Source organism: Photinus pyralis, unplaced genomic scaffold (genome assembly GCF_008802855.1).
Source record: "Photinus pyralis isolate 1611_PpyrPB1 unplaced genomic scaffold, Ppyr1.3 Ppyr1.4_LG1, whole genome shotgun sequence".
NCBI lineage: Eukaryota > Metazoa > Arthropoda > Insecta > Coleoptera > Lampyridae > Photinus > Photinus pyralis.
The window spans coordinates 69,448,567-69,520,655 of NW_022170249.1; the positions used below are offsets into that span (position 1 = coordinate 69,448,567).

The window sequence follows — 72,089 nt, forward strand, 5'->3', positions numbered from 1 at the left end:
AAAGTTCAGATGTACCATTCCGAAGCGATTTGTTTACATATTTCTAAGTAAAGCTGCCCTTTCTAAGAAAAAATAAGACCAATTGTAACCTGACGGGAATCTCATCCACATCAATACTTGGAAGTTGCTTTAAATTTGTGATTTGTATAAAGTAATAATCGACTGTTTATGAGAATAGCATAGTAATTTTGTTAAACGTAATTTTAGTATTCCTAAAGGAACCGACTTATGAGAATCATTTGCACGAAATAGATTTGTATTGTATTCATCAATAAGAATCCACATAAAGGACTTTGTTTATATTTTTTGTCATTATTTGGGAGTTTGCATTTAATTTCAGTAATATCATTTCTTTGGTTGGATTAAAATTCTGTTTAGCATTCAGATGTGTATGCATATATTTAGTACAAGAGAATGTTAATTATGTGACAAAGTAACAGTTTAGATAAAGAACAAATTTAGCATTGATACGCATAAAACAAAAAAATTCGAGGAAATCGATTTATGGAACGGATAACGGCAACCGTGGTCGGTTTTTTCGATGCGCGGTATGGACTATTAAAAACAGTCTACAAGACTCCATCTGAGGACACAACGTGGTAGTGCCGGGTTCGATCCTTGGACCCCTCTTTTTTCTTTGCCATTTTTCCTTCTTGGGGTCGACTCAGCATCGTTTACAGTGGGTACACGTGATTCACTCTGGAGTAGAGCGACTATGCCATCCACACTATCTCTCTGGACATATTACCAGTTATGGCCGGTCCTAAAGTAAGTGGTTCTTACACCTTTATCCTATATAACACGAGGTCATGGATATGTATTAACAAAAAATTATTAGACTATTTGAATCCACTCGGGATGAGATTCGTTCGGACGACAGGAGTGAATATAACCCCTATAATCTATGATTAACTATATGATGAAAAGTAGGGAAGGAAACATCAACAGAGAGATAATGGTACAGTCCACAAAAAAATGAACTACTATAAAACAATAAATTGGCACACTTTAGAAGTAGAGGTTAATTAACATTTAACAAAGATACTGCTTAATTCGTTCACGGTTACCTTCGATTTGCCAGTTTAGAATTATAATGCGCTGACTAATAAATCATTTTAACAGATACTGCTGATACAAGACTTCTCCTCATTTCATTCTCATTTTACCCAACTTGTCGCGTGTTGAACATCATCCCCCATCTTCTTAAATTTTTCCCTGATATTGCTTCTTATTTTTTTCTTTCACTCCAAATAATTTGCAGGAGAGTACCGTCCAACTTATTCGTCAATTGTGTTCCGCTGACGGTATATGGCATAACCTCTTCTTCATAAGTACCTACTTACTACGAAAAGATTTTCGGTATAACCTTGAACACGGTTCATCATTTCACAGTTGAAAATAGATGTGTGAATGTAGTGCGATTTTCTAATATCGCATCGTGTGTGAGATAATTTTTGTTGTAAGGTTTGAAAGAATGCCATGTAATATTTTCAACAAAAGAAAAGATACTAAATTAGTTGGCTTTCATTTGACTTTCAGCAAACTGGCTATGATCGTCATAGGTTTTTTTCACAGGAAGTTTCGGTGTGAAAGAACGACATTTCATTCATTTTAACTTGAACTTCCAATGTAGTAAGCAAACCAACCATTTCACTACATCTCTAATCTTTAATTTCAATTCAAAACTTATACTTATCAATTTTCACTAATCAACCTCTTTGTTTGCAACAATCGCACAAACGCATGCAATAGTATATCATCGCGCCTAACTTTCTGTAAATGAAACGATAATTGGTAGTTTCTTTATAATTTGTAAGCTATTCAATGCTCAATGAATGAAAGTGTTAACAGTCGAATATATTTAAAGGACGCATAATGGTTCTAATTTAGTTTATATATAGGTACATAACCCGGAAGATGCTACTTCCGCATAGATAGGTAGGTATATACTTTTAAATTTTCATTATCGAAAGTTGTTATCCAACAGATGTTCTAGTAAAACACACATACACATACCTATCATTTTTTGGCGAAGACCGCTTAAATCAATATTAAAGTCACTTTCGTTCTTATACTCCAATTTATGGCACACTTACCATCTTCTCTTGCAAGTTCTACACAATAAATTAGGATACGCATCGTCAATAAATAGAAACAACAATACAATAATTAATGAAGTGTATCTACTTTCTTCTTATGATTTACAAGGTAAAAACTGCCAAGATCAAAGGTTGTAATAGTTGACCCGTCCAAAATTTATTGTGCTAATTAATCACTAACTGCATTGTAAGTGTAACTCAAAATTGCATTAAGTGCTTATGTAAATAAGATTTACGATTAGTACGTCGCCTTAATGGAAGTAGAAGTTTTTTCATTATAATTATTTATGGCGAAGTTCATTCAAGCGAAATAATTTCTTCAAATGGCAGATTCTAGTGGATGGTGTACTAATTCTGTTTTTGTTTCAGAAGGATGGCTGCCTATACGAACACATCCGTTGGGGAGAAGCTTTCGTGATCGTCTATTCTGTGAACGACAGACACAGCTTTCGTGAAGCGCGAGAGCTTTTAGGTCAATTATCGAAGTTAAAATTACCGTCGTATTACACAAGCCTTCTGTTAGGAAATAAACGAGATTTAGACCATTGCAGGTATGTAGTCATATTAGGTAGGTATATTGTTATAATTTTGATGTAGTTTATTTTGTTTAACTTCTTCTTTTTTCTAATTTAACTAGTTATAATCGGATTAATTGTCAAGTTTGATTATGCGTTAACTCTTTCCATATCGTTGAAAATATTCTTTGGAATATCATGAATATTTCATATGTTAACAATCTTAAACGAATAAATTAAATTATATATGATATAATTCAGTAGGGGAAGAAAACCAAAAAAAGTTGTTTCCTTCCCTTCCCTCTAGAAAGATATTTTCGCTTAGGTGGCAAATGAACTGATTTAAATGAATTAGATCCCGTGAAGATCTTCTTTTTTTATATATTGAATTTATCTTACAACATTGTTTATAAATGAATAAACAAAGCTTACAAGATGTTTAACTTTTATGGTCTGTAACTTAACTTCATCTTCATAACCCAGATAATGCTGAAGTGGTTTTTCATTAACACAATTGAATAGAATGATAATAATTAAACAATATTCCACAAAGGCGTTAATTATGACCATATTGAACGATTGCGTCTAATTTTTTGCAAAAATAATGATGTCCTTTTAAAAGGACAGTAGCGTAATCGACTACTAAGAGGATGTTTTATTTTGTTTATTTTTATTATTCAATTACAAATGTTGCAACAAACTTTAAAAAATAGGAAACTTCTATTGATACATTCTACAACACAGTACATATAAAAAAGAAACAAAACACAAAAAAAACATAATAAAAATCATTGGCTGTGGTATAATTTAAAACAACCTTTCGGATGCAACGCAACTTGACATTTCTCGCATTGAAACTGCACTTTTTTATGACATTGCCCGCAACGACTTTGCTTTTCTTTGTATACAACCAAGTGGTCAAATCGGTCATATCTTGAAAATTCATTTGCCAATCTGGAAGGTTTGGCAACTCCTCTTCTTGTAGACTTTTTGTAAGTCTCCAGCAGGTTCATTGCGACCGCTCTTCGAAAACTTAGCTGATCCTTGGTTCCCCTGTTCAATCTATGTAGCTGCCAGGCATTTTGCATAGCCATGTCAATGCACTGGCAGATCAATGGGAAGTACCATTTTTTTCCTAGGATGGAGATCCGGTATAAACTTATGTTTTGGTCGCACCTGTCGACTCCCCCCATATTTACGTTATAGGTTTTGATTATGCCAGGTTGCTCAATATTGACTTTGCTTTTTTCTTTGTAAGAGTATCTCTTCACTTGATTGGTGGGGTGAACGTTGAGAGCATTGGATGCAACATTTACCACACTGTTATCATTCTACTTGCAAACGATGATTCCGTTATTAGATCTTGCAAAGTCAAATGTCCCTCTGGCCGTTTTCTTCATTTTCTTGCTCTCAGGGGACATTTTCCTGTTCTATTTTCTCGCACCGTACCAGTCGCTTTTATACCACGAGTTTCAAGTTCACTCAAGAGAGGAATAGACGTGAAGAAATTATCAAAGAAGAGATGAAATGTCATGTTTTGCCAGCGGCTCTGCAAAAATATCTGCATATTCGTGAATTACGCTGGATCCTAATCCCATAGCTTTATAATTTTCTGGCAGAGTTGTAGATGCACCTTGATAAGGATTGAACCAATTCACGTAGCCTAGACGCGTAGTTGCAGTCCAAAACTTATAGCCCCATCTGATTGGTTTGCCACGTATGAATTGCTTACAACTAGGTCGCCCGTAATAAGGAATCATTGATTCATCAATGCTGTGGTTTTCTTGCAAAGGTGCAAACTCCATAAACTTTTCATTCAGCAGGTTCAGTAGGGGTCGAACTTTCGCAAATTTGTCATCTTTTTGCAAATCGGTATTATCACAGCAATGTATGTTTTTCATGATATAGTTGAATCGATCCCGCGAAATTGCAGATGTAACGGCTGTATTGCGCGTGTCGTTCAAATTCTCCCAGAACATTTGTCGCCGTGATAAAACCACGTACCCACTGAGAATCAGCACTCCTATAAAGCATCTAAGCTCATCCTTGCTCATGTCACCAACCGCATTCTTTTGAGCCGCATACAAGTTTGAATAATTTAGAATCAGAGATAATGTTTCATCATCAAAGAAACATTCGAACAATTGCAATGGCGTCAAATGATTTGTTGGCCCACAATCACTTGCAAATTCTCTAAAAAATTTTTGGGCCCAGATCTTCCTTTGTCCAAGAAAGTTGTGTTTCTTGGGTTTTTTGGCCTTGCGTTTTTTTGCCGGCAACTGAGGCAAGTCATCGTCCGAGCTATCCTCCGATTCAATCTCTTTTCCACACGTATCTTGGTCGACAATTTTTGTGAACTTACGCTTTTTTTTCGACGGACGCGGCAAGTCATACTCTGAGCTATCCTGCGGTTCGGTGAGATTCCGTTTTATTGTCGAGAGGGGCAAGTCATCCTCGGAGCATCATTCTTCGATTCTGTATCTTCCCCGGATGGATCTTTGTCAATGATGACGTCTACGTTGGAGCGCAGCTGACCTCCAGGTAAGTTATTCATGGTGACGTTGTCTTCATCGCCAGAATCCTCATCGGTTACGATGGCGTTTGCATCCTCAGGTGGATAGAGGACAATTCCATCTGGGAGCCTCGGAATATCATTCAGATTCTCCAACTCCTCCAAAAGCTTGTGAAGCTTCAAAGGTCGAGTATAAGAAATCACAACCAATATATCGCAAATGCCACATTTCCCGGAGGGCACTGCATGTGATGTGAAATACAAATTTAAATGGTAGGTTGATTGAAAACTTTGGTAAAAAGCGAATTATACAAAAAAAAGACATACCTACAAAAAAATGGAAATTGTACTCGTATGTTCCTACCGTCCTTTTAAAAGGACGCCCATATTTGAGATCAATTTCCAAGAAATTTTTTGAGGTTATGGAACAGTACATACATCGAAGCTGATGGTGGGACATAGTTTTAGCCCTCAAATACTTGCATGCAGTACAATATAGAAACAACAATAGTGATAATATACTTACTTCCAGTAATCCATGTTGTGTCAAAAATAATGCACCTCAAACAGACACTAGTGAACACTCAACCTTGGGCAGTTGGCGCGAACAATATACGACATTAGCACTGGTGATTCTTTCCAATTGTAACACCGGTGGCGGCAGCTATGTAACTTTTCGCGAAACTTTTGAAAATAATTAAAATGTTAGTGTCCTTTTAAAAGGACAGTAGCACATTTGGAACCCATAAGCTTTCTTTCATATAGCGAAAACCCGAAGTCAATATAAGGTCTAGAGACTGATCTATAGCACGAACCACAGACAGACGGGCGGAAATGTGACGACATAAGCGCTCTACTTTTGTGGGTTGTGCTAAAAACCAATTTCTTCAGCGAGTAGTATCTGCGCGAGACTTAATTAGTAACTACATAATCTAGCTACGGTCCTGATTCTCCCAATTAAGGACGGCATACTATTCATGATAACCAATAGGAGGTCGCCACTGACAAATTGCAAATGCAAAGTAAAATTATATCTAACTTTGAGAATGACGTATGCAATCATTTTTTAGGGTGGTTCTTGAAAATATAATTTCTACATACATTACTCTAGAGCAGTGTTTTCAACTTTTTCGAACACGCGACCCCTTTGCACGTTGAAAAATTCTGGCGACCCCCTGGCGGCTTAAATAAATTATGTCAATTACGTCAATTAAACACTACGTATTTGATTTTCATTAGTTTGGGACCTACATCGATCGAAAATGAACTAGCCACCTATACTTAATAAAGGAAAATGATCGCAATTTTATCTTCTGATTTAAATGATGTGCTTAATTAAGTAATCAAATTTCGAGCTTTACATCGTACAGTAGTTTGTTTCTACTTCCATGGTTCAAATTCTAATAATCGTACGGGGCTGTTGCCACGTACACCAACACGATGCTGTTCTCTTTGCGTGCAAACCTTTTAAAAGCTAAGGATGAAACCACAGCAAACCTTGGGAAACTGAGTTTATGGTCACTTTGAAAAAAATATGTACGAATCTTTTCCTTGTGTTCAGAAGATTGTCGAACAAATTGCAATGGACCATTCGTTGGTAGGAAGCTCTCACATTTCTTGCATAATTCAGAACTCGCAAAATTTGCAAGATAGACTAACAAGTTATTTTCCAGAGCTGTTCAGATCTGAAGGAAACAAATTGCAGTCTTTCGAATGAAGAGAAATTATATATAATAGCGCTGTGTTTATTTCGTCTGGCAGGATGGAATTTTCAGAAATCTTAATTAAGGTAGACAAGGGCGGTCTTTTTTTTGTGTAATTAACATTTGTAGTTAATTTGTCGTTGGTCTATGTAACGTTATAGGGATTATTGTGTCATACGAGAAAGCGGTCAAGGTCGTTTTTGTTTACATTTTTATTTTATTTAATTGAAAACTAGCATCTTGTTGAGGGAAAAAAGTTGCCATAATAATGTGTCATTTATTTTGAATATCTTTTTAAATAAACTTCGGTCAAAAATAAAAACAATTGTGCAAAATTTCGTTTTTTTTTCAGGATATCTCTGAAAGTAGTCGGAATGATTTAAGTTTTAAAACAGCATTTTTTGAAGCATCAAAATGCGCAACTATGCCCAATTTAAAGTACCTATACCTATCTTTTAGTTTCCGAGATCCCTATGGTGACCCGTGAATTTAAATCAGCCTGTATAGGTGAAGTTCATTTTTTTTTCAATTATTTTTTACATTGAACTGTAATAGTTATTTCCATAAATGTTAGGAAAATTCACATTACTGGCGAGGAAATATTGAAGTATGAGGACCCTTTGGAGCCGAGTACTTTAATTTCCGAGTCAAGTATTGTTATTTTATTGACCAGCTTTGCATTAAATTTTACACGAAATCGTCTTTTTTAATATAAAATATCAATTTTCATATAGACCTTTTGATTTCTGGTAAAATGAAATACGGCTCTGCAACAAAAGTTCAACTACACCACTGAAAAGTTTGAGTTTTTTTTATTATGTTTTAAGGAAATCGTGTATTTAGAAAGGAGTGCATGTTTTAGTATAGGGGGAAACCTTAACCTTAATGCTAAAAACGAAGTTTTCCAATCGCTTTCAAAATTTGCATCTGAGTAACTTGTGCGCCACTCCCCACAGAATATTAACGGAGAAATTTTCTATCTACTTCAATTTTACATGGTGCAATGTGCTCGTTTTGTGAAAATTTGCACGCCAACTAAAAGAGTATTTCCTAGAATTGTTAAATGTATAGTTTACTTTGTTATCAATCTTGCTTTGTTAAATCATTTAAGTGACGGTTCTGTTTTAATTTATGGGCACTTCAATTACTTTTATTAAATGGTTGATGTAATTTGTTAGCGGTATGAATGCGTTTTAATGGGCAAAAACTGTGTTTTTCGTAGAAAAATGTTATTCGAGATAAGAGAATTCCGCGTAAAATGTTATACGTGATGTTAAGGAGGGATCGTAACCGGGATTGGCTGTTCTTGTTGCTACGCTTAGAAAAACCTCGTCCTGCGTTGTTTCGTATTTTTCGACAAGTAAAGTTCATAACGTTTTAGTCAAGAAGTCAGCAGAGTTCGAGTGAAATTTGGGTGAAAGAATTTTATCGAAGTTATTTGTTTGTTGTTTCGAACAGCATTCGTCTCATCGGTCGTGTATTTGGCCAGCCAGTCCAATTCAGTGCAGATAAATTTTCCTTGGTTCACGAAGAGGAAATAGGTTAAAAAAAAGTGTAGTACACTAAGAATGTGAGTGCGTTAGTTCTCTGTCTCAATTAGTGGTTTTTGGGATTTGTAACAGAAAACTGTGAATGGTTTTAGATAACATTGTTATCGAACCCTTATGCGGGGTGGGTAAAACGGACTTTGTTATAGTCCACTTTTTTTGCGAGAATCTTGTTATAAATTTTATTTGTGTTTTTTTAGAGTAAATTTAGTCTGTGGTCATTCCTGTAACTAATGTGTTTATTCGACCCCTTTAACGGATCCAGATAGATGTCTCATGTTTATTTCAGGTGTCTTCAAAATGTATCTAAGTATGTCTTTTGGAATTTAAGGAATTTCATCGTGGCCATTATTTGCCATAGGATTTGGAGATTGGTTTACTATAGTACCACACAAGCAATACTAGTGGAATTCCAACAAATTGTTATCCAATTTTACAAAAAAAATTATGCGATTGCATTTGCTCGGGAACCTGTAAAAATCCAATATCCGACCGGCCCTCGAGATCTTCAGGCAACTACGTAGCTGAAAATCGTAGCGACCTTTCTTTTATCCTTAAGAACATGTGTACCCATTTTCAAAGCGATCGGACGTTTCTAAACAAATTATTGTGCACACAGACCGACAGACAGCAATACAAAATTCTAAACGATTTCGAGGATCGTTAATAAATACGCACCTAACATATGTCATGCCAATAGTAAAAAGTAACTGTCACTTTAATAAGTCACAAAAACAGTTCAGTGCAAAAACGTCCAGGAGGTGGTTTGACATGGTTCTTTTGATTCATAGCTACATTATTTGCTTGTATAAATTTGACTTGGGGGGATACGTGTATTTTTTTCAGAATGACAAGTCATTCCAAATTGAGATAGATAGCCACTAATAAAAATAAAATGGGCAAATTTTGGTTTTTGCCGGTTATATGAAAGTATTCGGAATTCATTTTCCAATAGCGTTAGATTCGTCTCCAAAATGGGCATCCATTTCACCGACTGGGTTCCGATATCCTAACGACCACCCCCATCTTGTGCATACGTTGTGACTGTACTGAGTAAAGGTCACGTCGGCTTTCATATTTTCGCTGTTGATGAAAAACGGCAACTATTGCCGTATGTCTGATTCGGTTTAAACTCATCAGTTTGATTTACGCCGTGATGATTCGATTGTAAAGCAAACGAAATGGCATCTAAGAAAGAAAAATTAGGTCAGGGACAGTTTTTTAATTTATCTGCCTATAAAGATCAATGGTACACTGTTTATTACATTAGTTATAAAATTGTGCATTCTTCTGTTAAAATTGACACAACTTTCACATATTTAATACTACGACATGAAATATCCGTTCTTTGAAATATATCTAATGAACGTTCCACCAATAATAAAGTACATGGAGCAATATAATAAACATAACATGTACAATGCTATAACTAACAGATACAGTTAAGAGTCATGTTCTCATAAAAGAATCAGTTGTTGATGGCTTGTCAATGTTTGATTACCTAGATTAATAGGTAAAGCTTTTACTTAATGATGTTACCCTTTAACCTTGGTCAAAGAAAGTGGCGCCTTCATGGTAACTGAAAACCTTAAAGAATGCAAGTATAAATAGGTCTTTGATTGTTTCTTTTATATTAAAACTCCACGTGAAGAACTTTAAAAATATGATTAATGCTTATAGCTGCCTTACCGTTTTTCTATTTCGGCGAAATTAATAAAGAATACGTCCGACGTTTTACTCAATAATATTTTATCCATTTAATGATTGACATCCAAAATTGATGCCTACAATAAATTACATAATACAACGTACGTACTATGAAAGATTTTATTGTTTTTTTAGCTGTTCTAAAGCACTTTCCAATTTGGATCTTAGAATTTCGGTGACGTCTCGAAATGAAATGATTACATTTTTGTCCTGTCGGGGAGTGAGCCCAAATATCTCGGGCTTACGCAAATGATACCTTACAATGTGAAAGTTCTTGAAATTCGAGCGATGTTTTAAAATTTTTTAATGCAGTTGCAATGCCATTTTATATTATTTTCAACAAAGAAATCTTTACATAAATCGTACTTGTTGCTTTAAAAGAAAGTAATTCAATAATTTATAGTCTTTAACACCCACCTCTTCGAAAGTCTACAAGATTACGTTTGTATACGGTCAGAAACGGAATTTATATCAATTGTTTTAGGTAATATCATTAAAGTCCCATATTTTAAAATCGTAAAAGAGATTAATTACGAATTGGAGACACATTACATATGTTTAAACCAGTAATTAGTGTAGTGAAATTACTCTTCAAGTCAGGTTTGAGTAATAAAATGATGGAAAGTGACTTAGCTCGCACTTATCCTGTTTTTCTATAACACTAAATTATATTTATTATACACAACAGTAGGTTTTTTTCAAATCTTTGTAAGTGTTATAATTGCCCTCGGCTAAAGCTTAATGTAGGTATGCAATAAGTTAATAAACAAAATTTCCTTTTATTTTTATTAAGTAAAAGCGGTTAATTCTACGTCAGTGTGAAGTTTAAGTAATGCTACACAATCAGCAAATTAAGTCAATTTACCGTATTTGTCAAACCCAACCTGTGAATATTTACGATGTGAAAAGTGAAAACTGGTAGGGTAACTCCGCAATGGACACATCAATTCATCACTTTGCAATAATCATTTAACGACTTGCAGTATAAAATTTAATCACCAATTAGTCTGGAATGCCTGCTAAATTTGTTAATTTTTTGTTACGAGTTAGATTTGACAATGACAAATGTGCAACGCGTAGAATTTTCGCATCATTTACGATTGTCATCTCGGAGGGTGCGGATAACTGTTCATAACCGCTAATTAAGCGCTTCACCCATCGCTTACGGTCGTAATACCTACGCATACCAGGACTTTGTTTGACAAGAATTGATTTGGCACATATTTCCTGCAAATAAACTGTGTTAATTTAGATACCTAAGTTACAAGTTGTCCCACTTCCGTGTCGATATTCTTAAATATGTCTCTACCTTCGAGCTGTATATAAAATCTTTATATTCACGTCTTTCCGCTATTCCCTACTTCACGAATATTCGAATTTAATTCCTTTAATACAACCATAACGCTTCCCAAAAGACGTCTTAAAAATTATTTTCTTATATCTGATTTAGTGGACTGCTTATACGAATTTCCATGCTGCCATGGAAATGTCTTCTGATTTTTGTTCATAAAATCACAGCGACTTCAGAAATAAAATGAATTTGGTTGAAAAAGAATGTTGTTGCCAATTCAGTAGTTTGTGACAGAAACAGACGAAAAGTCGCTACTTACAAGGGCTATTGCAAAGAATATGAAAAGTTATTGACCATAGATGAATAAGAAGAATACAAAATCTTAAATGTATCGATAATGCTAGCATGTATATGAAGGAAATGTCAAACTTAAATCTTCTACCATTGCTGCGATTAAAAATTGATTTGGCAGCATACCTTAAATTACGTGCGTTTGTGGAGCTTTCAAACAAAGGACAGGTTGTAACAGATGCAGCTTAGCCGTTTTTAAAAATAAATTTGGCTTAGAATTTGTGTTTTGGTCGAAATAGAGCAATTGCCACGTGTACCGATTTACAGCTAACGTGAACGAAAATATATTTCGCGATAACGAGCCATAACGCGGTTCAAGGTCATTTGTGTTCAGAAATTAGTTCACTTTCGCTTTTTCTCGTGGGTGAGATTAAAATAGTGAAAGAAGTGGGAAAGCTAGAGATTCTTGTTTGATTTCGAGAATCGAAACGTGCCATTTAGGTTCGAAAGTTGATTTTTGAGAACCATCCTGACCCATTTTAAGTGCCTTGAAACTGAAGTAAAGAATTAGTAGTTTAACTGCGGGTAAAAATAAAAGTAGCGCGAACTCCGAAAGGTCAAATAAGTCGTAGAGAAAAGTTTAAGTAAATTCAGGCTTGTGACGAATTATGAGTCATATGCAAATTTATACGTGTGTGAAGAAACATGTTACACTAAATTCCGGGCCGAAGAAAAACTGTTTAGCAGCCCTACTCCTAGCAAGGTCGTTCATTTACGAGTGGCAAAATTTACGCGAAGGAACATTTTCGAGTCTGGGAAGCGCTTATCAATGAAATGCGGTATTAAATAAACTGACATTAAAACTCAATGTGATAAACAGCGAAGTTTTTTCGGATCACTAACAACAACAGCCGGTAGCAGGCAAGTTTCCCTAAGGCATTGTGCGATCAATCAAATTTGTGTACAGGGTGAGTCAACGATTGCGCGGAGTAACTTTTTCGATAGAGTGCTTTTGTATTATGATATAGTTGAATATTCTCCACATTTTAAAAATATTTGGAATTATACATGGTGCGCCCACAAAGTAGGGCGCCTAGATGGTAATTTTTTTTAAATAGAACATCCTGTATTTGAATGCATTTTTGAATTCTACGTGTAATTGTACGTCATTTTTATTATATGGTTAATATCCGAAAAACTAGTAGTTTTAAAGATAATTCCATTTGTAAGAAAAATTGGGCATTTGCAAGCGTCAGTATATTGTCAAAATTATTACTTAAATTTTGATTACAGGTTTTATATCTTTATCCTGGGTTAAGTAAAAGTCAAATAAATACATCTACTATAACACATTAAAAAAATAGCTTACAGGGTGTTTTTTTTGTAGATCCAAAGTTACAAAACTTCATATTAAAAAATCTCACTTTTTTTAAATGGAACACCCTGTATATTTTTTTGTCAACTTTTAGCGCTTCCAAAAACCATCAACTTTTGATAATAATGTCCTACACCTATCTCTGATATGTTTCAAAATATCTTGGTATTCCTGGTGTTTATATTCTAATCTTAAATAAGTTATATGTAATTTACATAATAACGAGGTGGCCATGCAAAAAAAATGCAATTTTTATCTTCCTCGTCCAAAGCTAAAGCTGTTTGTAGCCATTTCTAGTGCAACGATTCACTTTTTCCTAATGCCAAATCGGTAGTTAAAATGATTCAATCTGCTTAAGTAACAATTACTACTATCTACCACTACAATTTCATAAATCCCATTACCTGCAGTCACGTCCAATCTGTATCTTCTTCGAATCGAATTTGTAGATTGTGATACCATGACGCGATTAGTTTTAATTCCTTCTGAAGCTATTGTTTCGTTGAATGTACTCTTGGTTTGGGTGACTGAGTGAATGTACTCTTAGCGTGTTAAGAATAGTTGGTGCCATTGGGATTGAGAAAATGTCACTTTTGCTTTTGTCGTTGAAATGACATGTTCCAATTTTTGCGAAAGTTGTTATTTGAATTGGAATATTCTAGAGTCGTCACGCTGAAATTGTTTAAAATAATTATCTCAGCGTCTTTACGTGAATGAGGATTGGCGGTCTCCTCTTGAGGTAAATTTATTTTTATAGCATTCCTTCTTTGTTAAAACGTTACTTTTTAGGTTATGCCATATGTTTTAATTTAATTACCTACCTATTTTTGTTTTACCTGTATCGCAATTCAAAACCCATTTATTAATGGGGTACGTAAGTTGAATCAATTGGATTTGGGTTTGATTTTGTGATTGTGGTTTTTAGATGTATCTTTTGTGTAGCGAGCATCAACCACTTCTTTCGATACCGTTCTATTAGGGAATGCTAAAACGAGTTCACCAATCTATGATTAACATGTCTGCTTAGTAGGATCTCATCTAACACTTAGTATTGGCGATCAGACGTTCTGCAATGCAATGTATCTTTTGTCGTGTCTTTTTCGCTGCTGTACATTTTTGCTACCGTCATTACGAATTGCTCTGCCATATTACATGAAATATAGGAGTTGATAATCGACTACAAATTGTCTGTTATTTTATCTTTTGCCTTTGTCGTCAGTGTAATTACGAAGTAATTCAGTTAGTTAATTTATTTATCTTCCTATCTGTAGATGAGATTAATTAGGTTACCTATAGCTTGTAAGTAAACATCTTTGCTGAAAATTTGCATTTAGTTAAGTGCAACCTTGCCCATAACTGGTAATTTATTTACTATTGTATGCAATTAAATATCTTTTGTGTAGATTCTTTGCCAATACAAACTACCCAGTAGTTCCCGAGGATTCTCAAAGCTTGCGTCGCCACGCTACGGGACCACCTCTTCCGATCCATCGGTTGGGGTAGTAACGTTTAGGGAATCTATGATGCCATGGTTGCAGTGGGCAGGTGCGCCATCATGTTGAAACCAGCGGCGTTCACGGAATACCTGCAAGAACGTTATTAAATTTTGATCCCCCCTTATTGGTGTAACATCATAAAAGATGATGTCCTACAATTCCTATATCTACAAATTGATTGACATTCTGTGTTGGCTTCTTATGAGAAGAACTGCTTGGGGGTTTTCGTCTCCCCACTCGCGAATGTGCTTAACATTAACGTAACAAAATTTGTGCGAGATTAAAATTTACTTTTGCATGCCCGTTTAGGTGTGCGTAATCTTGGAGTAAGAATTTTAGAAAAATGTTGATCAAATCGGAAAGGGAATACCTAGAAAGCTATTTGAAAACGTGCCATCCGTCTTTTTTCTTGGGGTAGCTCCTAAACTCAACATGTTGATTTGTTTGCCAAAATATTTGTTTTCTCTATCAGTCAATATTTTTCTCCATACTACACTTTGTGTAGTCAACTTCATCCATTTGCAAATTATAGAAATAGCAAATCTGAGTACCTAAAACAGTATGTTGATCCAAACAGTTAGATAGACTAGATTAGATGCTGGTTCCGATTTCTTGACCACTTATTTAATTAAATCCCTACTACGCATATGCTACACTAAATGCATTCGATTCGTACCACTATTCCAACCCCGACGGATCGACGCGCCACAACTTTGGCCGACTTTTTGCGAAATTTTAAGTGGATAAGTGATTCAGGACATTTGTCTCCGTAACGCAAACTGGTGGTGGAGGGTTGAAATGGCCTAACTGATATACTTAAGACCGAGTCTTGGTTTCAACTGACAGTTGCTAAAAAATCATTTTTAGGTAAACACGTAAGTTACAGTAAAAGTTTCACAATCGGTAAAGAAAGAGAAAAATGATTATTGAAATTATTGATGTTAGACGGGCGTATGATTTCCCAAAGGCTCAATTGCCAGTAACAATAATTAACGCTAATCGAACACACAAATGCGTAGGGCTTGTTGAAGAAAAATCATGTTCTCAATTTTGAATTGAATTAATCAATGCTAACTGAAAAGAAATTACCTTGCGGTAAAATTTGATCTTTATTGATGAAAGGTCAAAGATGGTATTCCATGAACAATAAATTGCACGCCCTTGAAACGGATCCGATTTTGACATTTCTGTTATGCGATTCACGTCCAAATTTATTTTCTAATCATTTTGGTTCAATAACGAAAAAATAAATACAATAACTTTAATGACGAATTGATTCAGATTTTGAACTACCTGCTATTTTCCAGACAAATCTGCGTCGATGATGGACACGAACTCTCTCTACAATATGGGTGCCAGTTTTACGAGGTCAGCGCCGCCGAAAACTTCGCCGGTGTATCCTTAGCCTTTCAGTCTCTACTAAGGGAAGCGAAATCCGTACAGTTACTAAAATCGTTACCAATTCGAAGAAAGCTAGGAGTGAACAGCGTATCTAAAGTGTTGGGGAACATCTTCGGCAAGAACTCCAAAGGTGACCGAAAAAAGCGACCCTCACTAAGTATATAAATAAATTTGCGAAACACCGATAGGTACAAAAAACGTTTCTATAAATTAAAGTTCCTTCCCGTTTATTCATAAGCATTAATGTATATGTTACATATATGAAACTGCCTGAAAAAATGTGATACAAATTGATTAAATCAAAATTCTTATTTATTAGTGCGTATTTTATGAAGATGTAGCAATTAACAATAACCATAGTAGTCTAGATGTAGGTTCAATGTAATAATCGATCTCATGTTAAAAATATGGATTATCTAAAATTATATCATTTAGAAATGTTGTAAATAAGACGTACACAATTGAATACTAAAAATAATACACTATAGTGTACCTGTAAATATTTAGCATACTTTTTATACTAATGTAAGGAAATATCCGTTTTAAATTTTGTTTCATATGAGATATGAAAATAAAAAAAAGTATTTAAATGTTCTCTTTAATTGCTGATTAATTTGGACACAAGTTTCCTTATATGCTCAATCTATTTTTAAATTGAAATTTAAAGGTATCATTCCTTAGGGCATTCATTATATTAAGTGAAATACCCCCGATCTATACAGAGGTAAATGATGCTAATCGATTTTATTTCCGACGTTGAAGAATTCCGGAGTTAATTAAAGCTGTCTCTGATTGTACATTATTTAAATTACAAGCGTATAGGATGACATGGCGTATTAAGACGTACGGTATGCGCTAGGGTGAAAGTGCTCAAATATCCGTTTGAAGAAATTGCACAAGTTGTTGAAATTGCGGTTACGGAATGGAAAATAATAATTATATTACAATCATGGTTTTTTCATACGATCGACCCTCCTCCACTAATATCCGATTGCCAGAGTGTGACCCCAATATCCACATTATTATATAAATCGACAAACGCAAATGTTAAAAAAATAAGCGCACAGTAACTGGAATTTCAAGATACCGGTAAAGAGGTGCAATTAGGAGTAGAAGACTTAACAACCGGCGCCACAAATAATTACCAATTACTGTAGTTACCTAACCGTGGCAGATATACCATTATACATTCTAAATGAATCAATACTATTGCAAATTTTTAATATCAACTTATGGGAGAAGGCATTATGGGAAACTTGGGAGCAGGAAAGTTAATCAAGCTTGGTGCAAACTTTCTTTGAATTTGGATAGATTTATAGATGCAATTTGGCTGTAAGTCTAAGAGGTGCAGTTGCTGCACTAGGAAACCGGTAGATGTTGTACATTGTTTAACAAGAAATAGCACTTAGAAATCACTATTTCTGTAACGTTTCGGATTTTTTCATGTATTCTCATAACGTAACTCGAATTTTAAGAGTTTTGAAAGTTAGTAATGCACTCGGCTATTATAAGTCTAATTGGATCTAAAAGCGCGTTAAATAAGTATATTGAGAAAGTAGGTGGTGTCCATTTACATGCTCTTTACTTGATGAAAAAATACAAATTCTTGCACACCTCAGGAATATTGCGGCGTGCACTCGCAAACTATATATTATGTCTGCCTGGGCTGCCAAAAATAAGTTTTGGATGTCGAAACGTCCGAAATCATTTTTATTTTTCTACAAAAGGTAAGGCGAATGGTTAAACCATTCAAAAAAACATGCTTTGCATTCATTGGAAATATTCACTTTATGTATAAATGAAATCGGCGATCGACCTCAAATCCGGCTACTGGAAAGTGCGTTTGGAAGAAGATCAAGACCGATGACAGTGTTATCAACATTTTCCGGCGTTTCCTACCAGTTCAGGGCGATTTGAAACAAGTTAAAAAAGTAATCGTAAACGATTTACACTAAGCGTATTTTCACTTGCATTCATTTCCTATTTGTAAGATGCAACTTCTGTTAAAATCGTAAAGATCCGGCCACAAATATGAAAGATAGCGTTGGATAGGTGCAATCCATTTTTGACGTGCTACTTCAATTTCAGTTTATAAGAAGAATTTCATTTCAATGTTTTCCATAAATAAGAAAGTTGGCACTGCGCATGCGCAAACCTAAATTTTGAAACTAACGTTAGATTTTCAAGTTCCAAGTGGCTATGTATCAAATTTCGTTTAAATACTTTTATAAATAAAAAAGTTTGCAATTCGGTTTATAAATGGTCGACATGCGAAAAAGGCACTGTGAATTTTGAATCGATTCGACTCAACTTTTGGCATTGCGTATTACATGGCTAAAGCTATGCCCATATTGAATTTCGTGCAATTCAGTTCATAACTAACGGAGATGTCAAAGAGATCGGACATTTTTAAACAAATTTATCGTTCACACGAACAGAGACATGGACAGACATACAAAGGAACAGACGGACAGGACCAACAGACAGACGACAGGATCGTTAATAAACGGCAAAAGTAAAATTATGGAACATGTAAAAAACGGTTTTTTGTTTTTTTTACAATAACTTTTTTAGCAATAAACGCAGAAAAAATTCCTTCCTTGGTGCAAGCCTCGACACCATAACGAACCAAATAGCGAAAAAATTAGAACAAGAGGTCTTAAGAAAAGAACTAGCAGCGTCTCAACGAACGAGCGGACGGACGGACGGACAAAGTGGTCACAATTTTTTGTTATTTTTGTGGAAATGCGCTAAAAAGTTGCAGGGTGTATGTGTGTTATCGAAATTTTTTGTGCATAACTTTCGTTTCAATGGTCGCAATTTTGTTCTACGTAAAGAAGATACACAGGAAATTTTGTGAAATTCTGATTATTTTCTCACATTTTCTGGACCACCAATTTTCTCGAAATCCTCGTCGAATTCATAATTCTTTTTCACACTCCGGCATCAAATTTCGTCATTTTGAGGTAAGTATTTTGGAAACATTTTTGCAAAACCCTTGATGCGTTTATGGTTCTTGAGAAAAAAATTAAAAAGTGGTGCACCCTCGAGGGTTTTTGTAAGGGAAGTTTCTATCTATTACACTCACTTTTTTTAGCTTTGAATAAATGCACATTGGACTCAAACATTGAATAATTTTATATTCAAAGCTCAAATGCTTTAATAATTCGCTAAACGGTACCTTAAACACCTGCATGAATGCAACCAAAGAGGCGAGCTTGAAATGTGGGTATACTTACGTGCCCCCTGCCTCGCTTAATGGATGAATCAAGTGTCAAGAATGAATTCCTATGACTAACTTGAGGCGTTGAGTGTAATTCTAATTAGTCAATGCTTGAGGTTTGATGTTTAAAATTGGAAGTTGGAACAATTGCATGAAAGTGTTAAGCACAGACCATCTTACGAGAGTTATTACTTAGTGCCTTTGTTTATTATGCTATAAGTTGTAACAAATATAGCAAACAAGCTCCTGGATCACTGAAAAGTAATTCAGCTTTTCCATTCTGTTGTAGTTGGGTTCTTTCTAGAGTTCTAATTAATTAATAACAAAAGAGTTTTTTGAACTTTATTAAAACAAGTATGACGAGCGACACGACCTCTTGTGCGCAAGTTTCAAAGAACAGGAACAGTGTTAAATCCAATGAATAAAGAATACCAGGAAGGAGCATACTCAGGTTGTATACAAGAGAGAGTGCGATGGAAGTTGTAGCAATTTGAAATAGTGTGTAGGGTAGGTAGTAGATAGTTAGGGTAGTTCAGGTTAGAGCTGTATGATATTTTGCATAGTTTTAGGCAAATTTAACACTAGATTTAACAATAATTTAGTTATCATAAGGTCATTTCCCACTTGGAAATTCTTGGGATATCAATTTTGGGAAAAACGTATATTTTTCGAGGTAGAGTAGATTGGGTTAGCTTTTCGTGCGGCTAGGGAGATAGAGAATTATAATTATTGGAATTCACTGTTTATCAGGATTTATCTCCTAGCTCCTGTATCTGATACTGGTTGGCTGATCGAATTGATGGTATAGTTGGGAATCAGTATAAGTAGTTTGTTTTATCAGATTTGAAGCAGCCTGAAGGTAAATTTAATTACAACTTTTCTAAATTATTAAAGCTATCATTTACAGAGAATACCAATTGGGAATTTGATTAGTGTATATAGTTAGGAAACAACGTCGAATTAGAATATTAGGATGGTAGTCATAAGTTTGAGGTAAGATAAATAATTGATAGGTAGTGTAGTATTAAAACTTTGTAATTTGTAGTTTAGGAACATTGCGGACGAGTTGCAAGCTATAACATCTAGGTAAGAATTAGGTATCTCTTAAGCTAGATATAGAGTATCTCATAACTTTCAGCTTTTTTTGTTCCGCTGCCTGAAATCTGGCACTTACTGGTACCTTACCTTGCTGCATCTGCGTTTGTTCTGAAATAAAGTGGGAGAATAAAAATTAATTAATCATAATTAACCTGTATTTACATACTTACAATTTTTGTGGCTTTGAGTTGATGAACCCTCTTCAAGGGCTATGTAAACTGAAATCAAAAGAGTTAATTCTTACCATTTAATTACAGATAATTACATTCATGATAATACTTACCTGTGAAGGAAAATTCGTTTTGTTCTCAGTTTGGGAGGTCTATTTGTACTAACCTCTATTTGGCCCAAATATAAACAGGGTGCGGGGCTAGCTAGCGAATCCAGAACCCGTATTAATTACCGTAGTAAGATATTGTTGACACTGTTGATTTTTGCGGTGTGGACGAATTAATCCTATTAGTTTTTTCCTTTATTATTGTTACCGTGCTTCACACCACAATTATAATTTGTAGTTACATACTAGGTAATCATATTTAATTTTAAATCGAAATACAGACGTAGGTATTAAATTCCTCTCTGCCACAATACCTAGTTTTTTTACACCTTCATTATGCTATGCTTGGAAGAGCCTATCCTCCTTGATCAAGAGGATTTATTACCTCGCTAGATCTGGCGCCCTTAAGATTTGAGTTTTGTAGTAGCAAGTTTTCCTGGCAGAATACCGAACTTTACGTCCCTCACGTTGAATGTTAGCCGGCTACTGAGTATAAATCCAAGTTTAGTAGTGAATTTGTATTCTCCTAATCAGATAGTAATTTTATTTCGCAGCAAAGTCGGCCATTTGCAAAAGCCACTTATGACTCATTTTTATTGTGGTTTTTGCAGTGACATAAAATAATGGTTAGTTGTTGTGCTTGTGGTTGCTCCAAAACGGAAAAAAATAAAAGTTTGGGAATTAGATTTCATGTGTAAGTATTGATACCAATATTATTTTTATATAGGTAGTACATGTAAATTTACAAATTTTTTATCGGAATGTAGTTTGAGGTTAGTTAAACAAAAGTCATAGGCGGAGTAAACACATGGGGGTTTAGATTGTTTTCGTGTAAAATTCTTTATAATAAAATTGTATCCTTCTACAACTGTTAGGTAGGTACGCCACTGGAACAGGAAACTACTGTCCGCCATTTGCAAAACCCATCGCGGTCGCACGTATATTGTTGATATTCTACTGGTATTCTTTATTCATTGGTTAAATCACTGCAAGTGCAATAGGTATTGTTCAAAATGTCCGTCAAAACCATCAGGAAAACGACAGTACATTCAACGTTTTGTTTGCAGTAGCGGAAAATCAGAATACCTATAAGTTTAAGAACAATTCTTCCTCGAATCAATTTCTTTTTCTTCGATTATGTACCTACTCTGGTTCCGGAAGATGATAAACAAATAGTATCTGATGCCGATGCCGCATTACATTCTCTAAAAATACATTACCCCATAGACGCTTTTTCTTGCGTCGGTTAGTTGAAACAGAATTAAATATATGAAAATCGTTAGATGTCGAACAACAATAACTTAGATGCGATCCGCTTGTATAGTTTGTTAAAAGATTCCAAAGCATCACTGATTTATAAACATTTAATTTTTTATTTTGTTGATTTCTATACGGTTTTGAAAAACGGAAAATTATAAGTAGGTAATCGTATGTACAGATACAGTATTTTTTTCTCTAAAAAAACGTATAGGTACCTACTTAGGTAGACCTTTGCTCTAAAATGATTAGGGAAGCTAGTAATTGACTATAACATAACGATATTACCATTGAAATCCCTACGCTGCGTCGCGCTAGGCACCACCCAGTGGCCAGTATAACACTTTCTGTGTACATCATAACTCGCGAACGGTTTCCAATTTTCCAATTCTCTTTTCATGTTTATCACCCAAAAGGGAGAACTGATTAAATGTTCAGTGACCCAGGACATGTTACAGACGGCCGGCCGGACAGTAGCTCCTGGGCTACTAAAAATTTAATCAGTTCTACTTTGGGTAATGATAAACCATTGTATAGTGCAGCGATTCTCAAACTTTTTGCAATCGCGACCCCTTATCTTCTGGGTCTGATGACCGCGACCCCCTATAGTACTTAATCCTATTGTTAATGCCATTGAGGAACTCTGTTAAATTAACTACACGCTAAACTAAATATTTTTTATTTATTGTTAGCGAGTTGAATACATACGGGGTGTCAATTTTAAAACTATGCAGTCGGCCATATTTTCCAAACTAAAGAAGATATTGAAAATCGCGCAAAACCGTTTCGGGGGTATCGAGGGTGAACCAGAATGACGTTATGAGTGACAACCCCCCTTAACTCCCCAGCCCCCCTCTTCAAAAATCCTAAATGGCAACCCATACTTGTGCCACATCGTTGGAAAGCTACTGAAAAATGCTTTCCAGTGGTTCCAATAAAGTCAATATTCATTAAGCCAATTTAACAAAAATTTAATAATTAACAAAAAAAAACTAAATGTTGACATTGAGCGATTTATGTTGTTATTGTCTTTAGTACTTCCAGATTTCGTTAAAAATCCAAACAGATTTGATTGCTCGCTCATTTTGAAACTAAATAAAACCACATCACACACATAAAGTTATTGGCAAATTGAAGCGATGTTCTCAACAACAGGCGAGTTCGTATGGTATCACTACCAGGGTATCGGATTCCCGAAGTTAGTCGATATGCTCCGTGATGTGCATGTGATGTGACTGGCTGCCATGACGTCATGATCGTATACGATAGGGATAAGTTCAAGTTTAGCTGCATTCTCGAATTGTGGGCAAATTTTATGTGCTAACCAATCACAAACAAGAATTGAACTGTCATTTGTCAGTTTTGTATTTTGTTTTGTTTTTGCATTAAGGATACTGTTATTAATAACGACAAAATCCTCGAACAATTCCATGTTTTATTTCACAGAAAATATGTGAATGTAATAGGTTAGGGCACTGAATAACTCCTAGCAAAACAGCTGCAAGATCAGTCCTGTAGCTGCAACTGCGCATGACTTTCATGCAACGAGTGGTCTAGACCAGTCGTTGTGTTCGATCAACTTTTCGCTCGATGTGGTAGGTTCGAGAATGCAGTGACATTCACGTTCACATCAAGGTCAGTCGATGTAAACAAAGCACATCTTCGGGAATCGACGCCCAGGCGTCTCGGCGTCGGAAGTCCCCGCGGTTGTAGCTGACTATGTAAGTTTTAATTACTACAAAACGATGTTTCCGTCACAATTTTCTTATGCACTTTGCATTTTGGTGAATTCAGAATTGAAATCGAAATTATCTTGCCTGTCCTGTACCTACCGCGACTCTCAAATCTGCGCGCGACCTCCTTGGGAGTCGCGACCCCCAGGTTGAGAATCGCTGGTATAGTGTATACAGGGTGACAATTTGAAAACTTACCACCCCCCATATCTTAGTAAATAAAAGATATATTTGAAAAAATCAAAATCCGTTTCGGTAATTCGGAGGGGGAATCACAATGACATAGTTGGCGACGCACCCCCTCACACTCCCTGCGCCCTAGCCACCCCAACTTTTAAATCTTAAATAGGGACTCCCCATGTGTGATACGTCATTGGAAAGCTCTGAAAAAATGCTTTCCAACCATACCAAATAGCATTACATTTAGGTTAGTAATTATCGTGCAAATCAAAAAATAAACATGGAAAATCGTATTTAACTTGAACTTCCAAAGCCGACTCGACAGCAACTCATTTTTGATCGCCAGTTATAATCTATTCTCAAACTCTTGTCGAACCTTTTCAAATGTTGGTTTTGCAATATTTCGACATTCTTGAATTATTCTCTGTCTTAGTTCGTCTATGTTCGCCGGTTGCGTTTTAAATACGACAGATTTCAAATGTATCATATTAGTTTATTTTTTGATTTGCACGATAATTACTAACCTAAATGTAATGCTATCTCGTTTATTTACTAAGATATGGAGGGTGGTAAGTTTTCAAATTGTCACCCTGTATACAACCATTGTAATCTATTGGTATATACAATGGATAAACATATAGCGTTTTCGATTGGCAAAACTTGTACTGCACGAGTTTTGCACGAGAAACTGAAGAAATCCATGTGAAAATTGCTCTCAATGGAACATAAATATTCCTAAATATTTGTTGTCATTTGTCCATAACCTCATTTTAGATTTAGGTAATCGACAAATCTCTATTCTAAAAAATTACAAACGATTTCAGTATTTATGATAAACGATTAGGAATATAAATTTAAAATTCCTGTAAAGGACCAATTTTTGGCGTTCAGATTAATAAGTAAGTGCAACTTTTTGTAAAATAGAAGTTATGGCTATTTCACCATCTTCGCTATCGCTAGATGACGACAAAAAACTCTCCCAACGCAAGAAACAAATTAAAATTGTCGCACGTTTGTTTTGAAAATTTGTTAACTATAAGCAGCTCCACGAGCTCTCGGACCTCGTGCGTCGAAATTTGCACTGAGTGCGTAATTGTTGCATCACATTTGCCAATGGAACACAGAAAATTGCCCTAAAATTACCAATGGAACGTAAAAATTGCACTCGTGCAGCACGAGTTTTGCCAATCGAAAACGCTATAAGAGCTGGTTACGGAAAAAAGTGACTTATCGCTACATGGCTGATTTTTTGTATAAAGTATCCTGATACATAGTGAAGTAGAAAAAGTCATGTCTGCCAGCGAAATCCCGTGACTTAAGGCTGGGAGGGGCGGTCAAATATGACAAATTTTAATAAAACTGCCGATCTTCCGTCTATATTTACCTCTGGCGCTTTTATTTTGAATCTGACGCAAAAAATGAATGAGACTTTTTTTTGTAGAGTTCATAAAATTTAGAAAAATTATAAAATGAATAATAGTTTAACCGTTCAATTTGAAATTTCTCAAAAACTAAGAAACTCACAAAAAATTGTTATGGACTCTTTGTAGAGTTTCTTGTGGCACATTAGCCAGTGTATGCGATAATTATTACAAACATTTTTAAGCCGTTATGGTCTTTTAAACTTTAACACACTTGTTTTTATAATTTTTTGTAAGAATTTTTGCACTTCAACTTTTGCGTCGGATATAAAGGCGCCAGATGTAAATATAATCGGAAAATCAACAGTTTTATTAAAATTTGACATATTTGACCACCCCTACCAACCTTAAGCACAGTATATGGATGGATCTCGCTGGCGGACACGACTTTTTCTTTTTCTACTTCACTATGTATCAGCATACTTTACACAAAAAAACCGCCATGTAGCGATAAGTCACTTTTTTCCGTAGCCAGTATCCGTCTGGCGTCTATAATGCTGAAAACAGAATTGGAAAATTCGAAACCGTTCGCGAGTTATCATGTACAGTCGTGGTCAGAAGTAATGTCCTCTCTTAGACACCGCAACTGTAGAAAAAGTACCAATGTGTCAGTTTCTCCGTGATTTAGTTCAATTTCATTTCAATCTTAGGCATTTTCCTCATGTTGAAAAGAAGCTCAAATTTCACAGGAGATCTGGTATATTAATTATGTGCTACACTTGAGATAATCGAGGGACATTACTTCTGACCAAAACCGTACCTACACAGACGGACGGCGGCGGACAGAAAGTCCAAAATCATGAACGAGCTGGGTCGCTCGATAATAACGTCAAATTTTATTTTTAAATGCGAAGAAATAAAAATTGGTAAGGTTTATGCTTTAAACTCTAAAGATTATTTTAAATACAAAGACATGTTGCAAAACTTTTGCGTGCACAGTGAAGTACAAAGACATCGTGCTTCTCCTGAATTAAACAAGGGAATACATTTGGTAGAGCGTACGTAATTAAGTATACCTACCCGATGTATACAGGAGTAGTCATTTTTACGTTGTTATTCCCTCTGTAACAAATTTTTCAGGGTGTTGTTACATTTGTGACATATCTGATCTTCGCCTTGGGTTGCAAATACAACATAGTCTATGTATTTTCTGTGGTTATAGAGTTTCCTATAATTAGCGTATGGGTTCTCGAAAATATATATTACTATCGTCCTTAAATGTTTGTTGCAACATAGATCTTCTAGCTACAAATTAGCACCGCCATTGCAATGCTAGAGCAGTTCCAAATTTTTTTGCGTTAAAGCTTACTAGCACCCTAGCATCAACGCTCCACGAAGCTCAACAAGAATGTGCAGGCTATTAGAAACCTCCCCTCACCGGGGGGCGGCGCTAGTTTTATAAGTTAAGATGGTATCTGACGACCTTAGGTCTTGCTGGTAAGGCTTAACGGCGGTGTCAACGTTAACGCATACCTGTTTTAGTATGCAGCAAAATTATGTCTCGGCGTCATCGTCGTTTGTAGCTGTTGAAAACGCAGCAGATATACCTACCGACTCCCTCTGACAAAATTTTGGAAATGGAATAAACAAACTAATGACACATGCAATGGTATAAACATACCATTTACTACCATATCACCTCTTAGGTACGCAGAATTTAAATTACTTATATATTCAAGTTTATTTAAATAAAGAATAAAAATGCTAATAAGACAACTCTCCTTATAAAATATTTATAAATTAGTAAGAACAGTAACTGATACTACAAGTAGGTAACAATCAAGTACGTTTGTTTATTTCATATGCAGTAATAATTTAATTAATAATTATAATTACTTTATACAACATTTGAGTGGGTATGGTCAAATACATATCAAAATCGGAAGATATACCTATAAACTTACTTAGGCCAAATTTCTCTAATACATAATAGTATTCACTGATATTTCTCAGGTGAGCTTAATAACAATCTATGGCAAATTTTACCCAAATCCACAGTAAACATGCGTTCATTATATTAAATGGGATACACTATGCAAGTGGTTTCTTATGTACAAATACATGAAGTGTTTACCAAAATTGGGCGTTTTGGACATACAGAGGGATTTAAAGAAAAATAGTGCTTTATTAATTACACGCTTTAAAGAATCCGTAAATTTTGGCACATTTCAGTAAACAACCTAGTATCTACATCATAATTAACTTTTCTCAAAATTTACAACACTGATTAACTATAGTTTATTATATAAACATACATCTTCTTTAGTTAATTCGATAGATTATCTGTAGAGTGTGCTGTCAGAGTGAACATGTTTTTAGCATAACAAACACTATTTACACTCACTTGTAAAGTAAGTACATATTCGGGAACTGTGCTCCTTTGAAACCTTCTTCATTGGCCGCTGCCTAAAACTATCAAAAAATGTAGGTATTAGTATTAATGCACCTATTGCAAGTGATTAAAACACTGTATTATTATCACTACAACAGTATAAGGTACTCCTATTGGATGTTATTAAAACTCAATCCTGTAATACTTTCCGCAACAAAGATAGGTAGTACTGGTTTCTAATCCAATATAGCAGATTGGATCTGCTCCAATATCTACTTAATATCATAGTGTAAAAGCTGTTAATATAATTCGATGGTGCGCCTGTAAAGGGATATATGTCGACAATTGTGTAAAATGAAATAAGTGTAGTTTTGGAAAAGGAATATGGAATTTTCAGAATATTTTTATTGCAATCGTTTGTTGGTGTTTGTTAGTTACATTTCCACGTTTGTTGTTTGATCGTTATTGAATTATTCAGAATTCAAAAACTTGGGAGTATAGTTAGTCCCCCCAAGTTGCAATATTTCATTTGTTTAGTTGTAATGGTTTGTTGATCCCAGAAAAAAAGAAAAATTTATTAAAGTTGCTTCCCTAGATTGACAAGGTTTTTCACGGTTTTTATAAAAATTTGCCTTTTAAACAAGAGATAGTCAATGCATTGCCTGAGACATACGAGTTGAAGAAGAAAGCGACGAGGAAGAAGAGTTAAAAGTTTAAATATGAAAATTTGTTAAAGTGAAAAGGGATATATGTTTTGTTTTTCAGTTTTTGTAATGTGTCAAAAGATATAAGCTTAGTTCAGATTGTGTATTTTTCATTATTTTAGTAATAAACATTTATAATCTAAAAAACTCTTATTTCTATACTATCTGACAAAATTTGATTTTAGCTCAAAAATTAATTAGACAGGTGATTTGTGAAAGTTAATGAAATCTACTATATTGATCATTTACTCGATTTCTCATAAAATGACTTATACCTACCCCTCTCCACGCCCACCATCGCTATAATACCTTTACTTAATTTGAGGAACACTTAAATTCTATTTATCAGTACAAAGTACTGTCCGGTCGGATAGGTAGGTACCCACTATCTTAAAACATTTCACAAACATGTGATATGGTACGTATAAATAAGTAAAGTCTGTCCTGAATATTTTATGCAATATATAAGGTGTGCCGTGTGCGTGAAGTTTGCAGGAATATTAATCTCATATAAGTAATTCTGTACTGTATAAGCTTAGTGAAAGTTAATTAAAACAGCTCATACAAACCACATTTAATGTAAAATCCCAAACGCTAGCAGGGCAATTAATTGTTAAATAGCTGAAGCTGATATAGCAAGTGCAGAGTTTGTATGTTCTGGATATTCTTCATAGTCGTCTTGATCATCATAATCGCCTTCAAAGTCTTCATCTACTGGATCTTCAGTATCAATATCACTGGCAGGCGTTGATATAGTATGGATTTCCTGAAAAGTTAATCACACCACGCCCATGCATTTTAAAATAATCACTAATAAGCGATTCAACTAACTTTAGGTGGTCGCCAACCACATCCCGGTAACGGTAGCCCGTCCGTTCCTAAGGGACATGGAGCATCCAAGCCTGGTACACCTTGATCTCCCTTGTCGCCTTTGTCACCTTTGCGTCCGCGTTTCCCAATCGGACCCTTTAAGACGAAATATAGAAACTTATAATAGCATATATATAACCAATTTAAAAGTTGCAGCGCAAAGAATGTAAGCGAGCAGATGATGCGGTGAAAGAGAAGTTACTTACAGCATCCCCTTTATATCCTTTGTCTCCTTTAGGACCCTGAAAACATTAACGTCACTATAGAAACAGAAAAGAAAACCTATAACAGGTGTTTAACTTGGTATTAAAATACTATTAAAGCTACTGTGTCGTCTCCAAACTTAAAGTTAGTGTGAAAATCAATGTGAATAAGTACCTCTTGGCCCGGGATTCCATCTGTACCCTAAAATGCTGTATTAGTATAGTTAGTCTAATAGAGGGACAACTTACAGGTAAGCCAGGGTCACCCCGCTCTCCTTTACTGCCTGGCTCACCTTGCGCTCCCTAAGCAAATAAAATGGTGTTAATCATGAAACACGTAACTCGACTAGTTGTTATAACACACAGTCACTTATGCAAACAAAAAGATGTTCTCACCTTCATCCCGTCAAGTCCTGGTGGTCCCTGTGAAGAAAAATAATTAAAGAAAGGTGTAATCCAGTAACTGTTATTGTTAGAAAATAACTGAGTGTTGCATTTTTATGCACCAAATGCTCACGTAGTTCCAATCTTCATGCACCTGAATTTGCAATATTTGTTAACTTTCTCTTTTTGAAAAGTTCACAAAGCGAGGTTAAGGCACAAACATAATGCAAGCTTTTATAACGTACAGCACATGCACAAAACATTTATTTTCGTACATTAAAATTGTTACACTAACTTCTTTATAATGCTAGTTAATAAAATTATAATAATTTACAAATTGTATGCTTCATAAACCTAATCTACAATCAGTCTAAACTTTAAACTAAGCTACTTAAAACATCTATAAAAAATTTAATAAACAATTATTATAGCACAGCATTGTTGTTATACATGATATTGTATTTATACAGTCATAATTAATATTAATTGGCAATGTGTATATTTATAAAATTATTTCAATTAATGATTTCTAGTCTTGTACATCTTAAAATAACATTTACTTAAGTATCTTAGTGGACGAAAACAGTCTGTGGCGTTTATGCCCTTTTAATACATAAGGCTCGAGTTGTATGTCTTTTATACATATTTTCAGCACTATATTAAGTAAATATACATGTAGCAATAGATACAGCTTTAAAATTACATATAAACAACACATTGATGAGTAAATTACATTCATTTCAGTTTGCGGTATCTTAAACGCCGTTACAAAGAAAACGTTAGATTTCTTTAATTAATACAATTTTGTCATTTTTAGAAAATAGCGGCTTTATGTTTATCAAATTTTTCTCTCGATCTAAATTGTGATCCTAAGCAATCTATTAACTGTATAGGAAGCGCTGCCTTCTGCATATTAAGCCACTTATTCAAAGTTTCAATAAACCATTAATTTATTAAGTCTCTGTACATTTTCTGCTAACACCATTTAGCCTTAATTATAGAAGTGCTTTCTTACCGGAGGCCCTGGTTTGGTATAATCACTTGGTCGGCCAGCTTCGCCTCGTAAACCCATGGGACCCTATTCAATATGTTTGTTACGCTTTATTGTAAATGAGTGTTGCTTACTCACCGGAAGACCCATTGGTCCAGGATCACCTTTGGTTCCTTTTTCGCCCTGGATAAGAATTATTACAATTACTGATGTATCAGATATTACGTGCGTAGTGCGTAAGAAATAAGGTGTACACTTATCAAAAAAGGACTACTACTATCATTTAAGTCGCTTCTTTGCTATTGCTGAGAGAAAAATGAATCTAACATACAGCGATATTTATTAAGAACTAGACATAGAGATGGACGTACATGCATTGTTTTCCCGACGTCTACTTTTAAAAGATAAAATCTCTTCTGAAGGTCGCTTCATTTAATGCAATTTCTTAAAACCAATAAAGGTGTGGCTGTCATATTAATTAATTTGAATCTTGTTACTTTGTGTTAGGGAGCGAACTCATAATTCGACACGGTAGAATTAGAAGTGAGCGCCAAGATTAACGAGCGGCAATTTCCGCCCATTTTGGGAAAAGGACTAACCACCTTACGTTATATTCATATGTTTTCTAGGCTTAAGTTTAGTTCAGTAAGCGCAGTTGTAAATACAGTCCACTTAGTGTAAGAAAGGTGTAAGGTGCTAGAATAAAGGAAACAGTGAAAGCACTTATTCTTATTTCAAATCAACAACTACCCTAACTAGGCTTGCTGGATTCAACACTTTGACTTCCTACCGTATTTTTATTTTGTTCGTGTGCAACTGAAGAAAAAGTTGATATTGTCAATTGGTATAGTGCTGATAACAGTTTAAGGAGCGTAAGGGATTTATTTTCTTTGAAGCCAAAACAACTATATTCAAATTAATTGATATGGCAGCCAGATCTTTATTTGTTTTAAGAAGTTATTTTGGTTCCATAAAATTAGGCGCCCTTCAGAAGAGAATTTGCCATTTAAAAGTAGACATAGGGAACAACAATGCACGTAAATATCCCTATGTCTACTTCTTAATAAATAACATTGTTTAAAAACATTTAACATATAAATGAAATTGACCGTAATCACGCAGAACGTAGATCACTTTTTTCAATCAAGAGGAGTCAGTCGTTCTAAACTAGCGTTCTAGATTACATATAAAAATAAAAAAGAAGTCTTACTGGCTCTCCTTTGACTCCATCCACGCCTTTGTCGCCTTTAATTCCAGGCGGTCCTTGAAGGCCTGGGGTACCGGCGGGACCGGGTGGGCCAGGTGGACCCATAATCTGAAATGCCATTTGTAACCTTGCTTGTCTCCTTATTTGGTATATTTACCATATCGCCTCCAATTGTTACCTCTCCAGTCCCGTCTCCCTGAAACAGTAATTAAAAAATACAAAAAACATAAAATCATCACCCATTATTATTGATTTGATACATAATATATTAACAAGAACACATAAAATATCATGAAATTAATGCTTACCTGCCTTCTCCTTAACTTCTTATATTTCTGTGAACAGTATAAAAAACAAACGTATATTAGAAAGCTGTCATTATAGAGTTATACAAAGAATTAAATAAATATGCATTGGTCATACTACCAAAATGTTCCTCTCCCGTATACCTAAAGTGACTCAATCCAAACAAACTCTTCAATGCTAAACGCATCTCTTATCGATGATATTTCAAACTACTGGATTTATACCAAAAGCAGCACTGTTCAACGTTCTAATCACTAATGCAAAAGGTAGGTAGGTAGTGAATAAACAATACATACCGATTCTCCCTTCTCGCCCTTTTCTCCCTTTTGACCAGGATATCCAGGAGGTCCAGGTAAACCAGGAGGTCCCATTAAACCAGGTGGGCCGATGTCACCATATTCGCCTTTTTCACCTTTCGGTCCAGGCTGGCCCTGGCAAAATAGAATAATCATTAGCTACTGTAATTGTGAATGCTGTGCCAGAAAGGGCCATTTTTCGTATGATCAGAAAAGGTAACTGTTTTATTTACCGGTAGTCCAGGAGGTCCTTGTAGACCAGACTCGCCATTTAAGCCAGGTTCGCCTATGGTACCACTTTCACCTCGGTCCCCTTTTGGTCCTTTAAGCAATATAAATATGTATTATTTGCTTGATGTAATTAAGAAGTAAGTACGCTGGACTGTTAGACGCTATAATAACAATACTAGTCGAAGTACAAACAAAGATGAACAATGTGATCGAAGTTTATAGAGAGAAAATATAACTGCGAGTTAAGCCTCACATAAACACGAAAGAGAATATATGAAAAAGCAAACCAATACCTGGAACCTAAGTTGTAGGTAGGTACCAGTAAATAACTTTAATCGATTAACTTAATTTATACATAAGAACCTTACTCTGTGGTGCACTATTGTGTGCCTACAACTACTAAAAGAAATACAGCCTCTTAATTCATCTTTTATAGTACCACAGATTTAAATATTTAAATCTGTGATAGTACCTACATGATTCAATATTATGTAGGTAGTGCAAGTTGTGCATGATTATTATTCTGTATGGAAGGTATAAAAAATCCCTTATCTGTTACAAGGGGACTAGGATAAACGACGGCCGACGCCGTTCGGAAGTTTAGAGGTTCCCGAGATTAAGTTAGCTGAAGAATAAGATCGAGATTTAGAGTGAAGTTAGAATATACCACTCGAGGTGTACAATTTTTTTGACAAAAGGACATGAATACATGTTAGAAGTGTATACCTGTAACCAAACATTATTTTCAATCATTTTGTTTTTTATTGGACCCATAAGGAAACCATCAGGGTATGTATTTGTCGACATTCGGACATTGTATGGAATGACGTGAAATACCATAAGAATGGCGATTAACAAGTGCAAGAAATCTACAATTACTATTTACTAGGTACCAAGAGAGTCAAGATATTTTAGTAAATTCAGAAGAGTAGCGTGAAACTATGGGACAAGAAAGGGAAGTTGCTAATGTGAATCTACTTTGCTTCACAGGTCTGAAAATGACGTCATAAATGTGATTCTCTCTTCATTGCATTTAAAACGATAGAGACAAAAAAATTACGTCTTCAACATAAGTCGTGACAAATAAACAATGATAGGTAACGGTCTGTCCATAATGTCAATCCGTCACAAACGATTTTCGTTTTTTACAGATTTCCAGTTTGAGATACCTATCTTTGGATTATTTTGTGTTAAAAGTGAACTGAATATCAAAAGTCGAAAGTGCAGCAACGCTGTAATAGACAAATATTTTACAAATTTTACTATGACATATTGATACACGAAAGTTGAGCAAGGTTTTATTTTGAAATTGATTGAGTACTTTCAAAGGGAAACAAGCATACTGTTAGAGATGGCTTGGTAAGAAAAATAATATAGTTCGTTGTTGGTATGGTTACATAATAATAACAAGATTGTAAAATAAAAATACAAGTTGCGTTTTGATTTCTTGTTGAAGAAACTACGTATATCAGCGTGTAGGTACACCAAATTAGCGGCCCCGTTCCTCAGAGTGATAGTTTTTTAACAAGTGGCGACCGTGACAGGACAAGTGGGTAAATTTAGGTGGTGTACAACAAAAAGTTGAAGATGACTGAACCACTCAAAAAACGACGTACTGTAGCCCGCGGTGCTTTTACTCGAGCTTTCAATACCTTTATGGAGACGGTTTGTACGGAAACCACTTTGGACGTTAAGCAAAGCGCGTTTCAATTACTAGAAATACGGCTGAAAGAATTATATACCAGTCAAGAACATTATAACAAAAAGTTGTTTCAGAGTGACATGTCGGAAGATGAAATTAGTGCTGAATTGGAATCAGATGATACGTACCATAAACAATTTATCGACGCGAATATCGCAATGAATAAATTTCTTGCATCTGCAACACAATCTCCTGAAATCGTTCCGTCATTTACACAGAAAGCGTTATCGAAATTACAGATACCGAAGTTCGAGGGATCGGTAAAGGAATGGCTTCCTTTTTGGAGTCAATTCAAAAAGTATCACGAAGATCCGACTTTAAGCAATGAAGTGAAGTTTCAATACTTGTTACAGGCTACAGTCGAAAAATCTAGCGCCAAGAATATAGTAACCAGTTTTCCTCCCACGGGAGATAATTATGAAAAAGCGATAGAAAGTTTGAAGAACCGTTTCGGACGAGATGACCTCGTGAAACAGTTTTATGTACGAGAGTTATTAGCCCTTGTACTTCAGAATGCGTCTGACACAAGGAAACCGAAACTGTCAGATTTATATGACAAATTGGGATCGCATTTACGGGCACTCAATTCATTGGGTGTAATGAAAAAGGACTACGCTACGTTATTGTATCCTTTGGTTGAATCTTGTCTTCCTGAAGAGGTCCTACGAGCATGGAAGCAGTTCAGTAGGAAAGACGGTTTAACAACTGAATCGCATGACCAGCTGACCCAATTGATGACGTTCCTGGAACTAGAAGTGTGCGATCAGGAGACTATTAAGATGGCAATGACAGGCTTCAACATTACAGCGAACCAAGAAGGAAGGAAGCAGTTGCGAGGGAAGCAAACCTATGAAGTTCAAGGTGATGTTGCGACTGCAAACGCTCTGTTTGTTTCGAAATCCAATTTGTCGTGCATATTTTGTAATGGCGAACACGAAAATAACAAATGTACTGTTGCTCGCAAACTAAACTTTGATGAGCGGAAAAACATAGTGAAGCGAGAGAAATGTTGTTTTCGCTGTTTAAAGCATGGCCATAATTCGAAATCATGCCGTGTAAAGTTAAGCTGTAGTTGGTGTTCAGGCCGACACACACTTCTTTTGTGCGAACTGGTAAATAAACACGAGAAAAGTGCATATGTTTCAGATGGAGAAAGCGATACCAATACTCGTCGACCACAAAAAACTGCGAAGGAGAATAATTTAACAACACTTTCGGGATGCCCAGAAGTTTGTTTACCAACTGCAAGAGTTGTTTTGTACTCCGACACCAGAGAACGAGTAATACGTGTACTTTTCGACTCCGGTTCTCAACGCTCGTATGTACTTTCGTCTGTAGCTGAAGAATTAGGCTACGAATCCCACGGTAAACAAGAAGTCATTCATTCCCTTTTCGGTGGTCAACGGTCGAAGGTAGGAAGCCACGATCTGTTTTTAATTAGGTTGCGTGATTTAAATAACCGTTTTGCTTGCAAATTTATTGCATTAGGTCAAGATATAATTTGTGAATCAATTCCGCAATTAAAGTGTAAACCCCTGTTAAAGGAATTAGATAATAAGGGCATACATCTCAGCGATATTGACGGTGATTCAACTCCCATTGAAGTTCTTATTGGGGCAGATGTAATAGGGAAACTGTTCACAGGGAAGATATGCGAATTAAGCAATGGGTTAACTTCTTTTAAAACTAAGCTTGGGTGGACCGTAACGGGAAAATTACCGTCAACATCGCAACTTTCAGATTCGGCGATACTTTTAAATGCAATGTTTATTGAAACTGCTACGCCAACTGACTTATGGCAATTAGATCTACTTGGTATTACAGATCCGATTGAAACAGTAGAAAGGTCAGAAATAGACATGAAGGCACGTAAGTATGTTTTAGAAACAGCTAATTTTAATTCGGATGGTCGATACGAGGTTAGATTACCTTGAGTGGATAATCACCAACCATTACCTACGAATTTCGAAATTGCGTGCAAGCGGCTATTATCTAACGTTAAAAAACTGAAAGGCCAAAATATTTTTCTTGAATATGATGAAATTTTGGACAATTGGTTAAGCGAAAATATTATTGAAAAGGTTCCCTTTTCCAAAGGTGATTTGCATTGTCATTATCTACCGCATCGCGCAGTACTGAAACCAGGTAGTACGACTCCGATTAGACCGGTATTTGACGCGTCGGCAAGCACTCCAGGAAAACCGTCGTTAAATAATTGTTTAGAAAAGGGACCCAATATGATAGCGCTCATTCCGAATATTATTAATAGATTTCGGGAAGGGAAAATCGGGATTATAGCGGACATCAAACGAGCATTTTTGCAGATAGATGTTGCTAACGAAGATCGAGATTTTTTGCGATTTTTGTGGTTTAAAAACGAGGAGCTTGTCACTTATAGGCATAGACGTGTAGTATTTGGTTTGTCGTGCAGTCCTTTTTTGTTGGCGGCAATTATCGAACTACATTTAAATAATTGTTCAAATGATCAAAATATGACACGTAATCACAACTTTCAAAAAATATGGTCTGCCGACATAAGTAAAAAACTTAAAGAATCATTTTACGTTGATAACTGTATTACAAGCGTTAACACAGTTGATGAATTACATGAGTTCATCAAAACTGCAAGTGAAATATTTGCCATGGGAGGTTTCAATCTTAGAGGTTGGGAGTACACGCTCGATACGACTAGTGATAACGTTACCAATATTTTAGGGTGGGATAAACGGAAAGATGTTATTATGATTAATCCTGATGCTCTTGGACCGGGTTGTACTGATAATATAACAAAACGAACAACTCTAAAAATTTTTGATCCCATAGGTGTAACATGTCCCGTGTCTTTACAGCCAAAACTTTTATTAAAAAGGTTATGGAAAGAAAAAACTGATTGGGACGTAGAAGTAATGGGGACCGAGAGAGACGTGTTTTGTCAGTGGGTACGAGAACTGCCACTGATGAAACAAATAGAAATACCTCGTGAAATAGGGCCAGGAACGTTAAGTTTACACGTTTTCGGAGACGCTAGTGGGCAAGCATATGCTGCCGTAATTTTTGCCCGAACCGAGCATAATGGGAATGTCAAAGTCACTTTATTAAGTGCAAAGTCACTCCGGAAAAATCAACGATTCCTCGTCTTGAATTAATGGCTGCTACTATTGCCACACGACTCACGTCATTGGTAATTAACTCTTTAAATCGAAAAATAGAAACCGTATACTATTGGACGGATTCCACAACGGTGCTGGCATGGATTAAGAGCGATATTCAATGTGGTACGTTTGTTCACAACCGAGTTTCCGAGATACGTATACATAGCGACAAAGAAGCTTGGCGGCACATTTCGGGTGACCAAAATCCTGCAGATCTTCCCTCGAGGGGGTGCAGCCCGTCTCGTTTGGTAAAATCCATGTGGTGGCACGGTCCAAGCTGGCTGTATGAGAGAGAAGAAGATTGGCCCACATCCGAAGCAATAGTAAATGATGAAGAAGTACAAAGCGAAAGGAAAAAATCAGCGATTGTAAATTTGAGTAGTGCTGAACGTACAAATGATTTTAATTTTTGTACTCATTTTTCGTCTTACTCAAAAATTATTCGATTCGCTGCATGGGCCAGAAGATTTAGAGAGAATTGTAAGTATAAAAAGGAAAATCAAGAGAATTTTCGTGGAAATAACATTGATGTAAGAAACTTACGACTAATGGTTAGAGAATTAGAAGAGGCAGAAATACGTTTATTAAAACGTTTACAATTCGACATGTTTTCTAAAGCCAATAATCAAAAGTGGTCTTCGTTTAAAATAATGGAAAACAAAGACCGATTACACGTGTTAAAAACGAAAATTTTATATCGTGAAGATGATCCATTATTTTTATATCCAATTTTATTAGATTCAGATCACGATGTAGTAAGGTTATTAGTTAAAGAGACCCACGAAATATTGGGGCATGTCGGCGTTACGCTCATTATGAGCCGATTAAGGGAAAAATTTTGGATCACATCGTTAAGAAGAACGATAAAAACTATCGTAAACAAATGCATCGTGTGTAAACGACAAACCGCAAAACCTGCAAGCTGCGAAGAACCGGCTCTGCCACCGAACCGCGTCCGTGATGCTGGAGTTTTCGAAATCATAGGTGTCGATTATGCAGGTCCTGTTTTTCTTCGAAATAACAAAAAGGCATGGATCAGTTTATTTACATGCGCCGTGTATCGGGCCGTTCATTTTGAGTTAGCGTCGGGACTTTCTACTGAGGCATTTATCGAAACTTTACGTCGTTTCATAGCCAGACGAGGGCGTCCGCGAATCATTTATAGTGGATAACGGTACGAATTTTGTAGGCACTAATAAAGCGTTACGAGATTTAGATTGGAACAAAATAGTTAAGTTTAGCTCGGCACAAAGAATAGAGTGGATCTTTAATCCACCTTCCGCTCCCTGGTGGGGAGGGTGGTGGGAAAGGTTGGTAGGAATTTTAAAATCATGTTTACGAAAGGTTTTGGGAAAAGCGTGTCTATCGTACAAAAGTATGGTGACAGTGCTATGCGATGTGGAGGCAATCATAAATGATAGACCTTTAACATATGTATCAGAAAATCCTGACGATTTAAAACCCTTAACACCTTCTATGTTTCTCCACGAAACAAAAGAGATAGGCGTACCGGATTGCGGTATGCTTTATACAGAAAAACTTAATAAACAATTTAAACATAGGCAACATATTTGCAATGATTTACGAGCGCGTTTTCGGTCAGAATATATAGGCAAATTGACTATTAGAAATCAAAAACAAAAGGTCTGTGATTTGAAAGTTGGAGATCTTGTAATGATCGACGACAAAATGAAAAAACGTTTGGAGTGGCCGCTTGCGCGCATATTGAGTGCAATCCCGGGACGTGATGGGATTAATCGTGTTTTCATTTTAAAAACAAAAAATGGGATAGTAAAGAGACCAATCCAAAAATTATATTCACTAGAAATATCAAAATCAACTTTTGATAAAGTAATAGCTGATTCTGTAAGTCAGGGTGGTAAGCCTAGTAGTTAAGATGTAGATAATTAGTAGTTTAGTTAAAGTATTCAATGGTTAAAGCGAAGAAATAATTTTAAGATTTTGTATTTTCTATTCTTCTTGTATTGTTTCCGAAAATTTGTAATTTCCGTAAACGGGGGGGAGTATGTTAGAGATGGCTTGGTAAGAAAAATAATATAGTTCGTTGTTGGTATGGTTACATAATAATAACAAGATTGTAAAATAAAAATACAAGTTGCGTTTTGATTTCTTGTTGAAGAAGCGACGTATATCAGCGTGTTGGTACACCAAATTAGCGGCCCCGTTCCTCAGAGTGATAGTTTTTTAACACATACCAAACTTTATTGCCCTTAAGCGCAGTAACTGTGGTAGCTATCCATCTTATAACGACTCAAAACGGGGTGAAATTGACTAAGTGGAAATTATAAAAGCACTAAACCTTCCCCATACTTCATTTAATTGTTTCAGATTTTAAATTCAGACATTATGTGACAGCACAGCGACTATAGTTTCGACCCTGAGGTCATTATCAAGCTGAAAATTTATATAATTTAAATAATTTGAAACAATGACTAAACCTTAAGTGACCTACCTTCAGTTTGAAGGAACATATAAAAGTAGTTGAAAATTACATATTAATTGGTAACATTTGGTTGATAATATGCTGTAAAACATGTGTTAGAAGCGAGTCTAGAAAATAGTTCAACTTACGGGAAAAATTACTTATTCGAACATGGAAACAATTACAATTACAATATTAACAAATTTAAGGCTTTTTGCCCTCACATTTTATAAACAATTGTTAAATTAAAATTGAACGAGATGGACGCAGCCATCTTGACAAGCAAAGTGACATGTGCTGACTAAATACGGCAGGTTAAGTAACTAAAGGGAAGGGGCAAAAGCGGGAAACTTGAACAATTTAAAAAATTAAAAAGGAAATAGGGCCGGATTGGTTATGGGACGAAAAAATAAGAAAAGGAGAAAAGAATGTAACATAGCTTACATTAGGCTATTGTTTTTATAAAATATTTAAATTAAATGGGCCAAAATACCCTGTTTCTACTGAAGGTAGTCGTTGGGACTCACGGACTGAATAAACGCCCAAAAAGTAACAACCCTGATCTGCTGAAGGCAGAAAAAGGGCAAAATAAACTTAAACTAAAAAGAAGGGATATCTGACAAGCGTAACGGGGTCGGAAACTACTTGGTGAGAAAAAGCAAATTTTTATTTAAGTGAAGTATTTCATTAAGGGAGTGTTGAGGATTCGTCCTATAGTGGAGGTAAATGTCTTTCATTTCAAGAAAGTCTAATTTAAGACTTTTGTTACAAACATGCAAAATTTTGAAGTCCTCTTTCGAAAACGAGTGGCCTGAACTAAGGATGTGGTGAGCGAAGGAAGAACTGGGATTGGGTTGAACGGAGCTTATATTGTTATTCTTAATAGCAGTGATGTGTTCAGAAAACCGAATTTTAAAGGAACGACCAGTTTGTCCAATGTAACAAGCTGGGCAATCCGAACAAACCAATTTATAAACACCAGACTTGGATAGAGGAGGTATTGGGTCTTTGGTTTTGACTAAGATAGAATTTAAGTTGTTCTTGACTGAGAAGGAAATAGAAACTTTGAGGGGACGGAAGAGACGGGCTATTATTTCTGATATGGGACCAATGTATGGTAAGGAGAAATATTTCGAAGGGGAATCTTTCTCCTTACCATACATTGGTCCCATATCAGAAATAATAGCCCGTCTCTTCCGTCCCCTCAAAGTTTCTATTTCCTTCTCAGTCAAGAACAACTTAAATTCTATCTTAGTCAAAACCAAAGACCCAATACCTCCTCTATCCAAGTCTGGTGTTTATAAATTGGTTTGTTCGGATTGCCCAGCTTGTTACATTGGACAAACTGGTCGTTCCTTTAAAATTCGGTTTTCTGAACACATCACTGCTATTAAGAATAACAATATAAGCTCCGTTCAACCCAATCCCAGTTCTTCCTTCGCTCACCACATCCTTAGTTCAGGCCACTCGTTTTCGAAAGAGGACTTCAAAATTTTGCATGTTTGTAACAAAAGTCTTAAATTAGACTTTCTTGAAATGAAAGACATTTACCTCCACTATAGGACGAATCCTCAACACTCCCTTAATGAAATACTTCACTTAAATAAAAATTTGCTTTTTCTCACCAAGTAGTTTCCGACCCCGTTACGCTTGTCAGATATCCCTTCTTTTTAGTTTAAGTTTATTTTGCCCTTTTTCTGCCTTCAGCAGATCAGGGTTGTTACTTTTTGGGCGTTTATTCAGTCCGTGAGTCCCAACGACTACCTTCAGTAGAAACAGGGTATTTTGGCCCATTTAATTTAAATATTTTATAAAAACAATAGCCTAATGTAAGCTATGTTACATTCTTTTCTCCTTTTCTTATTTTTTCGTCCCATAACCAATCCGGCCCTATTTCCTTTTTAATTTTTTAAATTGTTCAAGTTTCCCGCTTTTGCCCCTTCCCTTTAGTTACTTAACCTGCCGTATTTAGTCAGCACATGTCACTTTGCTTGTCAAGATGGCTGCGTCCATCTCGTTCAATTTTAATTTAACAATTGTTTATAAAATGTGAGGGCAAAAAGCCTTAAATTTGTTAATATTGTAATTGTAATTGTTTCCATGTTCGAATAAGTAATTTTTCCCGTAAGTAGAACTATTTTCTAGACTCGCTTCTAACACATGTTTTACAGCATATTATCAACCAAATGTTACCAATTAATATGTAATTTTCAACTACTTTTATATGTTCCTTCAAACTGAAGGTAGGTCACTTAAGGTTAGTCATTGTTTCAAATTATTTAAATTATATAAATTTTCAGCTTGATAATGACCTCAGGGTCGAAACTATAGTCGCTGTGCTGTCACATAATGTCTGAATTTAAAATCTGAAACAATTAAATGAAGTATGGGGAAGGTTTAGTGCTTTTATAATTTCCACTTACGCAGTAACTGTTTTGATTCCTATGAGTTTCCTATAATCAGTGGCGTAGCGTAGCTCGTTGGCGCCCGGGGCGTGATCAAGGTTTGCCGCCCTATATTTTAGGAGCTTATGAACATGTTGAGTTCCCTATCGTTTATTTTAAAAAAAAGTTCAAATTCTTATTCTATTCTGGATAAGATAAAGGTAAAGCATCTTCAAGCCCGTCGATGGCCATAGTCGTTGCGTACGAAATCAAAATTTAGGTAAATGTATTTTCGCAATATTTTTTTATCGTTTCCTACTTTTAGCTATTTTCAAAAGTACCCCGGGATATTATTGCCAGGTATGACGCTGCCGCCCCTACTAAAGTGGCCCGCCTCTCCGCCCCTCCCCCCTACGCTACGCCACTGCCTCAGAGAGTCTCTGATGCCCTGACAGTATCCTTTTCGACTGTAGGTACCAAGAATTAGTACAAGAACGAATTACAATCGGGAAAAAGTCTGGTTCATACCACGGAGTTCCCCTTCATGATATACATGAACATTTAGCCATTGTAAAGTCTGGGGAATAAAAAAAAACCATCGACATATAGAAATGGACTGCGCGTGCCAATGCTAAGCGCGGATACTGCAGGTAAGAGAGAAGGGAAATCTATAAGGAAAGCTCTATCGCTTTTCTGTTTGTCACAATTTTGAATGCATTCAATCGACATCGCTGTGACAGTGCTATTCTTACCTTCCCCTGCAAGAAACTATAGGATCATCATCATGAATGGAGGCGAAACACGAGATGAATGTATAGTGAGTGAAAATGCCAAAATACAGAAAGAGAAGATCACTAGCTATTACACCCACATCGATGACATTAAATAAAAATTAGAAAGGAACCAACATTTGGGAGAGACAGCAACAAACCAAATATGAACCATTCACAAAAAGCCTACAAAATTCGACGGCGTTATCCGTAACAACACAACCAATTTCGAAACCAACTCTCAATGTACTGTTGACCTATATTTTTTGTCAGGGGCGTGGCAAGGTAAAATTGCGCCTAGTGCAAAGTTTGTCCGAAGCGCCTTTTTTAATAATAATAATAACAATTTTTTTAAAATTAATCTCGGAACCATCTTTTTTTCCGACAGAGGTAGCTAATAATCTTAGCAATTGATGCTTCCTCTATCGTTGATCTATATCGAGATTAATTAAAAAAAAAAGAAAACAATAATAATTGGTCTTTGCATATTTTTTATTATAAATAATACTGCACTTCTTAAATATATAAATACAGATTTTGCATACTTTTTATTTAAAATAATGTCTGACTAAATATTTATTTAAAATTTACTTCTCTAGCTTTAACTTTAGCAAATTCGTCGATCACTTTTTTGTAATTGATATTGCAACATAATTCGTTTTCAATAGAAAGCATTGCAAGTCATTTAAGCGCAGTTGAGTCATGGCTGATCGAAGAAAAGTTTTAATCAATTTTAACTTTGAGAAACTGCGTTGCCCGGTAGCAACAGGGACAGGTAATGTCAACAAAATTCGCAACGCAATTACAACATTTGGGAACACAGATTCGTAGCCACTGGTTGAAATATAATTTAGTGCTTCTAATTGACCCTCGAGCCTGTACGCTATACGGCTGTTGCTTTTATTTATTTCTCTTATTCACTATACTTATTTTATAATTATTATATTACTCATTTACGATCAATCCTGACTCAAGTGCACTTAAAATTGCAAAACAAAAACTTTGTAAAATACTTTTATATAAGTAATTTTTATTTAAAAAAATCTTAGGACTTTTGGCGCCTAGCAAAAATTGGCGCCTAAGGCACTTGCCCGGTTGCCCTACTGGATGCCACGGCCCTGTTTTTTGTCATGGACAGATTTCTTATTGCCGCAGATTGACCTATTTTCAATAGATCGACGAGAACTTCCTGAAACAATCTTAATGGCACTACAAAAATGGTAACCTTGTAGACCCTAGTGTGCTACCGGGTCAGCGATATCGCGCATTTTGAACCGTCTAACAAAGAAAACCTTTTAGTTCACGCGATCTTCCCCCATTTTCGTAAGAAGGTGGGGAATCAGATCAGAACACAACACTACACAACAGAACAGAAGATTCGGGAGTCCAGAATAATTTAACTGTAACACCAAGCCACACAAAGCAGGCCAAGAAGAATATTAAAACGAGAGGTAACTGAATCAGAAGCTCAAGTGAGCCAGAATTAACTCACATCCAGGAGCAGATTGACCACATAGCATTTATCGAATAGTCAACAATCCAAGAACCCCAAAGAAACTTTCCAACCAGCTAACCCAACAGTCAAAGAGACGAAACAGCCAAACGAAGAAGACGTCGCCGATCTCAAAGAAGATAAGTGTGAGGATTTTTTTACACCATCCAATCATCAATGGAAGTTTGGATGGGATCGATCAACCGATCAGAATAGTGTACGAAAAAGGACGAGTTGTAGGAATAAAGAAAACAACGTTTTTCCTACAATCGTTTAAGAATTAATCAAATCGCGTGCACAAAGTGATCAATTCCCGGTCAATAGATTGTAGGAAAACAATATTTCCAAACAGCTTGTTTGTTAAGAAACTTTGTATGCCACCAACGTAACCAAGTTTTTGCGCCGAGAAAAGTGTGCGAAATTAGAAGAACATTTGAAACACGAGGTAATTTTCCAATGGTTTTTTTTTCAGTAGCGTGTAGTCGTACATTTTCCAGTTTGGAACGACACTAGGACTAGGTACCGTAGACAAGATTTTGACGTATACTTTGAAATTTACAAGGTGTGTGCGAGGTGGGTGACGCGATGGTCCCTGATGAACACCAAAAAAAGCGCCGAAGAGGGTGAGGAATTTTTAGATTCATTTGTAAAACGGACACGAGAGTTGGGTCCACTACTTCACGCCAGAGACTAAGCAACAATCAAAACAATGGCGGCATTCCAGTTCTCCAAGTATCAAAAAGCTCAAGTAAACGCCGTCAGCGTAGCGGGAAAGCTGATGGCTTTGGTATTCTGGGTCAGGAAATGCGTTCTGCTGATCGACTATCTGAAATATGTACAACAAACAAACGACTGTATAAGAATTTGCACTTTTTGATTGGCGGTGCCGATTATATTACTATTGTTGACAAATTTTCATTTGTTGTTGATGCGTGGTATAAACATTACCCTTTTGAGAAGGTGTCTGATCTCAAAATAAAGTTCAAAAATTTAAGCTAATTTTTTTTTAAACTTTAGAATAGTCTACATCTAAAAACTTGACCCTACAATAAAATGGATGTTTTAATTTTTAGGTACCTACACATTGAGTAATGTATAAAATATATTGTTAGGCACTTAACTGTAGGTACCCCAGACGAGCCCAGATGCAGATCTCTGAACAAGCGAATCCTGAGATGCTGAATATGGTGCTTGAATTTAAATCATTATATCTAACGTTGATATGTATATTCTTTCTGTACGGTGTTGCCGTTATTATAGACTTATAGAGAATAGTTGCATTATTTCACGTTCATATCGTTCATCAATGTTTTTTGGTTAATAACCTCCCATTACAAAAAATACCTTGAAAACCATGGTCACCCTTATCACCTTTATGGCCTGGTTCACCTGCGTCTCCCTTAGCTCCAGGTAAGCCTGGAGGACCACGACTTACATCTCCATCCAAATCTTTTCGGTCCTACGCATACCAAACCACTTTCAGATTCACTACATGATCAGATAATTTGGAAATATAGGTATGTACTACAAATGAACAAATTTACTCCACTACATTTGAAAAATAATACATTTGTACAACGCAAATGAGTAATACACAAATACTAACAAAATGATAAAAAATAATAATGAGAAAAAGAAATACTTACGTTTAAGCAGTGTCGCACCATACACGTGCTTCTGTACTGATTTCTAATGCAGATGTGAAGAATGTTAATATGTTATTTAGCTAAATTAGTGTAGTTATACTCAGAAAATATGTTATGTATTGTATGGAAAACTCATGTGTAAAATTGGGTTACGTTTACAGTTAAATGCGGCGAGCCAGTTTGGTTGACGTCAGTAAATAGCACAAGATCTATCCCAAACACCTTATAGGAACTACCTGGATTACATTTCTTGAGTGCAGTAAAAACGCTAGTTTCCAAAACAATATGAAAGCTACAGTATTATGATGGTTCTTTTTAAATTAATATAAATTTCATCAAGTTTGTAGCTTTGTGAAATTCATAGATACATTGCGTGTAATGGCTTCTGATCCAATTACTTATTTAATCAACTATTCGCATTCAGAAAAAAGTACAATAGCACACTTAGTAGCATTGGTCCTTTTGATCGGTGTTCATTTCCGCTCTCAAAAATAAAACCTTTTAAATCGACTACTACAAAAGAAAATTAAATTGAAAATAAAAATAAATTAGTAATATATATGGTTACAAAGTAAGTTCAAAATCATAAATGCATCCAAAAAACCAAAGATAAATAAAGCAACGCAGCAGGAAGCAGATAAGCGAATGAATAGGTTTCGATTCAAAATGCCGTGCATATCACTGAATTTTCTATTCTAAGTCCCCCTAATGCAAGTAAATCCAATGAAGCAATGCAATGAAGTGGTTTGGGTTAGACGGTTATGAATATCATGAGATATTAACCGATACACTTATTGAAAAAATGTAAAAGTGTATTGGATAAGCAGTTCATGAAATCCCGAGCCGAAAGTATTTGGATGAAGATACCTTACCCGTTTTCCTCTGCGACCTCTTGCTCCTTTTTCGCCGACGGGTCCTGGAGGTCCCGTGGGGCCAGTCTCTCCTTTTTCACCTCGTAAACCATCAGGTCCTTTTATTATAATGTCTCATTATATAAAATGTGTATGTTATAAAGCAAACCAAAATCTATATTACTGTAAAAGGGGGCGACGTTGTCTTTCGAAAATGGAGTAACGCAACATCCTTCGCATTATTGCATGTATTTATTTAATTACGCATACCTGCTGGTCCTGGTGGGCCCGGTGGTCCTTCGATAATTCCAGTGGGGAATTGGTCTCCAGTTAACGTCGTCGTTAAACCTCGTTCGCCTTTGTCTCCTTTATCGCCCTGTAACATCAATGCTGATTATTATCTTAAGTTATCAAGGGCGTGCTTAGGATGTACCTACTCCCCACACAAAATGAAAAATATTAGTATGTAATAGATGAAAGTGAATTATGAAATGAAGGCAGTGATAAAAAAGGAAGGTAATTTTAAAACTAAATGAAGTAGATACCAATATCTACCCAAAGGATAGGAATAGCGCCATCCAGCAGACTGCTTTACATGGATGTGTGCTCAACTCAACATTCACAATGAAACTAGTTTAAGTAGTTCCTTGGTGACGCAAATAAAAAAAGACTTTAAATGAATACCTACTTTTGATTCTTCTCTTTTCTTCTTCTTTTCTCAGCACAAGTATTACTTTATAAATTTAAATTCTTCTTAATTCTTCATGGTACTCTAATGAAAGGTGACTTTACCGGCCGCATCGTCACTTTATCTGCTGCATTTTTGACATTTCTAATGTCTATAATGACTTCTGTCATCAATGACAGATTGATATTAATCAAAAGTTTTATATACAAATTGAAATGTTATATTAAAATACGATTTCGGGTAAAATTTAATACAAAACTCGTCAGTAAAATGACATTATTTGACTCGAAAATTAAAGCACTCGGTCCCAAAGGGCCTCGCACTTTAATATTTCCTCACCAGTAATGTGTCATTTTCCTGAATTTTATGAAAATAACTATTGTGTACCAAGGCGGGAAAGTGGATGTTTTCCGGGGCGAAGAAAGATATGGCCAGGCGAAGCTTCAAGTTTTATATGTACCGTTACTTGAATCATGTTTGTATGTTACACTGTAGAGGTGATTGTCTTTATATTATTTTATTAAGTATTTACTATGCATTCATGTAGAAGTGTATTATTATATTATGATATTCAAATGAGTGTCGTCCATAACGTTGGAATTGAAGTGCACAAAATAACGATTATCATGATATTGCTCTGTACGATTGGACTAATCGTTTCTTCCGTGAAAGAAGCGTCCCATACAGTCCGATTCTACGCTGTATATGTTAGTAGGTATAGGGTAAGTCAAGATTGTAGCTCGAGGGACCCATAGAATCATGGAAGGCACGTCTTCAGAATTCATTTAAAAAAATGAACAAGAAACTGTAGCTTTCGAAAGACTTAAATTTATCTCCAACATTAAACTTTACAACTTACTCCCAGTTAAAGTGACCTCCTTAAAAGTCACCTTTCTAAAATAAAATAATGGTAAGTATTGAAATGTTATTTATTTATTTATTTATTATTTATTTGGTATATGCCCTCAACAGGCTTACGCCCAATTACAGAGTAACCCGCATAATGCTTTTTAGAGGTGCACCTGCAGAAGGTCTTAAGTTGTTCTACTATGCGATCAAAAATTAGTTGCTGTCGAGTCACCTTTGGAATTTTTGTTTACATGGGAAATCGCATTTAACTTTAACTTCCAAAGGCGACTCGGCAGCAACTGATTTTTGATCGCCCGTTATACTACTCCGGTATTTACCTTACGAATTAGGAAAACTCCAGGAAAACCTAATTCGTAGTAGCCGGCAGAATGCTTGAAACTGGTCTAAGGAAATTCCCATCTCTGCCACAGATGGAAAATTTACCTCAACTCAGGTGCGAACATCCGACGTCTGGTTTTGTAGCCCAACGCTCTACCAGTGAACTACAAAACCTGTGTGTTATTTAAATAAAACAATTTTGTTATCTTTAAATATCATAATTGTTTCATAATTGTTATTATTAGCTGTAGGTACTTTTTTCAGCAACAACCGCACACAAGTTTGATTGTAATATGCACATTTTTTTAAGTTATTTATAGTCGTTACATTGCTTTGTTCTCTATTTCCATGAAGTATTAACATAAAAACCTGCCCACCATCATAGCATTTCTTATAACTTTTTAAGGGCAACCTTCACACACCACAATGTTAAGGAATTGAATTTGTTTTTTTTTCTTTTTTTCTGATCCGCTGATGAAATTCTTACCCTTGCTAAATTATCAGATACTACTAATGACCAAAATATGAACTATCGGGGCAATTAATAACAAACTACCAATATATTAAGGAAAGTCTTTTGGTTTAGCTCTGCAGATTTTGCATTTTGGAGTTCACACAGGTCCATTGTAAAATTTAGCGTCACTTTGCTTACTGCATTCAGTCAACGCAGTTGAATTTGTTATAAGTGTTATAACTTTAGTTGTCAATTTTGATGTAAGATTTGTGCCATAACAAAAGGTAATGCTCTTAGTTGTAATTGTGATTCTTCGATTTATAGTGAATTGTATTGCCTTTTCAGTTACTTGTAGCTTAGGGGTAGGTAACCCCTGAATTTGTTTGTTATTTGCTTGCTCCACTTTAAATGTTATTGTTATGTTGATTTGTTTGAGATTGACCAGTTAATGTTCATTTGATTATTTAAACTCATTTAGATTGATTAGCGACTTCAATTCTTTGTGTATGAATCTAGCTTTTTTTAAATGTCATTAACTGTTTCGCCCTTGCAGAGGTAAATGCCGAAGTTACAAAATTACTTAGCGGCATTCATCTTGAAATACTACTTTAGTATAAGGGTTACCGTATCCAAGACCTTAGATACGTTCGGACTGGAGGAGGTCCGATTAAATAAACATGTGTCATGTATTTGATGAAATGTTATTTTTCACAAATGCGAGTTGCTTTTAAAGCTATTTGGGTTGGCTACTTTTGAGCATATCAAATGTACTAAATTAACAGTTTTCAATTATCCAAATTTAAGAGATACTCCTTCGGATTCATTTGGAAATAATGCTTGTTTTGATCTCTTTGAACCTACTTAGTTGCTACACCTTGTATAAATATAACCATTCAACAACAACCACCAGGTAAATTCGCCTCAGGAGTATTCTCCCCCTAAAATTTTCACACGTTTTCTTGGGGAGGGGTGTTTTGTTGTGAAATGAACCTGATAAATTTTCTTGGAAAGCTAATAGGTACCTCAGAAAGGGATTTCCCTGGGATAAATATTTGGGGACCGAAGTTTACGGGGTGAACATTTCGAGATCATATTTGGCCGTTGGCGTGCTTTCTGCGAGCGATGATCCGGATCCGGATCACTGCTTTCAAGCAAAACTCGCATCCGAAATATTCCTTTTTGCAATATGAAATAAAACACAAAAATATACACAAGTTTTGAATTATGAAATCTGAAACAGTATTTCACTTTGTGGTAATTACCCCATAACAAGAAACGTAATTACTAAACAATTAGGTAGGGTCCCTGTAAATAGTTGCGCTTACGTCCATACCAGAGATAATAATATTCTGTCCTGTCAGGGCAATGCCACTCGCCATATTTGGGAGTTGTTTTTTTAGTTTCCCTTCTCCCTACATTTTTTCACCTGTGCAAAATGGATATTTGAAATACGAATGTTAAATTTCCCCTAAGAGACTGTATTAGTTAGTTTTTGTAGAAGTAAAGATCCTCGAGTTAATTAGAAACATTATTTTGTATAACTACATAGAACAGCTTGTTAGAGAAATACATTACATAGATTAAGAAGGCATCAGAAGGTACTCTAGAAAGATTCTATTCAATACACTTACTTTTAGACCTGGTTCGCCTTTTGTGCCGTTCTTACCGGGAATCCCCTATTATAAAGCGCATTATAACAAAAATAACTGTGTTATATTACTGATTGAAAATTTAGAAAATTAGATAATCTCCAAAAACAATTAAATTAGATTCTCACAGGTAAGCCCATATGTCCGGGTAATCCAGTGAAGCCTGGTGCTCCCATGAAACCATACGTCCCTTTACTTCCTTTGTTACCCTTAATTATATAGGAAAATGAAGAGTAATACGAATGATAATGAACTGTATAAAATTTGGGCCACTATGAATGCCTATAGTTACTCCTGCTCTATGGTAGTTCAACAGCATTAAACTGAAGCAGTCTCTAGGCAATCAACGTGGTCGTTAAGACAAGTAGTGCATACCTTTGGTCCGCTCACCCCATCCATTCCTGGAGGTCCTATTGGTCCAATTGGTCCCGGTTCACCGCGATCTCCAGCGGGGCCTGGCTCACCAGAAATCCCTTGCCGACCATCGTGACCTGGTAGACCTTCTGGTCCTTGAGGTCCAGCTGGCCCGGGCGGACCTGGCTCACCTGGTTCTCCCTGTAAATCAGCACATTTATTCCACTTTGCTGATACACAGTATGACTAAACCTATTACCATATTAGACATGCAAATACCCAACCGATATAATTCAAACAACCATCCATGATTATATTAACATTTAAAAACGTTTCGCAAAACAAAGAACCACAATGTTAGTACATGCGTAAGAACAAGTGATTTAAAGAATGACTTACGATATTTCAAGATGAAACAGGTGTATTTTAGAACTATAAAGCAAATGTTAATAAAAAATGAAATAGTAAATGGCGAAATAAGAAAGAAGTTGAAGTGATAAGTGGAAAGTATTATTGTTCGTAAAATTACTAAAAATGTAAACAATAACTTGTGGTAAATAAAACTCACTTTTAGTGTGATGATAGTTTCAGCAGAAATATTATGGCCATTTTCCTGTAGTCCCTATAAAAACTACTTGTGAGTACAAAAACTAGTAAGGGCAACGCATGCAATAAATTACGAAATTAAACACCCAACAGATACACAAAGATGTGCAGCCATACGTCCAGTACTATTTAGGAAAATTGATTGTAGCTCTGCATTAATTATCAAACCTTTAATAAAGCTCAGAGGTACAAACAACAAACCAAAGCCGTAAATAATCCACAACTGTCAGGCAAAATAATCTACATCAAGAATGTTAATCTGTAAAATAAACAAATCTACGGTGATGACGGTCACATAGCCTCACCTTCACCGCAACGATCTCCGCGTATCCTAAAGTACCTCCTCTTAATGTTGTTACTGATCTTTTTAATCCCTGAAATAATTAAGTTAAAATCATGTCCTAAAAATACCGGTACAATCTAGATATTAACAGAATAAAATACGTACCCGCCCTGTCTGCTATAATAATTAAAAATTAAAGAAAATTAAAAAATAATTTAAGTAATAAGTATTTTGTTTTTAAATTTAGGTTTATACACGTGCAGGTTCAAGAATTTATTTAATTTGTTTATAGTTATATTAATTAAGCTTGTTCCTGCTGCGATAAAAATAAATTGCTCTAAAACCCATTTTAGGGACAAATTAAGATGACACAATCATGACGTTGCCAGCCTTTCTTGTAAGACCAAATACATCTGAAATTCATTGAATTGAATCTGATAACAAAGTAAAAATGTACAATAAGAAATCAAATTAATTGTCAACAAGTTTTCAAAAGGTGGCGTTCATAAAAGTGACTGCGGGTAGGGTTATCTGATGAAAAACAAAAAAGGAAACGAAAAATGGGTTTTACGAAGTTAATCAACACTTAGATCTTAAAACATGCGGTAATTGAGAATGAACAACATCTATAACACCCAAATAATAGTGCTATGAAATAGTGAATATTATTGGAAAGCTTCAATTGAAACTTGTCGTTATCATAAAAATAACACTTTTTCATTGCAAATTAAATTTAAAAAATCCACATTACCTTAACAGTGGAAAAGACATCAAAACCAGGATTTCCATTATCCCCTTTTTGGCCTTTATCACCAGGTCGCCCCTGAAAGATAGTTTTCAGTATCCAAATAAGTTGTTAATCTTTATACCCACCGCGTCTCCTTTTGGTCCGTCTAAACCAATTGGGCCCTATTAAAATACAATACTTCATTATATGGTAAATATAAAAACACATGAAAATGTACATAATGGTTAGTAACGAGATGATACGGGTTAGTACATAGACAAAGCGACTAATATTAATTGGCATAAAGTCATCGATAATGTTAATTTTGTGTTAAATAGGCCACCACCAACGTTAAATAATTGTAACAAAAACAAACCGGGAATCCCGGATATCCGCGTGGCCCCGACGAACCCTGCAACAAAATATAAAAGCCACCTTTAGCCGTGTTATGCGATAAGCAATGTAACTTGTAGATAATGTAGTGGCATGAGAGGTTTGGTGCAAACCTTTTTGGTGCAAGTAAAGACGATACGATGAATAACAAATGATAGACGAGTACAAGGTTTCCAACTCATAGGCAATACAACGTACAGCATAAATAAACAAAGGTACAGCTAAGTAATAAGGAGAAGAAATAAATCATTATAAATATTAGTGGGTGTTTGCAAAATGAGCAGGCGTAGCCTACGTAGTCGTACTAGTGAAGATATAGGGGAATCCAGGGCAAAACGGGGTACTGGGGTACCGCCATTTTACATGAATTCCATTCAAATAAACCCGCCAAATCTCACACGCATTATCCCCACTACCTGTGCCACTACCAATACCCTTCCCCGCAATAGACGCAGCTCGAATTGGGCGAACGCACGATGGATGGGCGAACGTTAGTTTGACCTTGTCCGGCATAGAGTTACAGAGTTATATACACCGTATATTGTAAAAGTACACCTACACGTACCTAATATACAAATCCCATTTTGCCCTGTATTCGGGGCAAAACAGAGTCCTATTCTGATTTTAAAAAAATTAATAAAAAACTACATAAAAATTTTAAATTGGTTATTTAGTTGGTTAGAGTCTAAAGGTAATATATTTAGCTAACCAAATTCAAAATAGCAGTTAAGATAATTCGTTTTATAAAAAAATCAGGCCCTTAAAGTTAGGTACTCCGGATTCCCAGGTGTAACTTACGGAGCCGGACATTAGGGCGCCGCCGAAAGGGCGCGAGACATAAGGTCGTGCGGTCATAAAGGCCCGAGGACAAAAGGGCGCGAGACAAATGGGCGCGGGACATAAGGGCGCGGGGACATTAGGCGCGAAGCAGAGTTGTAAATATTTTTTAGAAAAAGAGTATTTTCGGTATCTAGTTACTGAAAGTATCTACGATACTTTTCTCTTGAGCCAAAAAGTAACTGTGTTTTAGATACTTTTGTAAAGTAAGTTACCCTTCTAAAGTATCTAGATACCAGGAAAAGTAACTAAGATACTTTCAGAGTATCTTAGATACTTTCCGAGTATCTTAGATACTTTAAAAGTATCTTAAACCTTCTTCGGTTTTCATTCGCCACTTTTATTGATGCAATCTAATTTCGAGGAGGGCGCATTTTTGTCGTTGGTAATAGTTATTTACGTTATAAGTCCGGTAGGTTACTTGTAATAGTAATAATAATAATAACAGTCCGGTAAGTGTTGCTTAGCGACACTTACCGGCTCTGATGCTGTACTAACTCACCTACCGGACTCAAAATGATAGTGTAATCGAACATATACCGGACAGTATGAAATAAAAATAATTAAAAATGCATCCTCCATTTTATCGCTGTCAAAAAAACACGCATCTTTAAATGGCACATTTTATATAGGAGTTAATTTATCATGCTACGAAGAATTGCGCGTTTTATGTCAGCGGAAGAGGAGACATTTGGCGTGTTCTTTTGTGAATGGCAATTTATTTAAAAATTCTAAAAGAAGGAGTTTATCTGATCGTGTTTCCCTAAATATTGGTGACAAAAAAAAACCAGGCTGCTGGAGTCGTGACGGGTGAAGAGCGTGTAAATTTTTTTGCGCTAAATTCTCGCCCCATGTGTGTTGCTGAGCAGTACGTAAATTTTATAATAAATTTGTGCAGAATCAAATTAACCAAAGTGGTGTAAGACTGTTGCTTAGGTTCTCTTCTTATTGAAAGTTAAAAGTTTCTACTGTCCGAACGGTCACCAAAAATTTAGCATCGTATTCATCGGGCCAATCTTGTTTGTCATCTAATTCTGTGTTATAAAGCAAAGTGAAATTCAGCGTTAGTGTGTGGGTTAAGTGCGTCTGAATATCGCAAACCTTGTAAGACCAGATTATTTGAATCATTAAGAAAAAACTGTAAGTAATTTTAAGATTTTTTATTATTTGTCTGTCGCCTGCCTGCGTACGGGGAATATGTCCAAGCAAGCTTTGTAAGCTTTTCTTTGTTTCAGCGATTTTGTATTAATTTTTTTGTGTTTCTAAGTACATTTTTGTCATTGTCGATCAATTAATTTTGCGTTTATTCGAATCCATTGTGCGACACGGATAGAGTTTTTTGTCAGATTTTTCGCAAATACGGCGATCCAAGAAAAGCATATTGAATAGTAATGCAACGGTGTTATAATGGAAGCAGCAGCGAAAACAAAAGACTTCATCTTGCCGATTCTGCGCTATTCGGTGATGTAATATTCCTTCCTATTATGTATCATTTAATTAAGAATGATCACAATTGGGAGCGAGATGATTTCTCTATCGAGCATTGCGTACAGTGGATACTTACCACTCTTTCTACATTTAAGTTAAGACTGTCGAAAACAAAGGTAAAAATTTTCTTCCTGTCTAACGGATGTGGTTATGATAGTGGTATGTCATAGTAAAAATTTACTTCTCCGTTTAAGAGGAGTTTACGGAAGGAAAAACCATATGTCAAAAAAAAAATTTTTTTAACCTCAAAATATGGTCAAAGCTTCTAATTTTCATGTCTACATCTCAAACGGTTTGAGCGTGCGAAAGCTTCGGTTCCGTCTTTAATAGCTATCCGATCCTGTATATTGTAGCAGCTTGACATGAGTAGAAAGAATAGCTTTACATAAATATACATTTTAAGACCGTTATTAACGCATACCACAAATTCACTATAAAGTGTATTTTGCGACTTTATTCAAGTGTTATTTAATAGTCCTAGATAAATCCATTATAGTAAATAGCACAGAATCTGCTTGGGTCATGAGTGTTATAAGCTAGTGGCGAAGATATAATCCATTTGGTAAGGTCATAAGGTGATTGTTAAAGGTAACAGCTCGTCCGTGGTTAATTAATTTAAGTAACGGATTACAATGTTTTTATCATCAAAAAATTTAAACGTAAATGTAATAACATTTCATGGTACTTATTATTTATTATACAGCCACCTACCTATACGAGTAGTAGGTATGAGGCGTTTTTTAAGTGTCAGCGCCAGTGTCGAGCAAATCATCCATCTATTAAATTAAACTCAATTAAGGTATGTTCAGTTATGTCACCGATCATTCAATTACCACACTTGAACAGACATCCTTAATAGGGTTCAATTCCGCATGACAAATATATCTCAGTCAGAGCTGATAATTCATAATTTAATTCGCCTTATACAAAAACAACATGTATAGTTATGCTGTATGGAAAAGTAAAACCTAGTAGGTACGTACGTAATTGCTAACAACAACAAGGTACCCGCAGGTAAAAGAATTTGCTGGAGCATTGTACAAAGAATAACATGTTAGATAGGGGGTTGTTATTTCGCACAATTTACTTTGTGATTGATAAATTATTACCCGTATATTCATTCTAGTGGCCATTGGAACGTAAGCTAGTGTGACTAAGTGGAAAATACGATAAATAAATCGACCATATAATTTAATTAAGCATAATTAAACGAAGACAATAGTCACTGTTTACGGTCATAATTTAATAGTTTTTCCGGAACATTGTAAGGTTAACAGCGCGGAAAAATGACAGAATTAAATGTTAAAATGTGGTAAGGGTGGGGATCATGTTAACGCACCAAACACTATTCTCTTTCTTCGCGCTTGAAGTAATACGGTGGCGATTACTTTGTCCGGTGAAAGGACTCGTTTGAATTTCAGTTCTGCAGAAAGGTGTCTAAATCTACTAAGAAAAAAATTGGAATCCGTCGAATTCCTTTCCTTTTATATGCAAATGTAAGACAACGTTTAAAAGTTTAAACCTCAAGCACAAAATTATCAAACATATCGCAATTATAAGCACTTGCGATTACTAAAAGGGTAGGTAATAGCACGAAAGCAAACTATTTAAAGGCTTTTAAAAAAGTGAGGATAAAATTTAAATTTATCGATAAATACGAAGGTCTATAGAAGAAACTTCGTTGAATTGTTGAAGTAAAAAGTAGACAGTTATAGATAATAATAATAACTTTATTAATGCCATAGGCATTTTACAAAGTAAAAAGTAAAAAACAAACTTATAAAACACATTAAAATATCAAATACAGAGGGACTGAAAAATTCAACACTCGCACTGAACTCATTGATTAGGCCAGCCATCCGATCCAATGGATTGTTCCGAAATACAGCGTTCGATTGTGCTTAGTTTGCAGTAGGGGCATGGTACGGACGAAACGTTGTGGAACCCTGATGTTAATTTTTGATAAAATATCAGCAGAGTTTAGGTGACCATTCAGTAATTTATACCCGAAAGTCAAAGTAAGAAAGGTCCTTCTTTGTTTACGAGTTTGAATATCGAGGAATATTCCAACATGTTCAGTCGAATCTATATGTATCCCATTTAATGATAGTTTGAACTTCATCATGTGAAAAAAACTCGATTGAATACGCTGTAGGCGATTGATGTGGGAAACATGATAAGGAGACCATATAACGGAACAGTAGTCCAAATGGGATCTCACAAGCGAGAAGTATAGTGTCCTTAGAGCTGTTATACTATGGAAATCGTTACACTGGCGTTTAAGAAGTCCAAGTATTTTACTTGCCTTCGATGTCATTTGGTCGTAATGGAGGTGAAAATTTAATTTCTTGTCCAGTATGATGCCTAAGTCTCTGATGGAGTCGACACTACCTAATAACTCATTGTTTAACACCCAGAGTTCTAATTGCACCGAGTCTTGTTGTAGCATTGCAGTGTCATTGATATCACCAATAGCCCTGTATATCTTGAGATCATCGGCGAAAAGCGCATGTTCAGATATAAATACTGATAAAATTTAGTTAATGAAAGCCAGGAACAGTGGAGGACCAAGATGAGAGCCTTGTGGTACTCCTGATCTTATTACGAAGGAATTTGACCAGGTATCTTCAATGAGGACCTGTGCTGTACGGCTACTCAAGTAATTGTAAATCCATTTAAGCGCAGCTTCCCCCACACCATACTTCCTTAACTTGAAGATCAATATTTTTTGGTTTACTCTGTGAAAGGCTTTCGATAAATCGGTATAAATTGAGTGTACATCATTGCTTTTGTCCAGAGAAACAAAGATGTAATTCAGATACGAGAACAGATTTGTTTCAACCGATCTTCCGCTGATGAAACCATGTTGGTTGCTTGATAACACGTTACCAAGGGCCTTGGTGAACTGTGAGGCTTCAAGTAGCTTTTGTATTGCAGATTGAATTGTAATGGGTCTATAGTTCCCGAAATCAGATTTGGGACCGCTCTTATAAACAGGAACAATCTTCGAATTCTTCCATCTGGACGGAACAACACCTTCTTTCAACGAAGATGTAAATGTACTACCCTTCACATTCATTTTAGCAAGCCTATCTTGAATGTCTTGTGCCGTAACTACAAATTTGACCAAGTCTATTTGATCAAGCGTGGCGAACGAATGACCAGATTGAATACTTTCCACAAAGGCACTGGCGAAATGATTGGCAATTTCATGTCGATCTGAGATATACCAACCATCCTTAAACATGAATGGTAAGCTGTTAGTTGACCTATTTAGATTGTGATGAAATTTCCAAAACAATCTGGGATTGACAGTGATATTTTCTTCACAAGATCTGATAAAATTCTCATAACACTGCTTGGTCAATATGCGGCACTGATTGCGTAGACTTGAGAAGATAGAGTAGTCGTCATCACTTCTGGATTGCTTAAATTCCTTGTGGGCAAGTTTTTTCTCCTTAATTAGGAATTGCAGTTGTTTGTTGAACCAACGAGGGTAAGTCGACGTATAACACTTAATTTTAGGAACATATACATTTAAAATACCATAAATCACAAAGTAAAAAATATCTACACTTGACTCCACATTACGATTTAAAAAAAGGGAAGTCCCATCTACCGCGCAGAAAAGTCAAATATGTACGATGGAACCGTTCTTAAGGCCTCCTCATAGAATTGTCTATGAAGAGAGATAACCACTTGGAGCGGTGGATGATAGGACTCACAGTTAACTAGATGATAATCATCACATCTGGTTACCGATATATCACTGGTTGAGAAGATCAAATCAAGTATATTGTTATTTACATTATTTATCACATTATTTTTTTGATGGAACTAAGAAGATTCAAATTGTCACATAGGAACTCCGCATTTCTATTGTGATTACATACAGCTATTAATCGAGCATCGTCCTCGTCATAGCCCCAGTTCACATTGTTCAGATTATAGTCGCCCAGGAGGATAAACTTGGTGTTTGAAATGATTTTATATGATATTATTTTTAATGAGTTTATGTGAGATTGATAAACAGATATTGATGAGTTCAGTGGTATATAAATGCAACAAACAAGAAAACTTGACTGATGATTAAAATCAATTTTTGTCCAAATTTCCACCTCCTCGGCGTTTGGTGCCGGTAGAGAATTAACGAGAGATAAAATACGTGGGGGGTTAGGAGCAAGACTCATATAATAATAATAATTAACTATGAATTAATATCTTAAAAAAAGTATTTGTGACATTTTTACCATGCCTCCCCCCAACATTTCGACCTGGCTTATCAGGACAACTAATTATTCGACAAAATATGCATGTGAGCGCTAGACGTACACCCTTCGTGACAAGATTGTTAAACATGTTTTAATTTACTTTATTTTATAGCATACGTTAAATTGACATTTTAGTAGGTTTGAATGAGTAGGGTAAGCCGTTCTTTAACCGTTAGGATAGATAAAGTGATCCCTTTAACCGTGGGCAGATAAAGTGAAACAGGTGATTGTGCATTCTAATGTCATCTGTCATTCTGATTTCAAATGCACGATGTGCAATAAGGTTCAGAACATATCACTATTCTCTTTCTATGGCTTGCTATTTTTGACGTCTCTAAATTAAATTCAGAATTGCCAAAAGCTTTACAATGATTTATATGGCTTCTACTATAAAATACAGTTTTGTATTATACACGACGATAAAGGGAAGCTAACCATCTCGTGAATATCCCTTTATCATCTTGTATAATAAATAACAATTAAAAGTATGTAGCTTAGCCGGGACTAAGGAAGAGAATTTTGAAATTTTATCTCATTTGGAAGAGTAGTGAAAATTCGGCAAATGTGCTTATCTGTGTGTCAAATGGAACTACATTTTTCCAGTAATTGTGTTTGTGTTGACTAGCTGATGTTTCCAGTTTCCTGACTGGTTCTTCCAATATATGGGAATCTTGAATATAAAAATGTTATGTTTACGATATCAAGTTGGGTTCGAGCCGCGTAGCAATGCACATGTATGTTCATTAGCGGTTGATAATAAGTTACATTAATCTTAAGTACTATTAATGATTACAATAACTAGTGCCCAAACAAAACATCATAGTCCTTTTTGTACCTATAATGCATCTAAAGATCTAGAATACTTTTTGTAAAAGATGCGTTTATTTATTTGAGCTCAAGGAATGAGAGCGACTTGCCCTCTTTTCTTATAAACTCAAATTTTAGGGTGACCAACCTAAGTCAAAACTTCCCCATACAATTTTAATGTTTAACATGCTATAATTGTTTCGAGCGAAAGGTCATACACGAGTAATATCTTCTCAGCTTATCCGCTGGCGATAAGGCGTTAGTACAATAAGGAGAATACAAATGAATACGTATGAAACTGTTATTTGAAACGGCAAAAAAGAAAATGCATGGCATCTAACCATCTACCTCCAAGATGTAAAGTTCAGAGGAGCACTGCTGCGGATTATGCGGATAGATGGTGAAAGAGTACAATATCACCCAATATAATAATATAAGCATACAAATAAGTTTTTCTATTTCGGTGTCACAATGATGATTTTGTACAACTGTTTTCGGCCGAAAACAGTTGTACAAAGACAGTGATTATAGTCGTTTTTTTTTGGTAACTCATCTCTTAAGTTGGCAGTTACTAGTTAGTACAAGTAGGTACTTCGTTGGGTACTTCCATGTTTGAACTTCAAAATGTCAGTCTTACTACGCTGCCAACCTAAAACTTAACGGCATAAAAAGTGTTCCCAACATAAAACATGTTAGTTCTAATGTTCCCTATAGTTTCTGATAATGATTTTTTTAATTAAATTAAAGCACCGAAATAGAAAAAATAGTATGAAAAACGCGTGTTACAATGCTTTATTGTAATACTCCTATCTTGCGGACACTCGTGGCTACGCTTCGCGTCGCCACTCGTGCCACAAGATAGTCGTATTACAATAGGTCGCATTGTAACACTTGTCTTTCAATATACTATTTTCTATTTCGGTGTTACAATTTTTGTGCAACTGTTTTCGGCAAAAACAGTGTTTCAATGAGTTCCATTGTAACATTGTTTTTGGTAACTTTTCATCTCTAAGTTGGCAGTTCGCCAAGACGTCAACGTCAAATCATCAGATGTGAAATCAAATTACGTAAAATTTATGTGTTTTCCTTGATTTTTGGTACACGAAGAACTTAATACATTCCAAATCAGCAGTTTACACATCCACCATAAATAAATTTATCTACGAGTAAAAAATTACACATTCACGGAATTTAAAGTTTCCAAATGTCAGTGTTGTGTTTATCTACGCTGCCAACTTAAAATTTGTCAACGTAAATGGTGTTGCCAACTTAAGACATATTAATTCTAAAGTTTCCTGTAGTTTTTCATAATTACTTTTTAATTAAATTAAAGCCCCGAAATAGAAAAAATAGTATGAAAAACACGTGTTACAATGCTTTATTGTAATACTCCTATCTTGTGGACACTCGTGGCTCCGCTTCGCTACGCCACTCGTGCCACAAGATAGTCGTATTACAATAGGTCGCATTGTAACACTTGTCTTTCAGTGTATATAACTTTGTTTAATTTTGTGGTAACTCAAAAACAATATTGGGGCTATTCGATAATTCAACCGGGTTAATCAGATTAGTAAAAGAAAATAATTTATTATTAATATAACAAATAACAAATAATAAACTGTAACGATTTATTTTCTCCATTACAAGCATTATTAGTGTTCACGGTATATTTACTTGAAAGATCCTCTATTCAAGATGGCCCCATCTATTGTTCGAATTTTAACCACGCCCTTTCTTACGCAGTGCGTATCAATTTTCACATTTTTTTCTGTCGAGAACCGTATCAGGTTATACTTCATCGTTCGGCTGGCATCTATTATAAAACAATTTTCCATCGACAATTGTTGCTTCATCTGTAATAATTAGTTCTCTTATTTAAAAGGGTTTGAATTTTTAGTTTTAATGTTAGTTCAAAGTCGTAACACAAACTTTTTAAACTCGAAATTCCATGTGTAAAAACTTATTGCATAACATTAAACTTGTTTCCGCATTATTTAACTAACATGAGGATGATTACGCTTTTTTATTTTTAAAATTGAAAAGCCAGCTGGACTGCCGGTACCAAAATTAGCGTCACAGACAATCGCGCTCTCTTTCAAAATAACCCGAGAGAGCCACGTTTACTCTTCATTCTTCCTATTTAACTAAAAATCACCTCTAGTAAATTCAACATCGTTCACTTAAATTACATCTATGCCGCCAGAACTGATGAAACACCTGGATCGCTTATCTCACACGTGGCATTGTTTGCCGAAACATTCGATAGAAAGGGACCTTCCATCAAAATTTCGTTTTATTTTCCAATTTTCCGTCTTTATTATGCAAAAAATTGAAAACTAATAGGGTTGATTGACGTAAAAAATTCTTTCCTACAAAAAACCTTAATACATTTTTACTCTAAAATAAAATTAGGGAGCCAATAATCGCATGTTATGGATTTTACATTGAAATCCCTATGATGCGTTACGCAAGTCACCACCCTGTATATGTAAATGCTGGGATGGGAAATGATAAAATTTTCCTATTGATGCAAACATTCCTAAGAGAAATTGTCGGTTTGACATTAAAAATTAATCGCATTATCCTTTTTTGTAGGATGAAGACTCTGTTTTTGTCGACAGCTGCCCCCCAGGTCACAACGTTGTATGCTAAATGAGGATATGCGAGCGCGTAATACACAGTAACTAATGAATTTATGTCAAGACATGATTTCAAGTTTCTAACACATAATAAGCCCTGTTAAGTTTTTTACACACATTCTTAATATGCTGGTCCCATGACAAATCGTCATCTATAAAAATCCCTAAAAACTTAGTATTTAGACTAACACTTGGGGTTTCGAGCTCTTGCTTAGCCCTACCAAAGTTCACACACACACACAGGTTTATTTGTATTTAATACAAGTTTGTTAGCACTACACCAGGAATGAAATTCCTCGTTCACATTTTTAATAGTACTTATTAAACACTCTAGGGTCTTCGCTGATATAGCGATGGTTGTGTCGTCGGCATAGCTGATCACCTTCGCACTTGTCACATGATTTGGCAAATCTGCTACATACAATAAATATAATAGCGGGCCCAACACTGAACCCTGAGCGACCCCTAAGGTAACATCAAATTTGTCGGATTTAACACCTTCGATGTCCACATATAGTTGCCTATTTGAAAGGAACGATTTTATCCACAGCAGTTTATGGCAGATATTCTCGCAATTAATCGTATCGAAAGCTCGACTGATATAAAAAAATAGGACAGAGATATACTTTTTTTGTCGAGTTCTTCATAGATGAAAGTAAGTAGATCGAAGGTAGCGCTTTCTGTAGATTTCCCAGGTCGGAAACCATGCTGGCTGGCCGGTAAGATGCTAAATTTGTTGACGAATGAGATTAATCGGTTATAAACGATTTTTTCCAACAATTTCGAAAAGACGCTCAACAATGAGATAGGGCGATAGTTTTCTATTCTTGTAGGGTCTCCTGACTTGAATATAGCTATTACGCGCGCAGTCTTTAATGCACTAGGAAAAATCCCACGAGCAAGAGATTCATTATATAGCATAGTTATGATCGGTAGAATAGAAGTCAAGACATGATCCAGTACCTTCACTGTTATTTCGTCTTCACCTGACGAGGACGATTTTGCTAGAGACTCGGACGCTCGGGTAACTTCGTCCTGGGTTACAGGATAGATCATACAATGAGCGACAGTTACTGATTTTTGAGCATGTGACTGTGGAAGTAGGTTCGTCACCGAACCGGTGTTTAGTCAGATCTATCAGAATTAGTTGATGTGCAATATTAATATAAAATGGATATCGATGGTGATTTTGATGAAGATTTATTTTGTGGAACACCACCTGAAGTTTTGGAGGCAGTCAATGAAGCTACTCTTAATCTGTTGCCAACTAAATCGAGGGAGAAGTATGAAAATGCTTATCAACGTTTTATGGAATATAGATCAAGTAAAGGGGCTTATTCCTTTTCGGAAAATGTGGTACTCGGATATTTTCTTGATTTGTCGAAAAAGATGAAACCCTCAACACTCTGGGCAAATTACTCCATGTTGAAGCTCACTCTTATATTAAAGCAAAATGTAGACATCACTTCATATAACAAACTGCGAGCATATTTGAAAAAGCAATCCGTGGGTTACAAAGCAAAGAAATCGAAAGTCTTCACCAACGAACAAATCGGAGAATTTATGATGAACGCTCCAGATGATACTTACGTCATGGCTAATGTAAGATTTTAATTGAAAGGCCTGAAGATTATAATTTAATTTTTTTAGGTTGTGGTAATTTTCGGAATTTATGGCGCCTGTCGGCGAGAGGAGTTATGTAACTTAAAGCTTGCGGACATTGAGGATTTGGGTTCACAACTACTGGTGAAGATTCCATGCAACAAAACCAATAAACCACGGTCGTATATAGTAAACGACACTTATTTAGAAACATACCGTAAATATGCAGCCGTTCGACCATCCAATTTTGACTGCAATAGGTTTTTCTTCAAATACCATAATGGTAAAGGTTTTAAGCAAGTAGTGGGGGTGCATAAATTTGCCAGCATTCCACAAATCGTTGCTAACTTTCTGAAACTATTCGATGCAAACCTTTACACGGGACATTGTTTTCGAAGGACATCTGCGACAATTTTGGTAGATAATGGTGAAGATTTGACTGTTTTAAAACGTCACGGCGGTTGGAAATCGTTGAATGTGGCGGAAGGAGATATAGAAGAATCCTTACAAAATAAAATGGATGTGGCAGAGAGAATAGTTACTTCAATTTCTAGCGCGCATATTCAGTGTAAGGGTGCAAGCAATGTTGGCGTCTCTACTAGCACCATCTCCAAAACAAATACGGAGTCGAATTCTTCAATTAATTATGAAGTAGAGTCGACATTGACTGGACTATCAAATTTGATTGGAAACTGCAATAATTGTACTATTAATGTACATATTAATAGGCAATAAACTATTCATTTGCGTGTATAACTGTTTTTTTATTTTTTCATGCTCACAAGAATATAGATATTTTCCCGTACTGTACAGGAATTAAGATTTCCGTACAGTACGGAAATCACATGCTTTGTGATGATATAAACAAAACAATAATGTGCCATTTTTCCAACTATCGACTAAAAAAGTTTTTCCGTGCGCCAGCCTGGAAAAGGCCAGATACCATTATTTCTAATACATGTGTAAATAAGCTGATTTCAATGAAGTATAATAAAAAACAATTTACAAAAAGCGCATTTCCACTTGCATTCATTTCACATTTGTAAGATGCAACTTTTGTTAAACTCGTAAAAATCCGGCCACAAATATGAAAGATAGCGTTGCACATGTGCAATCCATTTTTAACGTGCTACTTCAATTTCAGTTTATAAGAAGTTTCATTTCAATGCTTTTCTAAATAAGAAAGTTGGAAGTGCGCATGCGCAAATCTAAATTTTGAAACTAACGTTAGATTTTCCTTTGTTCCAAGTGGCTCTGTATCAAATTTCATTGAAATGCTTCCATAACTAAAAAAGTTGGCACTGCGCATGCGCAAAACCAAATTTTGAAACTGGTGTTAGATTTTGCTTTATTCCAAGTGCCTATGTACCAAACTTCATTTAAATACTTTAATACATAAAAAATAAGTTTGCAATTCGATTTATAAATGGTCGAGATGCGAAAAGGGCACTGTGAATTTTGAATCGATTCGACTCAACTTTTGGCATTGCGTATTATATGGCTAAAGCTATACCCATATTGAATTTCATGCAAATCAGTTCATAATTAACGGAGATGTCAAAGCGATCGGACATCTCTAAACAAAGTTCTCGTTCACACGGACAAATAGAGGGACAGACAGACAAAGGAACAGACAGACAGACCAACAGACAGACGACAGACAGGAATACAAAATTATAAACAATCATTAGGATCGTTAATAAACGGCAAAAGTGTAAAATTATGGAACATGTAAAAAACAGTTTTTTGATTTTTTTACAATAACTTTTTTAGCCTTAAACACAGAAAAAATTCCTTCCTTGGTGCAAGCCTCGACACCATAACGAACCAAATAGCGAAAAAAGTAGAACAATAGCTCTTAAGATAAAGAACTAGTAGCGTCTCATAGAACGAGCGGACGGACAAAATGGTCACAATAGCGCATTTTTTTATTTTTGTGGAAATGCGCTAAAAACTATATTCATCTATATCTAGATGTTGGAAGGCCAAAGATAAGCAGGTAATTGTTGAATACGGTAGTTTTCTTTTAAAGATACGACTTTTAAATGACATCTCAAACTAAACTAACAAAAAATTTGTGCTAAAAGGAACTTAATCAAACTGAATTTTTTAGCCGTCAATATCCAATTATACAATGTAAAATGTTTCGTCTGTTTAATGGAATAGTGTATTGTACCAGACATATTCTACAAACGACGACGTCTCGTTATTTTCAAGTCCCTTTGAACAGAAATTCCCGAGTATGAAGTTGTAATGAACGCGTCTGCCTTTAATTAGTAGGTAGATACGTAAAATCGCACATCGCTTCATCACTAAATTATGACTTTGATTGCATGTACGAACACAAATTTAGTATAATTAAAGAGCTTGACAATAACAACTTAAAGTTACTGCTTGGTAAATAGCGAAACCAGATATTTTACCGTTCATTAAAGAAGTGCATGCACGTAACATCCGAGAGTTTCCCTTGAGAATTCTAGAAACTGCTAACAATTTCCAAATCAAAGAGTTTTATGACCTTATACGTATCGTTCGTCTTTTTAATGGACGTAAAAGCTAAAATATGTGTCTTTGAGAAGTCCTTTGAGGTGTTATTAAAGAAAGTTTGTGCTTAGTTTTAGCAATTTCATTAACTTTGTTCTTAAGTTGACGACGAGAGCCTAATTTTCCAAATAGTTGGGCATCAATGAATATTCTTAGTCTTCTTATGGAAATAACGTTTCATTAACATTCTCGTATGTGCACCTCAAGCGTACGGTTTTCGAAACGCAACCCTGTGTGTAAACGCCCACATTACGTTGAATTAACAAAATTCCCCAAAGAAGGAAAGTTTGAAAGGCACCTTGGTTTCTTGCACAATGCTTGCGCTATTTGTATTAATGAACGCATTAATACATTTTTAGTTAGGTCTGGGGAATATTTTCTTGTTAGCGCATACTTCTGAAGCATTCAAAACGGCGACCTTTTTTTTTAAATCTAGCTATAGGTATTTGGGGAAAAGTAGCTTATTGATGGCAAATGACTTGAGATGTCAACTGTATCAAAAACGGTAAACATGTGTATTTCTATTTTTAATCCACACGTTTTTATGATGCATGGTGTATAATAGCACAGCTAAAAGTAAGCTGTGGTATAAGTAGTTTTATTTTTTCTTGTTATCGATTTCGAAATATTTATTTCATCTTCAGACCTATGCGTCAGTTTTGAAATAAAAGTTAAAAATGGCAATGTAATAAAGTACGACAAATTGGTTCGGGATGTTGGATAAGTGCGATTGCTATTGATGATTTTGTGATGTGCAATGTGTATTGTGAGATTATGTTTGAATGACATTCATACATTCAATCAAGGTGGCAATAGACCAAGCAAACATTGTTGTGCAACAGTTGAATAACAGGTAGGCAACTGTTGGCTAACTTGTTTCCGTGGGGAGAAAACATTGTTTACAAACTGTTGGTCAACATCGATCAGCCTGCTTTCTCTGGTGTTTGTCCAGTGTTCGTTCAGTAAAGTTGACCCGTATACGCGCCTACACTGAAGATGCTGTGTGCACACTGTAGGGCAACATCTCCTTTGAAGTACCGCCTAGTGAGCGAACACCGCGCATCAGTTCGGCAACAGCTGCACAACTGTTGCGCAACACGTACTCACTGTGTAAACTTGTGTGTTTTTCGACTGTTGTTCAACTGTTGCACAACAATGTTTGCTTGATCTATTCCCACCTTCATAAGCTCACAATACACATTAGAGTGACATTACCATCAAGTGCGATTAGAATCACCTCTAGTATGAAATTTTCAACCAGAGGTCAACCTTCGCAATAAGTTTGATCATTGAATAAAAACACTATAAGAAGCCTAACCCCGTGGAAATAAAGCGCGACAGAGTTTGAACTGAGAATATAATGGGAACACTGTCAATAGAGTCGATGAGTGAGAATTTGCTTTCCTCCTATTTACCGCAAAGAGAGTTCGGGGGTCACAACCAATGCGGGTGCAAGGGGATTTGTGAGATTTGTCGCGCTTTCTTCCATAAGCGTTAGGCTTCTTATAGTGTTTTTATTCAATGGTTTGATGTAATTGGAAGATATGCTATATTGGTCACTATAAATTTGAGTTACATATTCTCAGTTGCAGGTGCAGGTAACAAATTATAAATTTACTACAAAAATAGGTACTAACCTCATACGAGTACATCTATACAAACATATTGTAGTTTGATAGCTACGCCTACGTAGTAAAGTACATATCAGCTTTGGGAGAAAAAGCATGGTTGTTTAATATGTATTTAGGATGTATCGTATTACAAGATACATCATTAAACGTGCCGTTTTGCAATACCGCCTCTGTAATTGTGCGCTTAATATTCAAAAGCCCATCAAATCTCTATTTCAAACTTTACCTTTTGCTTTATTCAAGGGTTCTGTATAGATTTTAATTGTTAAACAGGAGCGTAACTACATTTTATCCCCACCTGCCGACGTTAATCACATTTCCCTTTATTTATTTAGCAAACGAGCTCATAAATATTGACATTTTGCATAGATTCCTAATTATCCAATAACAGTTATATGCAGTATGTTCTATTTATTAAACCCCCTAATTTTTTTTTATCAATCGTGGAGTTAATCGTACCTGTCGTTTATTTGATTGTACCTCCGCTGGGCATTTTTGGTGCTTATACCAAACAAACGGATTACCATTACGGGGAGGTCGCCTAATTTTTATCCTACTGCTGCAATTAAAACAAAACATTAAACCGTTAATTGATATTTTAAAACTCTTCAGTATAGAAAACATTTAAATGTATTTTTCTATTTTGATTTTTAAATGTTCTTATTAACGCAGTTTTCCGCTCAAAACAGTGCGTTAATGAGACCTATTAACGCACCGTTTTTAAGTTGGTATTAAAGAGGAAAACCTAAATTCACTACCCTATTTGACTTTGACATTCGATTGTATTTATTTACAAATTAGGGTTATGTTTTGATATACAGAAAGACAAGATTCCCTTTCTATTTGATTAAAAGCGAGACATGTAAGGCTGATAGTGTTAATCAAATTACAAGAACAATATGAAAAAACCACTTAATTACTTTCTCCTTCCAAAACTCAAAAGGGAATTAAATATTACGGTATGTAGCATAAGAACCGAGATATCAAAAATGTGGGGCTTTGAGGTAAATTTGTACATTAATGATTAATGCCTCTTTTTGTAGCACGTTCAACATCTACGTACAATCTGTGACCAATGATTACTAGTACGAATAGTGTACCTATCTTCCAAAAACGACCTACAGGTTATAAAGGAGATTTCGAATGGGGAATGGATGACAACGAGGATACCTTCGGAACACATTAAACAATATTTTAAAGGAGCAGCTTATTGCTTTTAGCACTTGTTCTGCGTTATTCATATCGTGAGCCTGATTTGTGTAGTATCGTTATGCTCCTAAGAGGAAGTGACGATCCGAAGCCGAACCCGTCGTAATGAGTGACACCTATCAGTTATCACGTAACAACAACCCACTAAGGACCGATCCGTTAGTGACCGTTAATGGCAAATCGCAAAAAGAAACCTTTGTTTTTCTTTTTATGTCAGTCACCAATATAAGTAGAAGCAGTGTCATATGGGCGAAATCTGTTAGCTGTTAGCTTTGTCGTTAATCGACAGTGACACGACTGAATTTCACATAACTTATATAAAAGGACGAAGGACTGCATTTTGCCTTTATGAATTGTTCCACAGTTAATGTACTAATTTCTGAAGTTTATTAATTAAAACAAAATTGATGAGAGTGTATTTAAATAAGTGAAATATTTGGGACGTGGTACTGCCAACTTAATACAACCTGCACTAATACAACTTCTATATCAAAATTCCCTAGTTACAAAAAGTTACTATAACATCATTTTGATAAAAATTTCTCGAAAATTTCTTCTCAATAGAAAAAATAGTATAAGAAACTTGTTTCATAAGACGCCCCATCGCACTCGTTCATTAGAAAACTCGCCGCGAGCGGCTCGTTTTCTAAACTTGAACTCGTGCGTTAAACGCGCCACTTATGAAACTTGTTTCTTAATATACTATTATTATACTGATACAAACAGTGGCGGCGCGTAGTGGTGTGTCTTGAGGCCCTTGAGGGTGCACAGTTTAAAAATGGGGCCACGGGCAAAAAGCCGGAGGCGAAAATTTTTTGAGTGTCACCGCAACACGAAGTTTCTTGGGCCTATTAAATAGCATAAAAAAGCTTATTGATGAGACCTCTAAATACTCCAGGGTTTATTGAATTTTCTCGTTTTGTCAATGGCTGCGGAGAGCAAGTTCCAAAGCAACACAAAATTTTATACCTACGGTCTATAATTTTGGATAAAACATACCTGTTCTTTTTTACTTCCTCATTACGTTTTTCGATACTCAAACGGTATGCACTATTTCACTGTTGCCGTATATCTTGCTTACCTAATAAATTAAATCTCAATTTCGCAGATATATGATGTGCCTTTGAAGATTGATATTTTTTAATTTTTTCGGATAAATGCACTAAATCTGTAACGCCATTCTTTGTCCATTCTGATGCCTCATCACCGAGCCTATCACCAAACAACAAACGCGGAAAACAATACAGACTATTGTTAAAGGTACAGCCGCATAACCAGTCAGTTTTTTCATACATGTCTATTTTAAACGATCGTTTATAATCCCGACTTCCTTTATTGATTTTCGATATTTCCAAACTCGGTTTTGGGCGACCCGCATTTTTTATTCTAATTTGATCTTCTAATTTTAGTAAATTCAATAATTGTCTTTAAATAATGAACGGTAACGTCGCAACGTTACTTGTTAAAACCGAAACGGTCAACAAGCTCTACTGCGTAGTCCGGCGAATACTAACTGGTTCACGATGAGAGTGTGCTCTTGCTATACTTTACAACTTGGACCTTCGCGGGGCGCACGGGGAAAGGCGACGTAGCGTTTGAACGAATCAGAGATCGTAGCTAATCGTGCAC

The 72,089-nt window shown here is 35.6% G+C and overlaps 2 protein-coding genes across 2 annotated transcripts; one reads left to right on the plus strand and one right to left on the minus strand.

Annotated features, from left to right (window-relative positions):
* The first annotated feature begins 753 nt into the window (after positions 1-753).
* LOC116166443 (ras-related and estrogen-regulated growth inhibitor-like) lies at positions 754-16,471 on the plus strand. The gene is made up of 3 exons (XM_031481396.1): positions 754-768; positions 2,469-2,650; positions 15,844-16,471. The coding sequence occupies exons 1-3, from the start codon at positions 754-756 to the stop codon at positions 16,100-16,102; spliced, it is 456 nt and encodes a 151-aa protein (XP_031337256.1). The 3' UTR covers positions 16,103-16,471.
* Positions 16,472-26,883: 10,412 nt separating this feature from the next.
* LOC116166450 (collagen alpha chain CG42342-like) lies at positions 26,884-53,945 on the minus strand. The gene is made up of 27 exons (XM_031481403.1): positions 53,849-53,945; positions 53,416-53,609; positions 53,186-53,221; positions 53,064-53,135; positions 52,478-52,489; positions 52,335-52,403; positions 51,992-52,045; positions 51,445-51,624; positions 51,198-51,278; positions 51,052-51,096; positions 47,361-47,466; positions 47,112-47,209; positions 45,938-46,052; positions 32,653-32,741; positions 32,420-32,554; positions 32,126-32,152; positions 31,975-32,019; positions 31,821-31,925; positions 30,749-30,793; positions 30,635-30,697; positions 29,632-29,658; positions 29,485-29,538; positions 29,411-29,437; positions 29,239-29,274; positions 28,994-29,128; positions 28,732-28,928; positions 26,884-27,538 (listed from the first exon to the last, which is right to left on the minus strand). The coding sequence occupies exons 1-26, from the start codon at positions 53,943-53,945 to the stop codon at positions 28,776-28,778; spliced, it is 2,100 nt and encodes a 699-aa protein (XP_031337263.1). The 3' UTR covers positions 26,884-27,538; positions 28,732-28,775.
* Positions 53,946-72,089: the final 18,144 nt, after the last annotated feature.

What these genes read in the sequence shown, in the direction of transcription:
- LOC116166443 (XM_031481396.1), top strand. An exon ending in CGAGATTTAGACCATTGCAG is followed by an intron (nt 2,651 to 15,843) that starts GTATGTAGTCAT and finishes GCTATTTTCCAG; the next exon opens with ACAAATCTGCGTCGATGATG.
- LOC116166450 (XM_031481403.1), bottom strand. Translation starts at nt 53,945, where the DNA reads ATGCCGGACAAGGTCAAACTAACGTTCGCCCATCCATCGTGCGTTCGC. An exon ending in GGGTATTGGTAGTGGCACAG is followed by an intron (nt 53,610 to 53,848) that starts GTAGTGGGGATA and finishes ATTGCCTATGAG; the next exon opens with TTGGAAACCTTGTACTCGTC. An exon ending in CTGGACCAATGGGTCTTCCG is followed by an intron (nt 30,698 to 30,748) that starts GTGAGTAAGCAA and finishes CATATTGAATAG; the next exon opens with GGTCCCATGGGTTTACGAGG.